The sequence below is a fragment of the Onychostruthus taczanowskii genome, unplaced genomic scaffold (assembly GCF_017590055.1).
Source record: "Onychostruthus taczanowskii isolate IOZ18803 unplaced genomic scaffold, ASM1759005v1 scaffold14, whole genome shotgun sequence".
In the NCBI taxonomy this organism is placed as follows: Eukaryota; Metazoa; Chordata; class Aves; order Passeriformes; family Passeridae; genus Onychostruthus; species Onychostruthus taczanowskii.
In genome coordinates, this window is record NW_024498573.1 from 2,617,296 (window position 1) to 2,688,406 (window position 71,111).

Below are 71,111 nucleotides of genomic sequence, written 5' to 3' on the forward strand. Positions count from 1 at the left end.
AGGCTTGTTTCCATGTCATCTTTGCAGGGAGTGGGATAAGATGCTTTGCCTCCAGCCCAGTTGTTTCTTCTTGCAAGAAAATAAAATTTGGAAGGCCAAGATTTTCCAAAACACCATTTTGGCTTAGTTTTGAAAAAGGCACAGAAATGTCCAGACCATTTCAATTGACATTTCAAACACATCTTTTTTCTTTTTTTTTTTTTTCCTTTTTTTTTTTTTTTTTTTTCTGACATTTCAAACACATCTTTTTTTTTTTCTTTTTTTTTTCTCTTTTTTTTGGTTTGTTTTTTAATCCTTGTTTTGATTCAGGCTGACTCTACATTTAAAACTGTTCTGGAGTTTGGTTATTACGAAGTCCAGCGGGAAACATTTTCTTGCCCAGTGCCAAGCTGCCTCTTTGTAACTTCTAAAATATCAAACAAAATTACTCATTTGTGTTTACAGAATTGTCAGCCATCTGAAAACTCCCATGCTCCCTTTCCTGATGTGTCTGTACCCACTCCTCTCATCCATCCTTGCCACATTTTTGTTGGGAAGTGCTGATGTTCCACAGCTCAGCGGAGCCTCCTTCATTCCCAAGGCACACTGGGCTCTGTTTATTGCAATAATAATAATAATAATCAGGGATTTAATCCACTTCCCTGGGAAGCCAGGAGATGTCCAGCATTGTGTCTCTTCCCATTTCAAGCCACACCATCAAAGGTCTGAGGAATTCTCACTTTGCTGCAGTTTTCACCCCCTGTGCTGCCCCAGAGTTCAGTCCTGGCTGGGCAGAGGCTCAGTGCCAGCCTGTCAGATGGAAATGCTTTCCAATCATTCTCCAGAGGGTTTTTCTGGGAGCAGGTAGAAATATCTGTCTCATTTCAGTCTCTATCTGGTACATTACAATCCCAAATCCTATTACTGGCTCCTCTGCACCAGCAGAAATTGCCTCTTCAGCATTTCAGAACACAACTAGTGAGTTCCAGCTCTGAAAAAGAAAACAAGAAGTTTATTTTATTTATCTGAGATGATCCCTTCCTCTCACAAAATGCATCCAAGTCAGGATGTTCCCCCAAGCTCATCCTGCTGGGATGAGAACTGTGCCTTCAGCTGAGGGAATGTTCCTCGTGGTAGGAAAAATGTTTTCCTCCCTCTCCCCCTCTCTCTCACGTTCTCCCTGTGCACTGACAAACCCAACAGCAGCGAGCTGTGTGTGAGCACAGGGGATGTGTTTGTTCTCCTGCAGGGGAACAAATCAGAGATTAATCAGGCTTCTGCTTCTTTCATTGCCCAAGGAAACCTGCAAACCTTAAATAGCATTTGTGGTCTTGTTCTTTACGTTCTGGAGGGGATTTTTACAAATTGCTCAGTGCTTTGCTTTGGTGGGCAGGTTAGTTCATGTTGCAGCACTGCTGGCTAGTGCTGGCAGGGCAAAGGATCAATAGCATTTTCCACTGGGAATGTGCCTCCCCTCCTTCTCCTCCAGTCCCCTCCAGCCTTTTTGACTTTGTGGATTCTGGCTTCAAGGCAAGCAGTTCCCTTTGCTTTGGGAAGCAGCATCTTCTCTCACATAAAAAATCAGTTTAGCTTAGGATTTTCAGTGCAGCCTAAGATGTGTAGGTGCCCAAACCTCCAAATTAGATTAATCTAAATCCCAAAGCAGCTCTGAAGCATCTCTGTTGAGGTTCCTTTTACCACTAAGGGACTTAAAGGCAGAATAAGTTGATGATGACTTCTGGTGGCTGATTTAATGCCTAGAATGTGTTAGTTGCTTGTTTTTTTATGAATTTCAGTGGAATGGACGGATGCCTCAGCAGACAGTGGGTTCACCACTTGCTCTGCAGGGCTCAGACCTTCTCTGGTGTTTGGGCAACATTGTGAGAGTTTGGGGGCACTGAAGTTGATGTGGCAAAGAAACAAAGCTGGTGGAGAGCAGGCCAAGTGGAGCTGCTTCTCTGTGGCATTGCCACATCCACAGGTGACACAGAGGTGACACAGACGTGTCAGAGGTGGGCACGGACCCAAGTGGGGCAGAGCAGGGTGCTCTGCACAGAGGTGCAAAGCATCAGGAGAGGTTTCAGGCAGGGACTAAAGCATGAAAGCCACGCGGGCAGGGCCAGAGGCAGGAGGGGGAGAGCGCTGCTCTCCCTGCAGGAGTGCTCTGGCAGCTGTGGGAGCTGGGAACTGGCAGAGCAGGGAGAGCTCAGGAGCTCGGGGCAGGAGCAGGGGTGCCTTGGCAGGGCTGAGGCAGCCCCTGGTGCCAGCAGAGCTGTGTTTCACTGCCCAAAGCTTCCTCTCCTCACCCTGCATCTTCCTTCCACCTGCTTTTCCATCAGCACTGCATGCAAAATGCCTGCATGGGAGGGCGTCAGCAGTGGGAGGCTGTGGAGCAACAGGAGGAACGGTGGGGTGGCTTGGAACAGGTAATTCTGGTGGTGTTGGGGCAAAAGGAGGGGCTGGCTGCAGGCAAGCCACCAGGCAGTTTGTGTTTGGGTTACTGCTGGCACTGTGGGAACAGAGGAAAGGCTGAAGTGGAACGTGGGGCAGGAGAAATGACGCGGATTGCACGTAAGGGTGAGTCAAAGACTGAGACAAGGAGGAAGCTGAGGCTCGGGCTGGTAAAGAAGGGACATAAGTACCTTCTGCAAAATAAAAACACACAAGGATTGAGCACATCCTTGGGATCTTGGCCTCTGAGGACAGTTGTCCTGTGCTGTCACCCAGTGAAGTGAGCCCTGGCTATCTCAGAGTAGGAATTACCTGTATTGAGGTGGGTAAAACCCACCCCTGTCCTAATAAAAGACAGAGAGACAAACCCAGAACCTCCCCACTGAGCATCTCCTAAGGCAGTCACTCACAAAACACTTTATGAAGAGCTCAGAAAGTTATTCCCAGAGGCAGTATTCCTCAGGGGACTGTCACAACACACTCACTCATGAATTCTCTACACGTAATAACAGGTGAGGAATGTACAGATTAAAGCTTTTTCTAAAGACAGCCGAGAAAAGCTGAGTTGGTTCAATGTGGAGCTGCAGATTTTTCGCTCAAATCACAACAGGGCCTGAATCAGGACCATCCTGTTTGGAAAGCAGGGCCCTGGGAATGGGAACAGGAACAGGTACATAAGCAAAGTGGAAATCATTACACTACAGGCTTGCATGTGCATGGCTTAAAGAAGGCATTCAGGTCAGTCTCCACCCAGGAGGGATCCAAGCACACTCTGTACTGGGAAGGGAAAAGTCTGAGCCAACTATGTAATCATTCTCCACCTTATCATTGCCCCAACATGACTAATGAGCCAGGGACAGACTGCAGGGAATGAGGAACATGGAAGCAGCAGCAAAAACAAAGTAGGTGTTTGCAACGCCTCTCGTTCTGAACAAGTGCACTGAAATCATTGCCACGCAGCAATCCTTCCTGCAAAGCAGGGGAAAAGACCCTAAATCAGGTGTTTGAGTGATTTTTTTAACTTGTGACCCAAATTAGCAGTTGGTTTTTATCCCACTGGGGGGGGGGTGTGAGGTGAGAATGAAGGAGCTGCTATTCTAAACTTAACTTTTATCTGACCACCTTGTCTCGAGCCTTCATTTCAAACCCTTGCAGCAGACCCCAGCAGTGGAAATGAGATCAGACTGACAAGAGGAGCTGCTGGCTCTGTGCACCAGGTGCCCAGCACATCCTGCTCCTTGCTTTGGAGCCAGGACTGAGGCAGGCAGGGCTGTGAGACCCTGCAGGGCAGGGCAGGGCTGTGCTGCCACTGCTGCTCATCTTTCTTTTCAAGTGCTGGATCCCACAGGTCAGAGGGGGGAGATCCTCATCTCCAGTTATTTATAAAGTGTCTTTTGACAGAGCTGTGAGTGAGGGAGGACTTGGCTGTACTGTCAGTGACCAGAGGTATAAAAAAAGCCCTGGCTTTCAGGAGCACTAAATTAACTGTGAAATAAATAAATAAAATGAAGAGCTCACTCTCGTTATTGTGCTGCAGGCATCATTTATTAGATGCTGCTGTGCTGTGGAGTCCTTATCTCTCCCTCCAGATAGTGTAAATCAGAACTCCTGTTGCTGACACCCCGAGAGCATTCTCATCTGTCAGAGATTTAGCCGCCCTTTCCTCGTGTGTTTTCCTGGAGAGTGATTTTTTATTTTCACTTTAACCCTCGGCGCTCTCATCATTCATGGCTTACACTCTCAGCAAATAAAGGGCTGGGGAGGGATGCTCCAAGGTCTTTTGTTGCTGTTGATGAACGTTTCTCTCTGTCCTCAGTGAGAGCATCTCTGTCACAGGCAGATGCTTCAGCCACACTAAAAATGTGCTGCTTTATGCATGGTAACCCACAGGTTTTTTCCTCTTTTCCCAACCCAGCTGCAGCCACTGAGTTTTCCCCCTCCCTGCACTCTGCCTTTCAATATTATTCCTTTAATGGGCTTAATGATTTTTCCACTCCTGAAACATGAATCAAATATACAAATTGCTCTTGAAGGTACTCGGGAAAAGCTGTGGTTTTATTGAACTCTCAGTGAGAATCAGCAGCACCTCAGCCAGAGGCAGGAGGAGCAGATCCCACGTGAGGGGTGATCCATCTCACCAGGCAGCAGATTTGGTGATTCATCACTGTTTACCACGTTTAAACACATTTTCCATTCATCCTGATGATTTACTGTGGCAATGGGGCTAAAAAATCTACTTTAAATGAGTGGCTCTCAGACTAGCTGGACTCTAGGAAAGATGTCAACTTCTCTTCACAGTGCTAAGGGACTTTGTGCAAAGTGACAGAGCATGGGCTTTAAGTGACAACTCTGCTTTTAAATACTTGTGTGTGTGCATACTTTTATGGCCTTTCTCATTTCTCTCTTGCCAGTGGGTGTCTTGGCTTTATTAAAATTTATGCATTTCTCCAAAGTCAATCCAATCTTCCCTCCTTTTGCCGTCATGCTCATAACATTCATAGCTCAGCTGCAAAAGCTGTCAATAAGGAAACAATTGAGTTTTAAGGGGGAAAAGGGCAGTGCCTTCTCTCCCATAAAACTGTATAGAAACTAATTGGGTAAAAGCCCCAGATTCGGACTGCAGCAAAGAAGTTTGTGCCTTCCTCTCAGCAAAGGTCCCGAGCAAACCAATTTGATGGCTCTATTTCCACCCATTTTTAATCTGTCTGTGAAACAGAGATGTCCTCAGGGTCTACTGTCCAGCCAGAAGGACAGAAAGGGACATTATGAGGAACTCAAATTAAAAATTAAGAGTAACGTGTTGGCAAGTAATGTGAGTTGTGATTGAGACATTCAAAAGTGTAAACTGATATAATTTTGGTGTCCAGGGACTATGAAAGATTAGGCTGTGCTGGCTCTCTTGGGAGTGTTCTGACAGCTAAACCACACACCTGAATGCAAATCAGGTGTGTTTGTATACTCTGCAAATATATTTATATACACCTGTGATGATAGAAGTGTATATGGTGTGTGTGTGCTCCACACATTCTGGACTGAGATACTCAGCCCCAATGTCAGTGCAAACAAATAGTGCCAAACCCCCTGCTTTTCATGCTTGAATCTTTCAGAGACAGATTCAAATTGTTGTTTTGTGCCCAGAAAATATTACTCTCAGGAGATGGAGGGTCACCAAATGCAATTCCCTTTTATGGTGATTCTGATCCAGCTGTATTTAGCTCCCAAAATTGCTTAAAAATCCAAACAAAGCAACCCATCATTGGAAGACAACTTCAGAAAGCAGCTCTGAAGCCTCCCAGCAACAACTGCTCCCTGCTCTGCAGGTTGGAGTTCCTGTTTTCAGCACGGGGAACACAATCCATCACAATCCATCCAGTCCCAACACCCAGTGCTGCAATTCCCAGCCCAGTTGCTGGGGCTCAGCAGGGCTTGACTGTTGCAACACATTTTGCACAAAGAGCAAGAGTTTGGCTCGAAGATCTACAGAGCCTTGGATGAATTTCAGCCCACAGCCTGCAGTAGTAGGAGAAGCCTCAGGAGAGCTGCCAGAATTAAGTCAAGGTTGCACAAGAAGTGGGTTTTTGCTGGCCCAGCAGGTCAAATGTAACACCTCTACTGTCCTGAAGAACCATTTGTTAGGATCCCAACCCTCAGTTTGTTATTTTGGGTGCCAGCAGATGACCTGGGGACACTTGAATTACTTTGCTACAGATTTATTGGGTGAACTGTGTCCAAGTCAATTGGGTCAAGGTAGTAAAAGATGTTTAGAGGCTTGAATACAGTTGATACCAAGACAGATTAAATTCCCAGTTCCTGTGGAGGTGCTCACCTAATCTCCTTCCACTCTAGCTTGTCAGATGTGTCCTGCTTCATTTCCTTGCTCGTTTTTCATGGGGTGCCAGGGATAAAAGAACAAGAGGCACCTGCTGCAGGGGTAAACAGCCATTTAGAAGATGTGTGTACAAAATTAGGTCTGATAGATTAGAACTGATACAGCAGGAGATGATAAAACCACAGGTCAAATTGGGCTGGCCTGTAACAGATTGGGATGTGGCTACTTTTCCTTGTTAGTGTTGTACTGTAGAATATGTTTGGGGTCTTTTTTCTTTTTTTAAGCTGATGCTGTTAGTGCTGTGATTAAAAGACCATTGTCAGAATGAAAATTAATTACATGCAGTGCACTTGGTCCAGGTATTGTGAGAACTTGGAAAACATCTCAGAGACATGCCTTTGCAATAGAGAGTGTTCAAAAAGCACCAGGACACCAACCCCCAAAGATGATGCAAGTGCCCTTCCAGAGAGGATCTGCCTCCAAAATATAAAATTGTGTCGACACTGAAGCTTAGCAAAGGTATTTGCAAACCTGCCAGCATGGTCTGGCTTGGAGGATTAAGTGTCAGGGTTAAATTTGCTGATAATTGTTGGTTTCCCTATGTTTTGGAATAAGCTGTATTCTGAAAAGGTGGACAAAAGTGAGGAATGAATCAGATGCAGGAAGTCAGCAGAGTCAGCTGTGGGTAACATAACCTGGAAACACAATACAGCTCAGAAATGGCCCCAAGGATATAGATAGCAGCTTTTATCTCCCTCGGATATAGGCCAGAGCAGCAAAGTTCAGATCTAGTTTTGGATCACTGAACTAGTTCAATAACATCCAGCAGGAACCTGACCCCAGCAGATTCTCTGTCTGTCTTGGGAGGATTTTGGATCTGCTTCCCTTGCACCTCCATCAGACCTCGTTTCACCCACAGCAAGTGTAAAACTGGGTCCAGATCTGCCATCCACAGAACAGGAAACCCACAAAGAACATCTTCTGCCTTTTTAGGAGGTGGAGTTTAGTCTGCAGCAATGGGAAACTCAGTTCTGCTGCTCAAACATTCAATTATTGCATTTCTGCTTATTGCTAGAGGCTTTTGGGACATCAGTATCCTGTGGGTGATGTGCAAACACAGGGGAAGGAATGGTCTGGAGAAAGCAGAGGGGAGAGAAGGGTTGGAATGAGCTGGAAGGTCCTCCAAGGTAGAGAAGCCACCATGGTATGTAGGATGATTTGTGTAAGGCAGCAATGCATGAAGCTGTGGCAGAGGACACTTGAAATTTCAAACCAGAACTGCAGATATTGGACATTTCATGTTCCTGATGGTTGGGTTTTTTTGGTCCTCTCCCTTTGCACGGCACACCTTCCATTTATTTTTCAGAATTTCAATTGTAAGCTTCTAACTTTCCCCCTCACCCTGCCTTTCTCTTATTTACATCCCAGAGATTCTGTGCTTCTCTGAGGGCTGACATGCCCTGGCTTAAACTGGAGCTGCCCTGAGGATGATTTTATATTTAGTAGCTCCTTATGAGCTGCTCTCATTTGAAGCAGCCCAGACTGCCTGATACAATATTTACTGCAGAAATCTCTCTTGCCTCCCCTGATTGCAGTCTAATGATAAGGCTGAGCTTGAGAAGAGGCCAGGGCCTTACCCAAAGTGTGCCAGGGCAGCAGAGCCTTGCAGGGCACAGTTCCTACCCCCTTTATGCCTTCAGAGTAACCCACAAGATCCACGGTAAGGGATGAAATTCTGTCCCACAAAAACTGCTGCCAGGAGAGCACAATCTCTCCTAGATGTACAATTCAGATTGTACATCTAGGAGAGGCCTAACCAAGTGCAACCTCTGATCTTTTCCTCTCACATGCTGATATTTTTCTGCATTTATTACAGGTTGGCCTTTTTTAGAGTGGTGTATTGATTTAAAGGGTTTAAGAGAAAGATGTCTTCTGCAGCAGGGGCACAAACACAAAGTCACCTGGCTTCTCCCATGCTTGGGGTGCCAGCTTTTAACAAACAGGGAACTTTCAGGAATCTGTGTCTCAGTTTTATACAAAGCTCCTGGTTGGAGCATCCAGGTGCTCTGATCTGACTCTTGCCAAATCCTGATAGTGATGGGGTGAAGCTCTGACCTGCAGCTTTCCTTTTTCCAATGGAAAAGTCAGCACTGCAGGTTCACAGGACAGTGCAAGACCCTCAGCTCTCCCTCCAAAGATCCCCCTGGGCTCTAGGCTGCTGCAGACAGGCCAATCCCTTCTAAAATAGTCCCAATTTTGAGCCTGTGATACTTTCAAGCCTGTGAGCATGCAGTGGGGGAGGTGATACATCACATGGAGCACTGCCTCAGCTCTGACATCCTGAGCCTCTGGAAGAAAGGAACAGCACAGCATTGCCTCTGTGGAGAGCTCCCTTCCTGGAACAGCAAGCGAGGTGCTAACACAGCCTGCTCTCTCCTGATTGTGTTCCTGGAAAAGCTGCTCCATTATCGAAGAAGTTTGCACCGACAGCACCAAAAGCCAACGAGGCTCTTGCTGGCCTTTAATAATTTCTTAACTCAGCAGATGTTTCGCTTCCAGCTCAGCAGAATGGGCACTGCAGGCACATCAGCTGAAATACAATCTCTGTGCTGGAAAGACAGACTGCCAGGCTGTTCCATTTGCAGCCTGGGAAGGAATACAGGGCTGGCACCCTGGGCACTCTGCTCTGCAGAGCTCGAGCTGCCACGGTGCTCTTGGCACTGCCAGCTTCTCTTTTCTGCTGAGAACGTTTGGTCCTTGTTCATTGTTCACAGCTGCTCTTGGGTTCCTCCTCCCCCACTCACCACATCTGCTGGAAAGGAGGATTTCCCAATAAAGGTGAAGAGAAGGGACTGGTACTCACGTTCCAGATCTAAATCAATTTAGCCAGCACCGCTCCAGCTAGGAAATCTGCTGCTGTTTTGTGCATGGTATAGTGCTGACAGACAATGCAGGGAGGAGCATTAACCCCCTCTGTCCCTTGCAGGAGGTTTATTATTCCAAAAGATCTTTTTTCGTTAAAGAGAAAGCTTTAAGCCTAAAAGTCTCTGAGATCTCAGAGTGTCCTGGGTTTGTCCCTGTGAGTGTGCCCTACAGAATCACCACCAAGTGGGAAGCAGACTGAAGTTTTGCAGGAGTTTGGGCCAGAAGTTGAACTGTCACCTGAAATAAATGCATATGGAAGGGTTCCTTTTTTAACCTGTATTGTTCATAGACATTTCTGAGTGTCCTGGTGGCTGCCATTCACCTAGTTCATGGGATCACTGGCTGCCTGTGACATAAGGAGGCTAATGACTGAGGCTCATTAGAAAATGGGAGAGACTCTTGTATCAGCAGATCTGAATGTCAGGCAGCGCTTCCCATCACTTTCAAAACGTGAGAGCTGAAACTTCCCAGAAATTCCAGGTGGTGCTGGAAAATCCAAACAGCACTCCAGGGTCACACCTGGGGGAAGATCCTCCTGGCCATGGGCTTTCACTGCAGCATTTCCATTTTGTCTGAGGTCACTGCAGGAGCTGCAGGCACTCAAACCACCTGTGTGGTGGCTGGTCTCCCACTTGCCCTCAGGTGTGACAGCCAGGAGTCCCTGGGCGTGTAAGGAACCTGTTTGGGGTGCCCAGGTGATGTGCCAGGTTCCAGCTCCTCACTTGCTGCTCTGTTGGAGGTAGATGCAAACACTGGGTTGCCAGCGCTGCTGCGTCACTGATACAAACAATTTTCATCAGGGCAAAAGCCCGGATGAAACCACCATGGCAACCAATTTTAAATAGAAACAATAGCCCAGCTCCTTTGCTGAAATAAAGGCACAGGACCTGGGGATCTGGTTCTATACTCCTGCAGCAGACAATGCCATTTTTTGAGCATTCATATTTTCTGGGTTTTTGTTGCGTCTTTCTGAGCATCTCAACGAGCTGTATGCAAATTATATGCAATAAATACTGATGGAATGAAGCCATCTCTGTGGGGCCAGCAGCAGTCACAGAGCAGCATGGTGGATAAAGCAAGTTCTTGCCAACTCCTTTATCTTTCCAGTTCCAGGATCTCTTAAGTCCCACGCAGAGAAGTCAGTCCAGTTTTTCCCTTGAAGATCTGCAAAAAACAAACAACAAATCATTAAAGCCGAAAAGATGAAATGCTGAATCATGCCTTCCACTCTTTAGAACCCTGTGTTCCACTGAGTCTAATTATTTCACACTTGCTACCTAAATCTTTGAGCAGTCTCTCCCAAGAATATTTACTATGAGGGCTGGAAAAGAGTAAGTTCTGATGAACAGTATAACAGGGGGACAATAGTTCTGGTCAAACTCCCTGGAAATTAATGTTGGCTTATCTCATAAGAATGGGATTTTATTTGGCCCAAACAACCTCAAGCAAACTTGAAATTGCACTGAGGGCAGTACAGTCAATGTGCAGCTGAATGAGCAAAGAGAAACTGCCAGGAAATGTCAAACATAATTTTAAGCATTTAAACCAGTGTCTTTTGAGTATCTGAAATGAGGTGAAAATACATTAAAATCCAACCAGATCCCTCTCTCTCCCTTGTTACAGCCAAAACACTCTGAAGATAGTCAGTGGGTGCAGAAATAAGAAACTACATTTTGCTTCTGCTTAGGTAGTGGGGGCTTACTGTTTAAAAAAATCAAAATAAAAAAAGTCTGACCTACAGCACATTCTGGAAGGGCACATATCAAATATCCTCAGCTCTTAATCTAAGAAGGAACTTCAGTGCTCTGGCATTGTTCTCCCCTGTGCCATTCTTATCTGACACGTAGTATCAGTTGCCAGAAAGGCTGCGGGTTTATTCTGTACTTTGTATTCTAATATAAATGGAGCTGAATAGTTGTCATAGTCCTCTGGGCAGGGCTCCTTGCTGCTGCAGAGTTTAATATTGAGGTTGGCAGCACGAGGGTGGCTGATGTAATCCCTTCCATTACCGATATTTACGACACACCACGTTACAATGCAAAGGTCTGGAGACTGGGAAGATGTGACAAGCCAAAAAAGCCATTCAAAACTGAGCCTGGCTCTGCAGGGGTCAATTCCTCTCACTGGACGTTCACTGAAAAATGTCTTTTAATGCCTGCAGGAGCATTTGTGATGCAAAATTCAGGCATAAAGCGCTGATGGCAAAGTCCCCATTGCACACCCCCCATCTGACTGCAGGTCTGACTTTAGCATGAGCCAGTGACTCAGGATCACCAGCAAGTGCTGTCCAGAGCCACTCCAGGGTTTCACCATTCTTTGGCCAAGCATCACAAGCCTTGGTGTACTGTAACCCAGGGGGAAGGGGCAGCACAGAGGAGGGTTTGTTCCTCTTTCCAGCAAACTCCTACTCCTGCAGCAGCCCAGGAGCTGATACAGGGATCTCTGCGAGTCAGAAAACTACATGCTGCTTATTTGTGCTTCCAAAGTCCAGGATAATTCCTGCAATTTCTTATTTACCTCCAAGTTTCATCAAACCTGCAACTTGTTCCTGAGGGGCAGAGCCAGGGGCAGCTCTGATCTCTGCTGCCAGTGACAGGAGCCAGGGAAGGGCTGGGGCTGTGCCAGGGGAGTTCAGCGTGGATTTTGGGAAAGGTTCTTCCCCAGAGGGTGCTGGGCACTGCCCAGGCTCCCCTGGGAACGGGCACAGCATCAAGGCTGCCAGAGCTCCAGGAGAGTTTGGATAACACTCCAGGGATGCCCAGGTTGGGATTTTGGGGCTGTGCAGGGACAGGAGATCCCTGGGATGATCCTTGTGAATCCCTGCCAGCTCAGGATATTCTGTGCTTTCACAAAACCTCCTCAAGCAGCTCTTTCAGGGTTGAGGGTGGGAGCTGAGTGACTCTCTACATGTTTAAGAGCCCAATTCTGTCCCAGAGCTCTCCTGGAGGATTTGCAGCATCTCTTCTGCAAAATCAGCACTTTTGTTGGTCTTAATGGAACCACTTCTTGTGGAAGACACTTGAAAGGCTTCGGGTGGAACTGAGTAATTTCTATTCCAGAGAATACAGCCCACCCTGCCCGGTGCTTGTGATCTGATGTGAAAATAGCTCTGCTGGTGTGCTGTGAATGCAGGGTGGTGTTTCCCACACAGATGGGCCCAACCCAAGGGTTTTTTTCCCCAAATTTCTTGAAGTTCAAAGGAGGTCGGAACCAAAGTGCTTCCCTGAACAGTCTAATTTTGTGTTTTAGTTGCCATGGAAGTGGCAAAATTGACTTTATCAAACAAATGCTCTTTGCTATACCATTCAATCAGTTTCTTGCCACTTGTAATGGCTTCCTTGTGCTGTTGGTAAAAATAATGTTGCTTTTTCAGTATGTCATGTAAAGTGATTTCAGCTGTGTTTTTTCCACTCCTGACCTCTGCAATGCTTGCATTTCAGGCAGTTTCATACATTTATTGATTACATGAGGTACTGTTCTAATTTCTAGGAAGTAAGAACATAACCCTTAAATCATCCAGACTCTGAAATGTTTTAATTTCCTCAAGTAAATAGAGCATATTTTGCCAGGAATCTTAAATGTATGATACATGGATTTGATTCCACTTTCACACAGGTCTTGTATAACTCTCTTCACTTCAGTGAAATTACTCCTGATTAGCATTGAGAAAGAGGTCCAGAATATGGGGAGGGGAGTGGGTTAATGCCATTTTTTCTGACACTGAGTGCTCTGAAAGCACTCTGAGACTGTAAACCATTACCATTTCTCAGTAAGTGCCCTCTGAGAGGACTGGGGAGGATTGAGCAGTTTTTAACCAGTAAGTCACCTCAGTTCTTTCACAAAGAGTAGAGATGTAGCCTTTTCCACCTCATGGCTGTCTGCTGATTACGTGGAGTCAGAAAACTGCCGGTCTTGTCATCTGCTGAGACCACAACTGCTGCCATTGGGTATATTCCCTTCCTGACAGCCTGGAAGCACAGATCTGGTCTTTCCAGGCTTTGCAAGTTTTTCTGTCAACCAGGAAGGGAAAAGTTTTAGAGAAGAGCTCTAGAGAGGTGTGTGATGTGCCTGCCGGGCTCGTCGTGCCTCAGCGCCTCGACACGAAGGCTGCTATTCTCCAACAACGCCGTCAAACTCCCACACCTCGATGACTGCTCCAAGTTATGAGCACTCCCAAAATAGGGCTGGATTTTCACAGTGATAATTGAGAGCCATAACTTTCCATCAGAGAGGCTCTGTAGGTGGGAGCAGCAGCACAAACAGCAGTATCAACAGAGTCGAGGCTTTTTATCAGGATGGTATCTAATTTTATTGCAGTATTTATCCCATAATCCTATCAAGGTAGAGCCTTTCTTTAAGGGGTGTCTCCTGTGCACAGTTTTGGACCCATCTTTGGCCTGTGTGAGAGAAACCCTATGGGGAGCTAAAAAAAAATGACTTGATGAGGACCCTAAGCCTTGGTTCAGGAAAATGTTCATATTCAGGAAGGGGTTTAAGCTTTTTGAACATTGTTGAATAGTGCTGGCTTCAGTGAGCTGATGACTAGAAAAAAATGTTCATGCAGGGTTTTGTTTTGCTTCAAAAGAACTTCCACTGCTCAGGAAACCCACTCATTAGCTCACTTCTGATGCAAATATCAGAATATTTAAATGCAAGTTAATAGCAGCGCGATATTCTCAGTCACTGGAAAAAATAATTGTTCTTCTTTTGGGGCTGTGTGGCCAAAAAGGCTGAATCAAAGAACATTTATGGGTCGCATTCTTATCTGGTGCTCTGCCACCTCCATCAAATAACACCACAGCAGCACTGCAGCAGTTGCTGTTGAGATCAGAATCTGCATATAGATATTGTGTCTCTCAAGTTCTAAAAGTACTGTTACATTTGAAGTCAAAGAAAAAAGAGAGAACAAATAACACAATTTACTGCTGCAGATTATTTTTATGCCTGTGTGCTCCACTTAAGAGAATACTCTGTAAATGACTTATTATCAAGAAAAGTTATTTGTTTGCACTAATCAAGCCTTAAATTTGGAGGCATAATACGGAACTAATTATTTTTAACTAACTAATCAACATGTTTCATTCATAAGTTGGGATTTATCAATATAGCACATGAAAGGAGAGAACATATTATTATTTCAATTTAGATAATATGCAAAAAGCAGTGTGTTTGTAATGACCTGCTTTCACTGAATATAATCAAGCTCCAAAGCTCTATTACAGGCTGGAAATAGCAGCAGCTTACTTTAATGAGATTTCTGGCTCTGGGCCCCAGCTGTTCTACGCAAGGCTCTCCCTTTGCTCTATGACCTACCAATATGTGCTGTCACCAGTAATGAGACAGGACCTATTTCCTAACATGGGGAAAAATTGGAAAGCACGAGTTCATTCTATTCTGAGGAAACACACCCTGTTCCCCCTGCAAGGCACGAGGAGGGGCACACTGAATATGCAACATGCCCCACTTCCCTCGCCAGCAGAAATGTGACAGGAAACCCATCAGGTAAGGAACTCCAAGGGAAAACTGGAAGTCTCTCCTGAACTGCTTCCCTCAGCACACAGAAACCCAATATTCATTAAACTCTTCCAGAATATATTTGTCCCCTTCAAGGACCCCAGCAAAGGACCTCCCATTACCTGCAAGGCACGGGAAGGGGGAACAGTGGCAGCCATGGGCTCTGAATCTTATGGATTTTGTGGAATTATGCTCATCTCAGGGCCACGTTGGGAATGTGCCAGGAGCCAAAGAGCTGCACTTAATTTGCCTAAAATGGAGCAGATTACCACTGCTCTCCTGTTTAATAATGGAGATGCAGCCTGGAGACTACAGATTCCAGCAAGCAATGCTCCAGAAGGAGCCAGGAGATCCAGGGGCTGGAGGTACCCTGGCTCCCAGGTGGAAAACAAGGCCAACCTCATTCTGGTCTCTTTGAATCGGACTCCTAATATTGTTCTTTTTGCTTTTTTAAAATTATTAGATCCCAGACTAGTCAGAAATCCTGTTCTAGAAAATGTTTGATTAGCTATCATTTCAGGGGGAAGGGAGGGTTATGCTATTTTTATTCTTAAGCTGTCACTTGGGTTCATTAACACTTTGCACGTGAATCTGGGTTTTTTAGGACAAGAAGCCTGTGTTTTCTTCCCCTGAATAACATTGTTAAGTATTTCAGGAATCTAAAATCCACAAACTATTTCTGTGCCCTGAATATAAACCTCTTTGGAAAAAGCCAACGAACATTTTAGTCAGAAAATTGGAAGGCGTGCGCTTAATGCACTTTGAAATTAAATGATTTGATGCTTTTCAATTTGTCTTTTTGCCCTTCCCAAATACCCAAAGGCACTAGCCCACTTTGTAAATGAACAGGCTATGAAATCTTACTTTGAGAAATGGAGGTGTCACCGAGTTGCAGTAAAAATTATACTCGGCACCAGCGTACTTTGCAAGCCCTGACTAATTGGCCCCTGACACAGCCCCACATTCCTCCTTTATTAAGAGGAATTAAATAAGCAGTTATTTATTTGAGAAGTAGAGGGAAAAAAACTTCCAAACCCCAAGAGATTGAGAAGCTTAGTCTCCATGGGATAAACAGCTTCTTTCCCATGGAATTCACTGGATGGCCACTGCTTTCCAGGTGCCCTGGTGGTGTCCCTGGACACGCTGTCCTGGCTCATCCCCTGGCTGCTTCTTTCCTTCTACAATTTTAGAAATAAGATTACAAAGTGAGTTTTCAAATTTGAAACTCTGTGACTGTGTGGAATTTATTTTTTTTTTGCCCAGCTCAAGGAAGAATTCTTAAATGAGAGAAGAAAAGCACATTTGCAAAGGTCACATCAATGGATTTTGAAGTGCAGTGGTAAGAACACCACAGCCTTTGCAACACTACCTATTTCCTCTTCTCAATTATTTATGTATTTATTGTATTTTACATGAGCCATGGAAGCTAGAGGCATTTTTGCAGTGTCAGGTCATTCTGAAGTACATGCCACACAAAGAATAGGGCTAGAAAATAGTTGTATGTAATACTGTTCATTAATATTACATAATTACTGCACGCAAAATAGTTCTCTGGGCAGTGATAAGGATTTTTTTCATAAAAACTAAAGACTTCAAGGCAATGTATTCCATTAAAGGGTTGCTTAACATATGAGGGTATAGCAATATATAGTACCTTCACCCAGCTGCAGCAAAATGACGAAGGCAGCTTAGTCAAATGAAGCCATTAGCATGTATAATGTGCTTTACACAAGAGTTAAAAGGTTTATAAAATCATACTTTGATATTGCAATGACCAAGCTGAGATAGGATCTAGTAAACAGCAGTTGCAGCTGCATCAGCACAAAAATGAACAGTTGGGTTTTCTCTGCAGTCTAGAGAACATTTTCTGCAATCTTTGGAAATTGCTCTGGAATTAAAAAAATTCTGTATGTGTAGGCTAATATTAGCTACTGACAGCTTGCCTGGGGTTTTTAGTTCAGCCTTCCTGGAGCAATTGTTTCGGATAAAATGTTGATGCAGCTTTTCAGGTCTGTTGGCTGCTTCTATTACCATTGAATCTTCTGTGATACACCAGACCTAGAGGAACGTGGAGGAACATCTGAGTGACTAACAACCCCACAAACAATCCCTTTGAATTTTAATTTATCCCACTGCACCCTTCCTAAATTCTTGCGCTGTAAGTATAGGGTTAATTTTGACTTTAAATTTTATTTACTAAACTGTTAATATGCTGTTGGCTGGACAAGACACAGCAATGATGTTTAGTATAAAACTGGAGATCTGAACATCCTAATAGCCTTTTGACAGCCAAGAAAACATCAGTTGTGGTTTTTGAGACATAAGAAGCAGCTGATAATTCTGCCTTTAGAAAAGAGATTCTTATCCTCTTTCTGCTCCTTTTCTTCTAAGGCAGAAGATGACTTAAATGAGACTTGAATTCTGTGTTTCCCCACCAACAGTGTGAAATAGATGCAGCAATCTGATTTTCTGCAGTGTGAGCAGTGTCAGTGTTTGATGTTCGGGTGTTGAGTCACCGAGGGCTCACCTTTCCCTCCGGATGACACCGTGACAGCTGCAACCAGCAGATGCCTGAGAGCTGGCAGTGCTTTGATTTAAAAAAGAGAGGGTTGCTGGCAAGGCATTTTCACAAGGAGTTCCTTCTCTGCTCTGCAAGTCCTTTCACTTCTTCGCTCAATGGGACCTTGATTTGATAACACTGGGAGCGTATCACAAACGGCACATCTGCTCTGCCAGGATGAGCCGTGTGACTGAGCTGGAGAGCTGCTTCCTGGGGATCCCACTTGCTTTCAGCTTCAGTTTATCTGTGAGCTTGTCCTACTAAATTGTCATCAGAAATTCCACTTCTTGCGAGGCACACGGCCTTTTGAGCACACCTGACAAAAGGGATGTTCCCCTGTGCTGTGTTGCACTGGTGTGGGGCACTGAAAGGCTGAGCAAACCACAGACCTCGGGGTGCCCTCATCACTCCCTACAGCTCCTGAAAGGTGCCTGTGCTCAGCTGGGGTTGTCTCTTTCTCCAGGCAGCACTGACACAACCAGAGCACACAGCCTCCAGCTGCACTAAGGAAATATAGGTTGGATATTAAGAAGAATTTTTTTACAGAAAGGTGATAAAGTTGTAGAATGGCTGCCCGGGGAGGTGGTGCAGTCACCATCCCTGGGTGTGTTTAACAAAGCCTGGATGTGGCACTGGGTGCCAGGGTTTAGTTGAGCTGTTGGGGCTGGGCTGGACTCGATGATCTTGAAGGTCTCTTCCAACCTGGTCATTCTGTGAATTCTGTGGTTCTGTGATTGCTTCTGACTGAGCAAAAGCAAGCACACAGATTTCTCTACACCAGTTCAGCCACACTCCGTTTTTCCTGTGACCTGAGTCACAGTCAAGCATTTATTATGTGACATTCACAGCGAGAGTAGCAGAATAAAAACAGGCTAAGAAATCTAATCCTCAGAGGAGAGCAATATGTTCCCACTTGGGGTTTAGTCTCGCAGTGAAGAGGTTGTTAAGGGGTTTGTGATCCTGGAGATTGATGCTGGGGGAGCCTGGGTAGAGCACAGAGCCTCTGGCAGTCGTCAGCTAAAGCTGCCTAATGATGGCAGCTGGAGTGGCCAGAGGAATCCTCTCCTCCAAGGAACCCAGAAGAGTTAAAGTGCTTCCAGAAATGGATCCATTAGATGCTGATGGTGATTAGCAGAAGGTACTGTGATGATTTAAAGTACTTCAAGTGTCATTCAGACTGAAACCTCTTTCAGGTGAAAAGTTTGATACATCAGGACTGAGCTGCAGGGACCGATTTGGGGGATGTGGCAGCAAATCTGGGCATGAGTCTCACCAGTGTGTGCGAGCAAATGCTACTGAGAGAAGTCTCCCCTTCCCTTCCCATTTCAAAAGTCTTGAATATTTACTGTTGTGGTGAAGGTTTTCTAATTATTTGAATCTTATGTTTCAAATTTCATCCAAAAGTTAGGTCATGGCATAAGCTACGGCAAAATCAGTGTGATAAAGGAGTTAATTTGACTCTACAGGGATTTGAGCTTGAGTGATTTAAAAAGCTGGAGCAACCTGGTCTACTGGAAGTTGTCCCTGCCATGGCAGGGGCTGGAACTGGATGATCTTCAAGGTCTCTTCCGACACAAAGCATCTGTGATTCTGTGACAATGTCATCCTCTGTATTCTTTGAGACTCTCTCTACATCAGCCAGCCCCCAAAGTGAGAATTTCCTCACTGGTGGTTAAATTACTTATAGACAACCCTGACTTTCTTCAGTAATTGATTCATCTTGGTATCTAATGCCTGCAATCCCTGGACGTTGGTCAGGCATTTTTTGTCAAAGAGGTTGAATAAACAGCCACAAATCCTGCTGGGCAGCTGAACCATCCCAGCACTGGCCCTTGAGGAACCTCCCATGGTTTCAGCAAACAATGTTTGTCAGGCAAAATGATTAAAGTCAGATTTCAGAAATTCTGCTCGTATCACTCCAGCCCATCTGCATCTACCCTAATGCACTGCAAGGGTGTGCCTGAAATTAAATCAAGGCCATAGGCTCTGTCTTTCCCATACTATTCGTGGAACAGCGATCTGCTGCTGGAGCCAGGTCCGTGGCATCTGGACAGAAGTGCCTGCTAACCCTGAACCTTAAGATGCTGCTGACAACATTATGACAAGAAAAGTGCAGAGGAAAATAATGCCCAGTATCAGATGAGCTCACAGAAGCTGCAAACAGTAAACGAAAGGGGAAATTATAACGCAGTCATTACATTTTCAGAATGATGTTTTGACCGTATGTAAACAAGGCTGTTTTCACACATAGAAACAAGGTGTCTGTGACTGCGAAGAAAAAAGTTTATTTAATAAAATTGTTGGGAAATAATTGGTTTGGTAAAAGTATAATCCAAATTACAGTCGTGTCTGAGAAGAAATCTTGGAGCAAGTAGAGAACAGCCCTCTACTAAGAGAAAACTTTGGAGGAAATTTCTCTGCATGTTTCCTTTTAAACTTGATTTTTCTATGGTGAACCTACATATTGTTATTTAAATGTCACGATATTTTGATACTACATTTAAAACTGTATTTTCATTTGCATGCTGTAATCTGTCGGTGTGCAAAAACAGCACCCATCCCCAAAATGAAGTAGCGTATAAACCAGATCTGTAGTAGCCAGACTTTTTGATGCTTGCCCTTGGACTACTTAGGCTGCACGTACGGAAGAAATTCTTTGCTGTGAGGGCGGTGAGGCCCTGGCACAGGCTGCCCAGAGAAGCTGCGGCTGCCCCACGCCTGGAAGCGTCCAAGGCCGTGTTGGACGGGGCTCGGAGCAGCCTGGGACAGTGGAAGGTGTCCCTGCCATGGCAGGGGGTGCAATGAGAAGCTCTTTAGCGTCGCTGCCGAGCGCGGCCGCTGTCTGTGACACCGGGCTCCGACAGTGACAGGTGACGCCCTGCCCTGCACAAACATGGCGGGCGCCGCGCTCCTCACTCCAAGATGGCGGCGCCGCCGGCATCCGCCTGACCTCCCGCCCACACCTAAGATGGCGGCGGCGCCGCGGGCGGTGCGCGCCCAGCCCCGGGGTGGCCGCCCCGGCCGGGGAGTCCCTGCCCGCACCAAAGATGGCGGCACGGGCTGGGCAGCGGCCGCGCGGGGACCAGCGAGGCACCGGCTGCGGCGGCCGCCGGGGGGGTGGGGGGCGGGGAAGGCGGCAGAAAAAACACACGGAAAAAGACGCAAAACGAGGCGGCGGCAGCGGGGGGCTGCGCGCCGGGGACACGTCGCCGGCTACCGAAAGCTGTCGATCGCCTCGTCCTTCCAGCTCCCCGCAGCATCGAGCCCGCGGAGAACCCCCCGGTGCGGCCGGTACATGAGGGGCACGGCCCGGCCGCAGCCCAGCCGAGCCGCCGCAGGGCAGGGAGCGCCCCGAGCCGCCGCCGCCGGAGCCCCGAGCGCTGCGCCCCGAGACAGAGCCTGCCCCGACCCCGCCGGGCGACCCGGGAGAGCCGCTTAAACACCTTCCATGGGGGAGAGAGGAGCCCGGCCGGCCGCGCCTTCCCCTCCCTGCCGGAGGCTGCTGCGCTGCTGAGGTAAAACCCCTCCTGCCTTGCCCGGCTCGAGCGAGGGCGGGGGACGCGCGGGGCACCCTCAGCCCGGCCCCGCTGGATGCCGAGTGCCTGAGGAGGGAGCGCGTTCCGGGGGCTCGCTGGGCTGCGGGAGCCGCGATTCCCGGGGAAGGAGGCGAGCCCCGCACCACAAAACACCCTCCCGGCAGCAGAGAGCGAGAAAAAACCTCCTTCCCCTTCCTCCTGCACAACTCGCTGTCCCCTCCCTTCCCTTTCCCGAACGGTGAACGCTGATTTCTGAGATGAAAACGTTCCTCCTCGGACAGTCAGGACTCATATGAAGGACACGCAAATATTGGATCATAAATAAGAAGCGAGTCTGGCGAGCTCAGAAACCCAGCCCAGAAGGAGCAGCATCAAGAATCCACCCTTCTCCTGCACAACTCACTCCCCACCCAACACACAGAGAATACTGATTTCCTGAGATAAGATCTTACCCCTTTAAACAACCACACACGCACACACACGGTGTATATTATTGCTAAATATAATAGGTTAAACCCAGCAGCACGGGATAAAGCCTCTTCTGCAACTCACTCCCCCATTTCACTCTTCTGAATGCTGAGATCCTGAGGTAAATTTTTCCCTTGTCCACAGCAAAGACTCTTTTTGAACAGGACACAAATATATATTAGATTATAGAGATGTATTAAATTATTCCAGATTTAAATCTATTTTTTGCTGCCAAGGGGTTGAGGGACCAGACGTCATTGTATTTTTTTTTTCTTCCCTCTTAACTCATTTATGGGCGAGTCAAGGCTGCTGAGGAGGAAAAAAACAGGATAGTTAGAATCTCTTTATCCTTATTTCCCAGAAGCTTATTCTCTCATTGCTGTGCATTTCCTTTAGAAAAAAAGGAAACCTCTTATTTTGTGAACCAAAGATTTATTTTTCCCTTCCTCCTGGCCAAAGGAAGGAAACGGATACAAATTGACACATTGAAATAGTTGAAGAGATCTATCTTTTGCAAAAAGAAAAAAAAAAAAAGCAAACATCTTTATCCAAATCTGAAATAAATAGCGTGGAGGGAGACACTGGAATATCTAGCGAAAACCAGGATACTTGCTAATCTTGCCTCACAAGAGGACAAGCTAAACACTAAACATCAACTTGTTCTTACAGGGAGGATTCAAACCCTAAATATAATAAATGGGGGATTACGGGTTTGGAGTGTTAGTGCAAAACAACACGGGAAATAAGTCAGCTTTTCCAGTCAGATTTCATCCACATCTGCAGCCTCCACACCATCATCAAAATGCAACCCCCAGCCCTGCTGCTTTTATAAATAATAACACAGCTGCCAATGGCAGTAGTGCTGGGTCAGCTTGGCTCTTTCCTGCTCCAGCTGCCCATAATATTCAGGATGAGATTCTGGGGTCAGAAAAATCTAAAACTCAGCAACAGGAAAAGCAAGAGTCCCTAGAAAAACAGCAGCTTTCCCCTGGTCAAAGTCAGGAAGCAGGCATGCTCTCTGAACCCGAGAAAGCTAAAACTGAAGAAAACCAGGGCGATAATTCTTCAGAGAATGGCAATGGAAAGGAGAAAATAAGAATAGAATCGCCGGTTTTAACAGGATTTGATTACCAAGAGGCTTCGGGGCTCGGTACTTCGACACAGCCCTTGACATCCACCGCATCTTCTCTGACTGGTTTTAGTAACTGGTCTGCAGCTATTGCTCCTTCTTCTTCTACAATAATCAATGAAGATGCAAGTTTTTTCCACCAGGGAGGGGTCCCTACTGCCTCAGCTAATAATGGTGCTCTGCTGTTTCAGAATTTCCCACATCACGTCAGCCCTGGCTTTGGTGGTAGCTTTTCCCCCCAGATCGGACCCCTCTCTCAGCACCACCCTCATCACCCCCATTTCCAGCATCATCACAATCAGCATCAGCAACAGAGGAGGTCTCCTGCAAGTCCTCACCCACCTCCATTCACACACAGAAATGCTGCTTTTAATCAGTTGCCTCATTTGGCCAATAATCTTAACAAGCCACCTTCTCCGTGGAGCAGCTACCAAAGCCCATCGCCCACCCCGTCCTCCTGGAGCCCCGGCGGCGGCGGATACGGCGGCTGGGGAGGGTCCCAGGGCCGAGACCACCGCCGGGGACTGAACGGAGGGATCACCCCCTTGAACTCCATCTCGCCCTTAAAGAAGAATTTTGCAAGTAATCATATCCAGCTGCAGAAGTATGCACGACCCAGCTCGGCCTTCGCTCCCAAATCCTGGATGGATGACAGCTTGAACAGAGCTGACAACATTTTTCCTTTTCAGGTGAGCGCACTCTGTTGTATCCATAAGAAAAAAAATACCAAAAAACCAAACCTCCCCAAAGAGCATTAAAATGCCCTGGTTGTGGCATTTCTGTGCAACTGAAAAAAACCATATGGCTAACTCAAAATGTCATAGTGGGAATGATCCTCCAAGTTGTGATTCATGGGGTTTTTTTTAACAGTGATGGTCATAAATATCTATTGCACACCAGCCATCTGTATTGGCCCTTTTACTTCAGCTTAATACTTACACACAGACAGAAATAACCAATGGAGAAATTCACTGACAAGTATTTCAACAAAGAAAAAGGGAAAAAAAAAAGTGCCTGGTGGAGTATGAGAGATCTGAGGCCTCTGAAAGCATTCAGCAATGTACCACATCTGAGAAAAAGTATGGCATGATTTTATTTGGTTTTACAGTATCACGTGGGCTTGCAGTGCAACATAATTTTTGTAGCATTTTTGGGGGAAACTCTGCTCTTTACAAATAATGGTAATCAGTGCAGTTTGCTCTCCTCAGGAATGGCAGCAAATTTTGGTTACAGGCCATTAAATCAGCACTAAAAATAGATGTGGATGAGATCAGTTGGTGGTCTCCTATATTTTGCTGTGGCCTTCTCCTGGCAGGAGGCAGGTTGTCTGGCAGCTCAGCCTCTCCTTCTGGGCTGACTTGTTATGAATTTGAAAAGAACTGTATAATGTTGAACCTAATTTGCAGTAGGAATTAAACCAGAAGTCCCCTTCTTTTCATCTGACCACCAGTTAAACCCAGCTTTTATGTGTGTGTGCGCCTTTTGTAAACTCCTTTAGGGTGAATTAAAAGACCCAAGAGTTCTTTTACGTTTCCAGGGTTGTTTTTCAAGCCCTTCAAATGAGGGCAAAAGTAAAATTCTCAACGTGATTGCAGTATTTCTTGCCATGCTGCAAGAACTGGGGTGACCTACTTTAAATACAGTTTCAAAGATACAAACTGTGCAATGTGTCTCATGATGTAAAAAAACAGAAATACATTTCACAGTGACTTTGTGGATGTGGGGCTAGTTGGGTTCTTTGCAGACTGCAGGTTTTTGGTGGTGTGCAGGCCCTGCTGACAGCACAGCAGCTGCTGGCAATAACTTTCCTTCAGAGCCTTTTTTTTTTCTACTGCAGTGCTACTGACTGGTTCACTGTCAGGTAGAGCCCTTCCAAATTTAGAAAGCAGAGTAATAATCGATTTTAATGTCAGGATTTATAATGAATATAATGAAGCTGTGTCCAGCATACCCAATTTATCCAGTGAAACCATTAGAAAAAGGGACCCAGCTGGAGCTGGTCTTTTTTCAGCCTCACTGCAGCGAGCCTTGGCTCACGGTTTGATTCACTCTGTACCCTGACACGTAGCTGATGTTGAGAGTGACAGAATGAGATCAAGTGTGTCCTTGCTGCTGTGTGTAAGCCCCAAATATATACACAGGCAGAGCAATGTGCTTGGATTGGCATCAAGGAAATTGCAGGAAACTGGCAAAGTCAACCTTGACTTCTGGATGGTGTTCCAGACGCAGAACAGCAGACACACGTAGTTTGATCATGGTAAAGAAATCATTTTGGTGTATTATGTTGGTGTCTGTTTACATAAACACTCTGATGGAGCTGTACATGTCAAGACCAAGTCTGACACTCCTTCATGCCAAGAAAAGGAAAGTGTGGAGGGAAGTGCTCTCCAGCCTGTTACCATCACTTCTGTGAAAGGAAAAGGGCAGGGCAGCAGAGCAGGACTTCAGCACTGCAGCCCTAGAGAGATGCTGATTAATTTTGAAGCCATCTTGGACAACTTTTTTTTTCTTTTGTAGAAAATCTTTAGCTCTTTTGGTCACTTCAGCTGAGAGTTGAAAGCTCAGTGAATTTTTGAATCACTGGAAACAAATGATGTAAAGTTTGACCTTTGATGTCTTTTTATTTTTTTTCTTGACTGTACTGATTCTATTCCTGTCTCAAAGCAGAAATTTGCTTATTACATATTTGTGTTCATGCATCTCTCTCTGTCTTTCTCTCTGCCCCTGAAGTATCCTTGCTGATGCAATCATGTATTGGACAAGGCTATTTTGTTACTGGAATCTTCTTAGATTCCTGTTTAGGAAATAATTGAAAGCTGTCTTTGCTGCAGCAACATAATGGAGTAATTTGATACAACAATCCCTTTCATTTAATATTTATGTTTTGCTGCTTAAATCATTAACAAGTGGTGCTGCAATCTAGTGAAAATGAGTTTCTTTAGAAGGCAAAATGTAAACCAGCAATTGCAAATATTTGGGGATCGCTTTCTTTTTTCTTTTCCTCAGAGGTTGTGTCTGTTCCAGAGCCTGGTGACACACAGGATTCTGGCTGTGCTTTGATGGAAATCTTGGGGTGACCAGGCCTAAGAGCTCTTTTCCTCTTTGGAGAGGATGGTGTCACAGAATTTCTCTTTAAGCCACTGACGTGAACTCCTGCTCCCTTCAAACATCCCTGCCCAAGGGATGAAATGGGTGCTCCAAATGGTGCAGATGAAAGGAAAATACTGTGGTGATCAGTTTGATAACCTTGCAATTTGATGATGCCTTGCCTTGGCACTGAGAGCTGCATGCAAACCCTGTGCTCTCTGCTCTAAGTGTTTTCCATTTGGAATCCTGTCTCCTGCAATTCCCAAGCGACAGTGTCTGTAGGAACCTCTTGCAGGGAAGGTCAGAGAAGATTTAACCAGATCTGTTAATGAAATTAAGTTTTGATGTTGTGCTTTAGCCACTGGGCAGGCTCCCCCCTTCAAAGATCTTTTGAAAAGAGAAAAGCCATTGTTCTTTGTGTGTTCGTTTGAAAAGGAAATGGTCTCCAAATGAAAAAATGGTTCCTGAATTCAAATTAAAAAGCAAAAAAAACGGAGTCTTTCGGCTTTCACAGCCTTCCATGAGAATTAATATATGAAAATGCTTTGACTGTGACTGTGGCACCTTACCAAGTTAGTGATTTTTCAGAATAATTCCTTGTCCTTTTCTCCCAGCAGCACTGACAAACTTGGTGCTCAGTAATTGCGTTTCAGGCAGCGCTGCCTTCAGGATTGTTTTGGCTTTCCTTTGGCTGTGTACTTGCACTTCCTCATGAGTGGAACATCCTGCCTGTTATGCAATGCATAAATCTTGCTTTGATAGGCATTTCCAGCTTTCCAGATCTCATCTTCAGTGCGTGATGATGTTTTTTAAATGGCTCTCTGAAGGCACAAGCAAGTGAAGCAATAGCCCTCAGCTTTCTGTAAAAATGCTTAAAAAGAATTTGTGTTTCTTCCCGGAATCAGGCTCGAAAATAACTGCCCATTTCAAAGAATTTTGTACATGAGAGCGGTTCATTGTATCCACTTGTTCAAAATGTTTTTTCCTTTCTTCCCCAGTGGCTGGTTTCCAGGTATATAACCCCTTCCAAATCCAGCCAGGGCCTGTGCCAGGGAGACTTGCTCTTCCCCCAGGCAGATATGGAATGTTTGAGAAAACACATTGGTGATTACAAAACGTGTTTGAATTCCGACCTCTACGTCAGCATTTGTTTGCCCATAGAAATGGCCTGATTTAATAAGTGCATTAAACAAATTCACAGGGAGCTGGAATTAAAAAAAAAATAGCCTCTTGAATGAGTTTGCCAAAGTTTCCTCTTGAAGGGGTCTTGCAAATAAATTTCTTTACTGTTCCTCCTTGTTTTAATATTTGGGTTTGGGGAACCTTTTCATAACTCACGATGGCTGGCTGCACAAAAAGAGCTTATTTGTTTTGCAAAATTCAATTTTTTTTATTCTAGCAACAGCAATTATTCCCAATAATTTCAAGGTATCATTTGAAAACAGACCAAATCCTTGAAGCTGGGTTTTTAAACCCGTTCCCCCATTTTTCTGTAACTCCATCAGCTGTGCAGTAATTAGTGTTTTGTGTGCTGTTCCCCACAGCTACTGATCTGTGGGATTAGCAGCACTCTAATGTGGTATGACATGCACAAGTTAAGTGCTGTGGAAGTTAACACTGTTCTTGTTTGATAAACTTACTACTGACGTTCATACTTGGGCTTTGGCCCTCCTGTGTGTTTTTGACCTCAGGGTTTCTGTTTAAAGAGAGCTTTTGTTAAGAAGCTATTTGAATTATGTTTGTCTTTTTCCTAAGATTAAAAGGACTACTCTTGTTAAGCATTTTGCTTTGAAAGTTGCAGCCCAGCAAAGAGTGAGAATGCAAGATACTGTGGAAGATGCATGATAAACTTAATGTGCAGCTGAAATAGAATCATACGTGTTAACAAACATTTCCAGTAAAGGTTTGTCATTTCTAACACTTAAAAAGTTCAAGTTGGACTAACTTTGTGTTTTGTGCCACTTCATTTTTCCAGCTCTTTCTTATTGTTCCCTGGTGAAGCTATAAAAGATGATCTGGGCAGAATGCAGCAACATCCTTTCAGGAAAAACCTGTTTATTCAAAGCCTTTAATTCACTGAATACTGGACTGGGAGCTGGGATACAGCATTTGCAGGGTGCTGGAAAGGAGGAGAAGCTTCAGAAGCAAAATCCTCTCCAAATTTGTGTTGCAGTTGAAAGAGAAATGTGGAACTTGTGTTTGTGATGGTAAATGTGGTGACACTGGCCCTCCTGTGCCTGAGACACGTGGCTTTGGAGTTGTGGGAAATGGGAACAGGGTTCAGAAAGTTTCAGGCTTCTCCTGCTGTAATTAAGGTGCAAATGTAGCTGTGAGGTTTTTGATTTGCACAAACGTTCTGGCTGGACAGAGATGTAAATGTCTAAAACAAGCCCCACTTTTACAACTACACCTACTCCATAAATGCTGATCAATAAATTGCTTAATGCAATGACATCTTTTGCATTATTATTGATGCCTTGGACTTCAGATCAACCTTCAACCTTATTTTAAGAGATCAGGTCCAGCCTTAGCTACCAGGAACTGTTCATACCTTGATTTTTTGGTGCAATTTGGGATTTACCACTGGGAGGCCCATCCTGGGAAGTGCTCTCAGGTTCTGGCATCTGAATTATTCAGGTGATGGTAATGCTGTGGGTGCAGACTAAATATAGTGACTCTAAAGTAATTTATATTATATAACATTTAATAGTTAAATTAAATGTGCATTTTTTCTGATGTGCAGGACAATGAATGTATGGGATTTGAAAATTCAAAGCATGATCTTCCTGCGCAGGAAAAATTCCCATGGAATTTCTTTTGCATGGGATCATGACCCAGTGTATATCATACATGTTATGCACCAAGTGACTTTCTTTTTAGGGATGAAATATAAATAGGGATGAAAAATAAAGTTGGAATAGGATTAGAATTGAACTGTTTTGTAGGCAGAGATGGCCAGGGTAGAGTTCACAATGGTTTGTTGGTTATTGTAGACATTTCCAGGCTCAGTAACTCATTTTTCACCAGATCTGCAGGCTGTCACCTCTTGTACATTGTGCAAACAGCTCTGCTTATTCCAAATTATGTTTCATGAATATCTTCTAAAATGTTGGCTGAAATTTTCAACATAGTCATGTATTAAGACTGCAGGTTGCTTTCTCTTTTTGCTTGTTTTGAGGCTTTAGTTTGTTCAATTTGTTTTATGTTTTGTTTATTTGGGTTTTCTTTTTTTAATTTTTTATTGTGGCCTCATGTTTACCTGATGTCTGTATGCTTCAGTTCTGTTTCCCAAGGGTAAAAGTGTGTAGCCTTTGAGCCCTCTGATAAAGCCACATTTTAGACACCCTACACAAACTTGTGTAAAGCCAAGTTCTTTTGGAACTCAGGTAAATAATATCAGGCTGTGGTTGCCACATTTTGTTACTGAATTGTGCATGCTCTGCTTTAGTCCAGGGTAGTCATTACCCCTGTATATTTTCTTTATAAATAAATAAGTGTACAGTAGCAATCCAGCTCCAAAGCACTGCAACTTTGTGAATTGCTTCATTAAAACCATCACCATATTGTTATTAATTCTCTCTACATGAAATATTTTAAAGAAAACTTCTTTTTTCCTAAGTTATGTATGGTTTATGTGCTTTGTAAGTAATATCTATCTGAGAAAAGCTCACATTTAGCTACTGGTTTGTGAGCAATATCTTGATTATTAGAGCTATTTTTGGATTAATTGTTAGAGCTATTAGATGGATTAGCTATTATTTAGATGGATTATTAGAGCTATTTTTGGATTAGAGCTTTTGGGATGAAATGCAGAGTTTCACATTTCCTCAGGGGTTTGGCCACTCCCACTAACCTTCACCAGCCTTTATTTTTAATTTAGGTGGATAATAAATGGATATATTTCAGATGTGGTTCTGGTAAAATGTCTTGCAAGATAAGACTGATGAAATCTGTGTTGATGTTTTCAAAGGAGTTTCACTATAAAAAGGACTTTAATTTGTATAAAAATTATCAAAACTACCAATGAGGACTTTCTCTACTAGTGTTGAACCTGTCAGCGCAAATAATAAACTAAATTAATGGATTTTTTTAAATAATAAACACTGTGCAGATCTGTCACCCAGCTGAGCTTGGCACCTTGGCTGGTCTTTATTTAGGCCTGAATCTTTTCTCTGGGTGGATGTACAGAATCTTCCTTATCCATCCCAAGTTTTAGCCATTCCTCCTATTTCTGGGAGGAAAATATCAGTTAATCTGTTGTATCTCGGGGCAGGGTTATGTTTTAAAGTGTTTGCAGTGTGATTTGCAGCTCATGGACCTCACCCTGGAAAAGGGACAGCTTGTGGTTCACTTGAAAAGGAAAATAAATTCCTCAGCACCAAAAGCTTCCATTGGAGAATGCACTTCCTTGTGAACCAATCAGTTCAATTCCACTTTTTCCCTTCAAATGTTTAAATTCTCTGTTCTCAATATTAAAAACGAGCATTGCAGCAAGCCCTTTGTTACTCCAGCTCAGGCCAACATAACACAGATATTTTAGAGAGAAGAGTTGCTTCAGGCTCAGGTGCTCAGCTCAATAAACTGGGAATTACTTGGCCTGGGTCACTTCCTTTGTGTCTCTCACAACTGAAATGTGAAGTGCCACAATTCCACAAAGATTTGGGATTACTGAGGTTCTGCACTTTGTGAAATTCGAGTTTTGTAGCTGTTCATGGGGCAGGCTTGAGGTTAACACAAGAATTCAGGAAGGAGAAGCTGCTGAGGGACATCAGGTTTGCAGTAAATGCTCCCACCTGTGTTTTAGGCTATTTTTGTCATTTTGTGAGGACTGTTGGAAATGCAGAGCTTGCCTTTTAATATCCATTCCTGAGTTACTCAACTGTTGGATCCTAATGGATCCAAAACCTTGTACTCACTCCTGCTAAGGGATTTTAATGTAACTAGAGTTTGAAATAGGTAAAAAATAGCAGTGTTCAAACCAAACCAATAAATTAAATCTGCTAGGACAGGCAGAAAACTGTAGGAAACCTATGAAAGAAAAGCACAAAATGTAAGGATTTGAATGCTCCTGATATTTTCTCTAAGGTGCTTCAATTATCTTGTAATAGAAATGACCACGGAAATCAATCCTGTGGGGAGACAGGGCAGTGCTGTGCTTTTTATAGCAAATTTGATATTTTACTAGAGTTTGAAATAGGTAAGAAATAGCAGTGTTCAAACCAATAAATTAAATCTGCTAGGACAGGCAGAAAACTGTAGGAAACCTATGAAAGAAAAGCACAAAATGTAAGGATTTGAATGCTCCTGATATTTTCTCTAAGGTGCTTCAATTATCTTGTAATAGAAATGACCACGGAAATCAATCCTGTGGGGAGACAGGGCAGTGCTGTGCTTTTTATAGCAAATTTGATATTTGCTAGACTTAATAAAGGAACCGGTTCCAAACTCTGGCCTTTTTAATGCTATTTGAGACACAGCACATCCGGGTTGGAATACGTGGCCTGTTCTGTCTCAGTAATAAACTGTTCTGAAGAGGGGAAAAATACCAGGAAATTCGATTGAAAAATGGTAGTTTTTAGTGATCAGAATGTAATTTACAACTTGGAAATGGATCAGGAGCTGGTGAGTTCCTGCTCTTACAATAGTTTGAGGTATTTAAAGTCCAGAATGAGGGATCAGTGAAATCAGGAATGGCCCTTGGAACACACAATCACTGCTGCACTGAAATAAAGCACTTTATAACTCACCACTGCCTTTAAAAATATTCCAAGCTGGAGCTGTGTGCTTTGGAGAAATTTCAGCTTCACAGCCAGTGTTAGGGACAAAAAACACACTCAGTGCTGGAATAACAGAGTTGTGGAGAACGAGTCAAGAGCAAAAATGTCCAAGATTTCTCTTTCTTGTTTGAACAGAGACTTCCCAATCCTTGAGCTCAGTTCAGAGGGGATTCCTTACAACAGGAATGAAATAAAATCTTTAAAGATGATGGTAGAGAGCTTCTTGGACAGAAAAAAAAATTAAAATCGGGGTGGATTAGTGTAATTCTGTCCAAGTCCAAATGTATAAATACACAGAAAGCATGGATATGTTAATAATATTGGGAATTAGAGTGATTTTTGCCTCCTTTTGGAACATGTTGCTACACCTTTTACTACACTTTTACCTTACTGTAAAGATTTCAGAAATCCCAAGAAATTTCAGTTATTCTGAATTTGCCAATTAAATTAAAGCAGTGCCAGGGTATTTTATGTTGTGTTTTGCTTCTATCACATCAGATTTCTGCTATGTGGAATTGATTGTTTGGTTGAGCAAGTCTGACCTGGGCATGTGTAAAATGCTGGCTTTGGTTAATAGGAAGGAGAAATAATTGGTGTTAGAATTAATTGGTGATTATTATAGATCAGATTCATATTTAATAATATTGTAATTTTTAATATTCCTCTATCCTTTAGTACATGGTTTTTGCTTAATCTTAATTGGTGATCAGATCAGATTCATATTTAATAATATTGTAATTTTTAATATTCCTCTATCCTTTAGTACATGGTTTTTGCTTAATGCTGCTGTGGTTATGTGGAAGAGAGTGGAAGTTTTTGTGTTTCAGGTGCTCGTGTTTAACACCGGCTCTGTTTGTGTTTGCTTGCAGGATCGCACGAGGACTTTTGACATGCACTCACTGGAGAACTCCCTAATTGACATAATGAGGGCTGAAAATGATTCACTGAAAGGTAAATTTAGACAGAGACTATTTCCTGCAGCAAATAACTGGGGAGAGGGGCTTACTGAAAAGAAGAGACTGCAGTTTTGGGTAGGAAAAGTGAATTTCCCTTGTGCACCTGATGGCTTTTTTTTGGCTGTGTGAATGAAGCTGTTTCAGCACAGGAGCACTGAGGGTGTCTGTGCTTGTCCAGAGCAGTGCAGAACACAAACACAGGCTGAGCTGTTGTGTTATTGGCCAGGGGTTTTGATCAACTTCAGCAATTCGTGCAGCTCAGCAAGAAGTAACTTTTTCCCTAATAGGGTTTTCTTGATGAAGTCATATTTTTTCTGTCTTGGGAAAGAATAAGGTTTATCCATGTCCTTTTGAGAAAAACAGAGTATTTTGTCTTTTTTTTTTACCTTTTTGGAACCATTGGGAAAGGAAAAGAGAGATTGAATTGGTTTGGGATTTATCTCTTTATCTTCCTTCTGCTTTTTTGGCAAAGGTAGTCGTGCTTTGGAAATACCTCAGCTTACAAAGTATTCAAAGTATTGTCTGCACATAATTTTGTCTGAATAAAAACTGCTTATGGTCAACAATTCAGAGCTGTAGTTTCATGTCCTGTAGGATGAGTAATCCATTGCAGTTCAGTGGTTACATGTATGAGTGGAGTAGTCAAATTCTCACACACACTTCTTATCTAACCACTCACTTTTGTTACCAGTCATGAGACCACTAAAAAAAAAAAAAAACAAACCTGCACTTGTGGTTTCTGCAAGTAAATTCCTTTTGATATCAAGGCTTGTGGTGGTAATCAAATCTGACTTGTTTTAATAGTGATTCTTGCTCAGAAGACCAACCTTTGATAAACTGGCAAGAACTTGTGTTTGTTGCCTTCTCTGTGGTCTGGAAATGCAACTCAAGTTTCCCATCCCCAGAGCTCTGCAGAAATTCAGTGTGGGGAGAAACACCACAAAATACTTCTCTGTTAAAATGACAGGGAGAGCCTGATGTGGATAAAAGTGATGCCAAATGAATTAAAACCCCAAAATACCTTCCCTCCTTATGCAGTGAGGACCAGGTTTTTATTAATGCCAAGTATTAACAGCTTTTATTTGGTTTATGTCCTGTCTGGCAACATCCTGTGTCCCCAGAATTGCATACAGAACCAAGAGTGAGGTGCTCTTCCTTGACTGAGCACCTGGGATTTGCCCCAAAACCTTCTATCCAGCTGCCAGGCACTCCCAAACCAGGTTACAGCTCTGAAATCTGGCCCAAGGTGATGTGGCCATGGGACAAATAAAATCTCCCTTTAAATCCGAATTTAACAATTCAGCTTCATATGTATTTATGGTCAGCTGCTAAGCAAGGGTACTTCTGAAAGTAGCTTGATGTTTAGTTTAACTGCTTTGAAAAGGTTCTTTGCAGTTGAAATATTTCTTTTTGAGTGCTTAGCATGTTTTAAGAGTGATGGAATAAGTATGTCAGCAAGGAATACAAATAGTTCTGACACACTTTAATTCCTGCTTTAGCCTGAGTGTTAATCCCCTCTACAAAAGTCATCTGTGGCTTCTCCAAATTCTGTGTGCCTTGTCTCACACTGATTGAGACACAGGGATGGCAGTCAGGTCCTGGGCTGGCAATTATTGCTTAGATTCCTGGTGAATTATTCTGTTTCCCAGTTAACAGTTATATAACTGTACAGAAAAAAGCCTCCAAGCCCAGATGAGACATTTAAGTGACTCTCCATGAAATACTTTGTTGTGAAGCCTCATTTCTCAAGGATCTCCTCAGCAAGAACATGAACTTTGCTTCCAGTGAAGTGTGCAGTGCCTGAATTTGGCTGTGCTGCTCTGGCACAGCACTCAGTGACTTAATTCCTGTCGGGTATTTAAGGAATGGATCTTTATTCAACCCAGCATCCGCCGGGCCGTGCTAACTGCAGAGATCATCCCTGCCTAGGGTGGGGTCTGCAAGGAGAGGAAATACCTTTAGTTAAACCAACTGATACAGCTGGAAAAAAACTGTAAACTGCTGGGACAAAACATTCCACACCAGGCCTGGAGTGGGGCTGGTGATCACGAGCCCTTTGTGTTTATTTTCCATCTGCTAACACAGATCCTGTCTCATGTTTTCTCTTTTCTTGCCCCATCTTTATTTAAACCTCGGATATAGAAATCTTTAAATAGGACAAATTATGGCTGTCAGCTCAAATCTTGTTTGCTGTTTCAAACACCTGCATTTAAATCAGCAGCTCCATAAGAAGTTTTTCAGTTTGCATTTTAAATGGGTTAATCAGTGCAAGCAGTGCTTTGAACTAAAGTTGGATGCTCTCAGAAAGGAAAAGCTTCTGGGTTTGAGACTTTAAAAATAGCCTGGGCAAGACAGTAATAAAACATACTGTGGAGAGCAAGCTCAGAACGGCATGGAAATAATTCAGATGATCTAATAGGTCTCACTGCTATCTTGTGAGAGGTTTAATTCTGCCTCAGCATGAGTTCAGTGTGTAACACTAACAGCACCTCCTTACATATTGTCATGGACTGCCAGAGAAAGAGGAACTGTGTAAAATACCCCTTCAAAACCACGGGGAGAATGGGCATGGTAACAGCCATCAGTCACAGTTTGGAACCTGCTGTCTCTGGGACATCAGTTCCATCTTTAAATTATATGTTCACAGCAGCAGGCTGGGAATTCTGTAATACAATCAGAAGTAGGAATTCTTCTAAATGTAACAAAGTCCATCCATAGTGTGTTCTTTGTGACTGAGGTGATTAAGCTGTGCTAGCCTTGGATTTGTTTAGGTCAGTAATAATTACATTCTTAGGTTGTCTTGCTGTATGAAATAAATAATATTTTCTGCATGAGGTTAAAAAGGTGAATCTTACAGTGATTCAGTACACTCAGTATTACCTTTTAATGCTTTGAATAGGCATTTTACCATTTTCGCTCTTTCTTTTAAGGTATATTTTTATCCCTGCTCAAATCCTCTTCCTTTGCTGAGCAGCTGCCATTTCAATATGTTATTTTTATCCAGCCCAGTGAGTGTGCTGCGTGCTGCACAGCCAATGTCAGCCTGCAGAAGCCTTTCCCTGGAGACTTAATTGCATCTTCTTTACAATGAGCTCAGCCTCCCTGAGCTGAGCCTGGGATCCAGAGCCTGATTTTTGAATCTGGGTCTTCCAGATGGCAATTTGAGCTTTACTGTAATAGTAGTAGATTGACTAAATATTTCCTTGTTAAGTGACACTGAAATGTCTTTAAATGCTTTGTGACTGGTTTCTACTGAAATATCCAATAGTTCAGTTCAGAATATCAGGTTGTTATTGCCTGGAAACGATGCAAGGTGGGATGGATGAAAGCAGCAGGCCAGGACATCTGCTTCCAACATTGCAGAGCACTCCTGTAAAATCTGGGTGTGAACAGCTCAGTGTCTGCAGGAATCCTGTGGCTGTGACAGTCTGAAAAACTGAACACGCTTCTGCACCAAAGGGAAGGAGCTGGGAGTGGAGCAAGGTTGAACTGCAGCCCTAAATTTTAATTTTGAAAAGCCAGAATGCTGCAAAGTTGCACCATTCAGGATTTCTCTGAGCAAGCAGAGAGACCAAGCTGTATTTTAAATCATCAGGGCCTTAATATTAACATGAAAAACCATGGCAAAATTGAAGAAAGTATGTAAACCTTATAAAATGTTCTTTGATGAAAGGGATCCAGATAGTTTTGAGAGCTTTTTTGAATATTGGATAAGAATCTGAACTGGATTTTTTTCCCCAAGTTGTATGGATTATGCAGCATATTAATATTCATGGAGTAGAATGGGACATTTGGGTTTCTGTGTGATCCAGAATATTATTGAGACCCTGCTGAGAATCAGTCCCAGTTCTCTTGAGGGAAGTTTAAGGTCCTCTACATATATGGACAGGACAAAATTTGACCTCTTTTAAAATGTAAAATAATAGATTTTGAGGTTTTCTACAGCTGCTGTGGTGGCTGCACCTCAGACTTTGGGGTTGATCTCCTTGCCCAGAACCTAAGAGTTCCTCATTTGCAATTTTTAAATTTATCCAGCTTCAAATAAAATGAACAAACCCTTTCTTTCAGGCTGTTCAGGTTTGCCTTCATTTTCTTTGGAAACTGTTGGTGAGTTACTGTGTGAATGTTTCATTCTCAGGATCTTCCTGAATTTTATCTCCTATGCCAGGAAAGGCTAATGGCATTTGCAGACCTGAGTGCCTATTAATTAAGAGGAAAAATAATTGGTTTACTATGTCACAATATTGCAGAACTGGGTTTAATAGCACTGAACCCCAGTTCATGCTGAGGGAGCTGGGATGGGGAAATTGTGGGAATTTTATTTGAAATCAACTGTTCCTATTCCTGTTGCAATCCACTGATTTCAGATGGGTTAAAGTAGAAATATTACAACTTCTGCTATTCTAGATTCTGAAATATTATCAAGAAGGTCCCGCTTTCTCTCCAAATGCAGTTAATATCCAACATTTGGGGGCAATACTCAATATTTTAATTTTTTTAATTAAGCAAAGTGTTTGTTGAATTTTCCCTGCCTTTCCAATATTAGGAATTTATCCCAGCTTTTGTTTAGAAACAGCCAACAGTCTTGTAAGAGAATGAAATCACCTGGGCAACAGGAAGGGACTAAAATCTTCTATTAATAAACACTGAGATCAGATTCACAGACTGGATTTGAACCTGCCACAGAAGTAATGGATACAAACCATACATAATGTATGATTTTACACTCATTACCTCCTAAACTTCCAGTCATTTAAATGGACATTTGGGTTTGTGGCTTCAATGAAGTAGTTCAGAAGAGATGCTGGATTTGAAATTATGGAGAGGATTAGAAATGGTGAGAATTAGAAAGGTAAAAGTGGACTGGAAAGAAAAATATCATGTCTGAAACTTGCAAAAAAAAGGGGGGAAAAAGAAAAAAGAGGAATCAGCCTTAGGTAGTACACAGGGAGGAAAGATCTCCAGTGAGGAGAGACTCCAGGAGCTGGGCCTGGTCAGTCTGGAGAAGGGAAGACTGAGAGGGGATCCCATTAATTCCCAGAAATATCTCCAGGGGGTGTCAGGGGATGGGGCCAGACAATAATTCCTGAGCAGCTGAACCTTTCTGACAATACCTGTGTGTTATAGAAATGCTGGTTTTGACAAGGCACATATCAAACAACCATCAAACAACTCTGGTTTTACTTCACCCCTGAAGGATTTTGAGGTGGGGAACCTTGATTTACTCTGTCCAAAACGGAGCCATTTAGTGCTGAGCCACAGGGTACTGATGGAACCACCCTTTGAGACCAGGAAATTCCTTTTTCTGCCACCTCAGAGCAGTACAAAAATCGCAGGGTTTTCTGATCTTAATCCAATTTGGGCATCAGTGTGAGGATTCCTGTGCAATTCACTGGAGCAGACCTGTGTTTTTGTGTGCAATCGTTTCTCCCAGGCCCCTTGCCATGCTGTCCCATCTCCAGAGCCTGCATGGAAAATTAAATGCCTCTCATACTTCTCAGACAAGATATTTCCTTGGAATGTATGTGCTGTAAATGATGTGGCAGGCAGAGCTCTTTAAAACACGGCAAAACACTGAAATAGTGCTGAATATTTTCATGTCTACCTCGGTGATTTGATCTTCAGAAGTGGTACAGCCAACAAAATCGTTCTGAATGCCGTGACAGCAGCCTTGCTAATCTGATTAAAACCTTTCTAAGGTTTTCTTGCTTCCTTTTTTATATCTGTGGCCTCGTGAAATTAATTCCATCCCTTTTTTTTAAGAAGTGTGTTTAATCTTCTGCTTTGTTTAATGTCACTGTCCACCAAGTAGGTTTTGGTTTGGGTTTGGGTGGTTTTTTTTCTTTTCTGAATTCTTGCTTTGATAATCTCTGACCATTCTGGATCATCTTCAAAGCTGCCTTTAATTTGGAGCTTTATTTCATGAGTGGTGTCTGTTCCTTGTTTTAGAAGACACTGAACTCTCCTGCCTCCCTGCCCAAACTGCTCAAACTACCTGTCTTTTTGCTTTTTGCTCACTTTGTTCACTTTTTGCCTTGATGTTGAATCGTTTGAGTCTTTTGTTAGCCACGTTTTGCATGATCTCTGCTGTCATGTTTGTGAGCCTTGAAAGGGCATGAAAGAAGCAGGAAGAAAAGCCTGAAGTGTTTTTTTTCAAAGTGGAGTTAAAGAAGAAATGGGTGTAATGAGAAAGGGAATGAGTTTTGAGCAAAACTAAGGAGGTGAGTGCTGAGGTGTGAGTGTACAAGGGAAAAATTGGGTCCTTAAGAAAGTCATAACTTCTTTAGTCGTGGGCAGTCATTGCTTATACCCAAGAGTGGCTAAAATCTGAATTTTGCATCAATTATTTAAGTTACTTCAAGAAAGAATCACGATGCATATAGAATTGTTCTATCGAGTACCCACTTATTTTAATCCAGCATTAGCTAGAACGATAACAGCTATTGCTGAGGCAAATTTGAAAACACATTTTACAGTAGATTTACCCATCCTTGGCTTAATGCTTTGTGTGTTGGAATGCAGACTGGTCAGCTGTGAGGGCAGGTTTTTTCCACTCCAGTGTTGATGGTTGGGCTGCCAGGTGAGTGGAGCAGTGACGTGCTGCCTCCAGATAGGCACATGTCAAATGAGGTGCAGGGAGTGGGATTTCAGCTTTACTCAGAAATCCCATTAGCAGGAATCCCAGCTCAGCACTCAGATTGGGTGTGAGAAAAGGATAAATGTTGTGCATGGAATGTGGGGATACTTATATAAATATGTACTTATATAAATCCTGCTGGTGCCTGGTTCTGTGCAGCACTTCTGAATCCAGGCAGGGGAAATGGGGATTCTTTTAAAATAATGTTTTCATTTTCTCTTCCCATTTGGATTGAGTGTGGGGAAGTGTGTAGCACAGTTTAGTTAGATGTTACTGGAAAATGAGTGTCCTACCTGTGCTCTTCACTGGAAAAATGAGAAATGGGGAAATGTTCCAGTGCAGGGACTTGAGTGTGCTTCATCACAGAACCATGGAATGGGTTGGGTTGGGAGGGACCTCAAAGCCCATCCAGTGCCACCCCTGCCGTGGCAGGGACACCTCCCACTGTCCCAGGTGCTCCCAGCCCCATCCAGCCTGGCCTTGGGCACTGCCAGGGATCCAGGGGCAGCCACAGCTGCTCTGGGCACCCTGTGCCAGGGCCTGCCCACCCTCACAGAGAACAATTCCTTCCCAAAATCCCATCTGACCCTGCCCTCTGGCAGTGGGAAAACATTCCTCCTTGTCCTGGAGCTCCATCCCTTGGAAATTGTCCCTCTCCTTGTTTCTTGTTGGCTTCTTCAGGCACAGTTAGGTAACCCCAAATCCTTCCCTTCTCCAGGCTGAACAATCCCACTTTTCCCAGCCTTTCCTCATGGGTTGCTGTTGACTTGCTTGTGTTCCTGTTCCCTTCTTGTTTGGGAGTGAATTAAGAGGATGGTTAAAAAAGGAACCAAGGCCTCGTGTTGCATTCCAGGCTGTCTTGTGATCATTCCTTCCACAGACAAAAATAAGTTGCTTTGAACCTATTATTGTACTTAAGGAACTGCAGGTTTAGATCTTGCAGTGTAAATCCAGTTCTTGCAAGTCATAGGCAGGTGATCCAGGAAAAAGCCTGGACAGAATTCCTGGTGCAGGAATTGCTGCTGGGGTGGACAGATACCAGAGCTCCTGGGGGGAAATGCTGCATATAAAGAGGCCAGGAGCACAGTGATACAAACCATGACAGCAGAGATTTGGGAAGGTTTTACACCTTCTCATAAGTTGTTCAATAAATTGTCTACCAGGTTCAATAAATTGTTCTTGTCACTTACAAGATAAATTTTATCTAGCAATTTTTAGCATATGACATCCCATTCCTCCCTTCCCTCCTGTCAGAAATTCTGTCATTAATGAAGTTACCACGTTTGAAGTAGTTTTGTAAGGGCTTAGAAGCTGATTCCTCTAATGCTTTTCCTTCTCCCAGCTGCAAATTCTGCCTTTCATTTCTTATTTTTCAAGTGAATACAGTAATACTTGAAGTGTTCAAAAGATAAATGCTGCCAATTATTCCATATCATAAACTGGAAGATGTATTGAGGCAAAAGATGGGATGTTTTTATAACTTGGTGTCTATTCTCCAGCAGTCATACATGAATATAAAATAAAGCTCAGTGCCATGAGCAGCAGGGTGCCTGCTATCCTGAAATACAGTATAATTCCAACTAAGATCCAGTCTCAAGCTGCTGGTTGTGCTCCATGATTTGCTCCTCTCCTTTTGGTTTCTTATCTCACACCCTGTGGGGGATCCTGGAGAAGAGTTGTAATCAAATACACACAATATTTAAAGCTCCCACTTAAATTGATTTGCAGTATCCCACTGGAATATAATTGGAATTAAGGAACAAATATTGATCCCTGGTAGACAAAGCTGGAGCTGTGTCTAGGATTTGTAGCAGGTTGGTTTAGGAAATTTCTCTGTGTTCTGCTGTTTGATAGCAAAGAAACTTCAAAGTTATCTTTGAAGCTTCTGTAGTTTTGAGATGAAGGAGACTGAATTGGGTTTGTCACATTTCAGGAGTAGTTAAGTGCTTGTGGAAATGGAGGAAAATCCTGTCTGGAGGTTCCTTCAGCCCAGGGACCCTGTTGGTGTGACACAGCAGCAGAGCAGTGACACTGAGTTAACCTTTTTTATCCCCCTTCCCCTTCACCCTTAGGCTTGAACTGTGGAGTGCCCATCCCTGGAGGGCTCCAAGGAAGGCCTGGACATGGCACTCAGTGCTCTGGCCTGGTTGACAAAATTGGGATCAGTCACAGCTTGTACTCAGTGGCCTTGGAGGCCTTTTCCAACCCAAATGATTCTGGGATTCCGTAATTCCTGGAAGCATGGCCAGGGCTTTTTGGCTCAGTTGCCCAGTCCAGGAGTTACCTCGAGCTCCTGGCAGAGGTGGGTTTGGAGCTGGAGTGGCAGAGCTGAAGCAGGATGTTCCCTCCTGTCCCTGCAGCCTGGGAATCAGGGAATGCCAGGGGCTGGAAGGGACCTCTGGAGATCATCCCGGGCTCACCTGGGGCAGGTGACACAGGGACACATCCAGGTGGCTTTGGGAAGTCTCCAGAGAGGGAGAAGAGCGTGGGGACTCCTTCCCAAGGGTAATTCTTTCCTGGCTGTGACTGCCCCATCTCTCAGTGGGGCAGATTTTCTTCAGGCAGATTAAAGCCATAAAAACTTGCAGCTCATGGCACAAGCCTTGGAAACAGTCACTTTCCTTTCAGTGTTCTCAGCCTCTCTCCAGCCCTGCTTATTTGATGTAGAAAGTTGTCAACACTCCCTGTTTGCAGCTATTATGCTGAGAATCTGCTTTCTGCCACTCACTCGGGTTCTACCTTTCTACCATGTGAACCCAATTAATTCAACATAATCACAGGTAAAACAGTGTTACTTACCAAAGGATTTTGCAGGATCATTCTCCACAGGGTTCCTGAAGGAAAGAAACCTGTTTACTTTTTGTCTGTCAGTTGTTTTGTGACAGTGACCTGGAATTGAAAATTAAAAATTCTAGTCAGACCTGTACTTGAGTGCTATGCAATAACAAAAACTTCATTTTGTTCCTGTTCTTGACAGAAGGAATGGTAAATACTTGTCTTCAGGCATCTGGCTTTACTTGAAATAAAGCATAATATTTGCATCTACAATAGTACTCCTGTTTTTCAGCATTTGTTTGGACATTTTGGACATAAGGTAGAGCTGTATTTAACAACATGTTTTTTTTAAAATCTCTTTTTACATTGTGTTTCTTTAAAAGTAAATTAGGAGGAAAAGTACAAGTTTTGGCAACTCTGCTGCTTAATTTTGCAGAATCAGTAATTCCAAAGGTGCTAATCCTTGGTTTTACTGTGCAGCAAAATTTAGGCTTCTTTGCTGGTTTCATGCTGACTTTGACATTGCTGAAAGTGTGTCAAATATACATTCTTCAGATGTACATACAGAGCTGCTTAATTTTTTTATGCCTGTTTTAAGATTATTGGAATAGTTTTCACTCTTTGAAGTTTGGTAGCATTTGAAATCCACAAAGGGAATCTCTCATATTCCCTTTTAGTGGCTTGGTTTGGAAAACCATTTTTAGGACAGGGATCTCATCTGACAATGTCAGAGATGGCTGGGACTGTAAAATGCAAAGTTCTGACATGGAATACATTCAGTGTCAGTGCAGATGTGTTGGCATTTTGTTCAGTTTATTCTGTAGTGAGAGCATTTCTCCTGGATCAGGTGTCCTGGGCTGCTGCCATGGATGGGCTGCTGTTCCACAGTCAGCATGCAGTAATTCCACATCATGTGCTTGGAATAATTTGCCTGGAATGAGATTAAGTGCCTGAGCTGGGCAACATTTCTGCACACATCAAAAGTCTCAGTTAACACTCATGGAACTGGTGACTGATCCTTTTGTGTTTTAGAACTGAAATCAAGGAATGCATAAAAAACAGCACTTTTTTTTTTTTTTTTTTTGCCTGCCTTAGAACCTCAATCACAGAGTGGTTTGGGGTGGAAGGGACTTTAAAGGTAATTTAGTTTCATCCCCCTGCCATGGCAGGGACACCTTCCACTACCCCAGGGTGCTCCAACCCTGTCCAACCTGGCCCTGGGCACTTCCAGAGATGGGGCAGCCTCAGCTTCTCTGTGCCAGGGCCTCCCCACCCTCACAGGGAAGAATTTCTTCCCAAAATCTAATCTAAAGCTTCTCTCTGTCAGTTTGAGGCCATTCCCCCTTGTCCCAGTTGAGGACAAACACAACTTTTCATGACGTTACCTGCTTTCAAGCTGAAAATGTCATCTAAGAATTAAATTGTAAGGCCCTATTAAATGGAAGGAAATATTTGTGTGTAATACATGCAGGTAGATGAAATTTTCTATGTTCTGATTTAACAAAGTGTGTACAGCTCTCTGCAAAATCTCTGCTCGGGTCTCTAAATTTAATAGAGCTAATTTAACCAAATATGCATTAAATAGAGATGTTCTTTAGAATTTTCTTAATTTTCTTCCCTTGGTTTGGTTAAGGAGATATTTAATTTGTTCCCTGGTGAAACAGGGCTTGAGGTGACCTTACAGAACCTCTTGTGAAACATCTCTTACCTGTGGCAAACATGTGATCCATGTGAAACGTTGTGAAATACAAAGTGATGATAAAATCTCACTCTGGAGTAAGAACCAGCCCTGCCTGCCCTCAGAGAGTACTGGGGGAAAAAGGCAGTTAAATATTAGAGTTCATGTTTGTAATGGCCTTGTGCACAGCATTGGCAATCTTGATATAATTGCAAAGCACAGTTGAGTGTAAAAAAATAGGAAAAAAGCTCTGCTGGTATAATGGCTAAAGCAGATTGTGCTGCAGTTATTTTTCTGTCATTTAAAAGTAAAATTCAGGCAAATCAAAATGTTTTCTCTGGTAGACTCAAGGATATCCAGCTCACTTTTAAAATAATCCTGTGGAACTTTGATACTTCTGTTTCTGTAAGTTAAGTCCCAAGGGAAACAAAAGACAAACCTGGCTCCAAATCACCTTCCCAGTTTCAGTAAAAGCCTGAAACTCTCTGATATTGGTCATATTTACTTTCCAACATAAACAACTGCTCACCAATGTCAGGAACATTGGAATAGAGTAATAGAGAAAACCTTATTATACCCCTTAAAAAAAGAAAAAGGAAAATCTGCCCTCTGGCACTTTTCTCCATTTGTGTAATATTTAACAAACAGTTGCTGAGGGTATAAATACAAAATACACCTGGAATCAGCCAGAACCAGGTGCCCAACCCGGGCACACTTTGTGCAGCACAGACTTGGAGCAGGGTTGGGGTTTGAGTGATTTAGGATCCCTGCAGCATTTTTCAGGGTTTTTCAGCAGAGTGTGTTTGTGGGGTTATACCCAATGTGCTGACAGGTTTTGTGGTGCTTCTTCCTCTAGAGGGAAAAGAGCTCAGCACATTTAATTGGAGGTATCAACACAAAATATATGAATTTTTAAGAAAGAAAGGAGAAAGGGAAGCGGCCAGGAGCCTATTAAGTGTCTCAAATGAGGAGAAGACAAAAAAAAAATCTGAGTGGGTTGATTATTCCTGATGTTCTTTAAAATAAAAGTAAAAGCAGCAGATTTTTGCAAAAGATTATTGACTTTCTCTATGGTTTTATTTCCAACACAGAAATAAAGGGAGGGCTGAGCAAAATAATTGAAGCAGCTGCTAATAGCATTTTAAATTTCAGGCTGATTTTATTGGCAAAACGTCTCTGCATTGGTTACTAATGAGCAGTTGAACCAGTTGCATGAACACTTTGTATTTTTTAGGTTTTGTAGCAAAATTTTGCTCAGATATCTCACGAGATAAATAAATCTTGGGCCCTCTATGCAATTATCTGAAGCACTGAAGAAATGGGGAAGGGAAAACCGGCTTTGAGGAATCCAAACCAAGGCTGCAGTTGTCTCATTTCTCAGCAAAGGATGAGCAAGTGTTGTGATCTACAAATTAAACCTTTTCCTGTGCTCGGTGGCAGTTTAAGGATTCATTTGTGCAGCAGCTTAGCTGGGTACTCGTGTAGCAAAGCCTTCTCTTAATCTGAATTTCTGAGAGCCAGAAGGGGGGACTCAGCTGCCTTCCTGGCCTGCCAAGAGAGCATTCCTTGCCTCAATGCTGTTTGTATTTCACAGAGTTTCACATTGTGTGAAATTAATGGCGTGTGATGAACCCTGTATGCAGGGAGCAGAGAAAGTTTGTATCTGTGCTGTGCTGGGCCAGTTTATAAACTGTGGCTCCTGAGAAATGTTTTGAAATGTCAGATGTTGGTATTTTGTGGCTTAGATGTGAAGCAAACGCTGAAAACAAGAGGCGAATTAAGAAGAGGAAGAGGAAAAAATTATAGTATTTGGTTCTCCAAACCTAGTATTTGGCCCTGGAAATAATTCCTAGCTGGTGGCTAAGGTTTTTTGGGGTGTTTTTTGTCCTGGTAAAGGAGAAAAGTCCTGTCTGGAGTGCCTCAGGTGGGGAAGCTGTGAGGAGTCCCCTGGCCTGAGCTGTGGTCTCACATCCACGGAGCAATCGTGTCTGGGTGCTGCTGCCAGCAGTGAGTGTACAGAGAGCAGGAGGCTGTGTGGTTTTGTCAGTAATTCAGAAACCACAAGCAGGATTTTTCTGGCTTTATAGGCAGAGCTGGTTTTGACAGTGCTTGATGTGCTCCGAAACGTGCAAAGGCTGCTGGGCTCAGGCAGGGACACAGCAAGATTGCTGATGCTCTGTCATTTCCTTCCATTTCTTCTTTGAGGACTGTATCAGCCTCCTGCGTTTCAAAATTCAAATTTAACATGGAAAAATTGTACTTATAAAGGCCCTCAGCACTTAAGATTCTCCCATAAAGCCTCAAGAATATTCTCCAGTCTGAAGACCAGGACTTTGTTAATTTGTGTTCTTGGTGTTAATTGTGAGTCTCTACCAGACGAGTGAAATGATCTTATGGATGTTAAATAATCATGAAATAAATTGGATTGATACAATTTTTATTTGGAAAGAGGAAATGACTCCTGTATTGTTGTGGTTTACAAATATTTAAATGCTTAAACTAATTGCCGGCCTCAATTTTGAATGGGGAAGCAAAATCAAACACATGATGTGCTCAGAGTTTCTCACAGCACTTGCCAGGAAGAATCCAAGTTTTGAAAACAGTTGGCCTGCTTTCAGAAAGAGATTTTAATGAGATTAAAAGAGAAAGAATGTGCAAGTTTGATTAGAAAGTTTGGCCGTGCTCTGACAATGGGTTCTTGCAAGCCAGCACAGCAAATGCTGTTGTTTGTAGGGCTAGAATTGATTTGTTCTGAAACATGAAAGGTAGGAATGAGTGGGTAACAAATTATTCCAGCACAGTGTCCTTGGTTAGTGTGAGAGAATCCATCCCGCTGGACACACTGCTGAGTCTAGAAGGCAACTTCAGTGGCCCAATTGTCTCCTTGATTTTCAGTTTTTCAGCTGGTTATTTGCCAGTCAGAATTGAACCAAGGATTTTATGGGTTGTACAAATAAACCTGATTTCAAACCAGAAAGTATCACACCAGTCTTTCCCTTTCCTTGTGTCAGGGCTTCTCCTCCAGCTGGGGTGGAGAGCAGTGTTGGAATATTCTGGAGCTTGGCAAGGCAGGGAGAGCCTGGTGCATGAGGAAAGATCCATTTGCCTATAGGCACACCCCCAGGAATAGCTCAAATAAATAAATAAATGTGCAAATTTGGGGCTGAAATCGCTTCCAAAAGTCTCTTGGATTATCCACATCCACTTGGTCAGGCTCCTGTCACCGTGGTTTATCAGTAAGTAACAGAGCTGGGCTGAGGAGTCCATGGGGGGTGGGAGGGGCAGCTTGTGAACACTTCTTTTAAATGACCTGGATCTGCAAAGGCTTGAGAATCACTGAGTCAGTATAAAGGCAATAAAACGAGGTCTTTTGGTCCTTATAACAATGATTGAAAGGCTGTTTTCTTTCTCATTTAACATGCAGCAAGGACATATGGGAGAAGGCGAGGTAACAATATTCCTCTTTAATTTTCTAATGTTGACAATGTCTCATGGGAGAAATAACATTCAGTTTTTACTAGAGGGCAAAGTCCAAACTTTAAGCTTATAAGGGAGCAGTTTCACATACATTTACATAGTCTGCATGCCATAAATGAGCATTTTAAGTGGATTAGGGAGTACCTGAGGCTGAAATGATCGCAGTGGACATCACCTGGATGGTTTGTGACCCTGGGGGGCTGTGTTTGTGTGTGTGTTTGTGTGTGTGTGTTATGAATGCCAGTGCTGGAGGAGTTTATTTTGGGAATTTTGGGTGCTGATGGAGCATCAATACAGTGAGTGTCCGAGCTGCTGGGTTCAGTGTGTGTGTGGAGTTCTCCAGCAGCAGCTGAGGAGCCTGGAAAGGGGAGTTAGGTTTGGGAATTGCTCCCTCCCAACGATACCTGCAGTACTGGGTCTTAGGAGATGAAACAAATCACAAGTGCAGCAGTTCCTTAGGGGAAAACCAGGTTGAAGTCAATATTACAATATTTTTATCATAGTAGGATTGAGGTTTGCCCAGCTATAGAGAGAGGCCTGATTATACTTGACTGTTATTTTTATTAAAGGTGTGTAAAAGATTCTTGAAATTTCAAATAAGGCAACCTGACCGAGCCTTCAATTTTTTATTCATAGAAATTCTATGGACTGTGGATTTTACTGCTTTTATTTTTTCCTTTCAGCTTCTTAGCTGTTTGATTTTTGTCACAGAGAGTATCTGTATCTTGGTCAGATTTTCTGTTTTCAAGATGTTTTCCTTTTTAAAACCATTTTCTTTCAAGGGGAGGAAGCAAAACCAGGATAAATTAACCTCACCAGTACATTTCTGTGGTAGACTGGGATGAATCCTGAAAAAACAGACACAGTGTATCACATCATAGACAAAAGGAAATGTATCCTAGAACTTGCAGCACGCCTCATTACTTACTCTCCCTATTTATATTTATTCCTAAAATGCTCCTTAAATGAATAGAAGTCTCAGTTTGCTGTGTAGCTGTTGAATATTGGAATTAAAGAGGGAATTCATGGCAGAGAACAGCTCCTGTGCTCTATTTATGATATTATACAGTGGCATTTATAACAAAGAACCTTATTTAAAAGAAATATTATTAAGGAAATCTATGATAAAGGATTGTCACAGAAAGATGCTGGACTGCGAGGGGAACATTTCTCATTTTACATTTTGTCTTAGAGTGAGGCCATTAACAAAACTCTGTTGTAACACTGAAGTAAAGTTGTAGGGGGGACAAAATTTCCAGTCTGCAGTAAATGACAGTGTAATGTTTTCCTCAGGTTATTTTTGTTATTTACTAGTGGGTGGTTTATGATATGTTTTGATATCAGGTAATTTAAATGTGTAATATATTTAACTGGTAGAATTCTTGTTTTCCCATTTTCACCTTGAAATTTTATCTATTCCCTGCAAGAAGCTGTTCACTGGAAAATGGAATAGATGGCTTGATATTGTGAAAGCCCCAGAAACCAAATTGGCTGTTCCCTTCCCTTTTAATACTTTTTAAAAGAAACCTCATTGGAAACACAAAATATTATGGAGAGCAGTCAGCTCGAGCACCCGTTAGAAATCCTGGTTTGTATGAGGAAGAACCTTTCCTCTGAAATGAAGCATTTGAGCTGCTGGATGATGCTGGAAACTGAAAGGGTGCAATGAAATCGAGAACATAACTGCTCATTCAGAGGGCAAATCACTCCCAGTTCTGCTGATGCAGCAACGGGTGCATTTTCCCCAATTATTCCAACAGTGTGCGCTTTGTTCTGTTAGTATGGTTTTTTTCCCCTGTTTTTCTTTTTTTCCAACCCTCTCTTCAGGTCAGTCCTCGCTGTTCCCGATGGAGGATGGGTTCCTGGACGATGGGCGCGGGGATCAGAGCCTGCACAGCGGGTTGGGGTCTCCCCACTGCTTCTCCCACCAGAACGGGGAGCGCGTGGAACGCTACTCCCGCAAGGTCTTTGTGGGAGGGCTGCCTCCGGACATCGATGAAGGTAAAATCCCCAGCCAGGGCAGAGCCTTTTGTCTGCCAGCTCAGGGATGGGTGTTCTCTACAAGCTTTGATATGGAAATGGATCTTTCTTGTGAGTTTAGGCCCTGGTGTTGTTCTGCCACTGAAGAACAAAATCACATTGTCATGATTCAACTGACTTCAGCAGGATAAAAAAGTACATAAGTGCAGAATTAAACAAGCCAATATCACCTGTGGAAACTCATAAATCCATTGCAATCATTGTACAGGCCCCAGAAGTCAGCAGCAGGAAAAGCTGCTCCTAGTTTTGTAAGGTGTGTGTGGAGTAGCAAGTCTTAGCTCTGGGTTTGGTCACTCCTGTGTAGCTGAGGTTGTTTCCAGCAATGATTTTTGTCCTGTGGTAGCTCCTGACCTGTGAATGGTGAGAACCCAGGCAGGAATGAATCTGTGCAGGGCATCCTGAGGCACCAGAGGTTTGTGGTGGTCCATCACACAAATACACGTGGCAGAATACTACAGTCGTTGTTAAAATAAAATTTAACAGTCAGGTACAGGTGTTCTCAGGCTTTGTTTCACCAGAGCTCTGTTCTGTCTGTATGAGCCTGCTGGGATAGTGGTTAGAAGAAATGCAACAATAAAGCTGAAAAGTTTTTTTCTTAATCACAGAATTGTTTTAATCCCCACTCTTTTTTTGTGTCAGAGCTTGTAATGCACTGCAGTGACATAGTAACCTGAATTTCATGTCACCTGAGGGCAGTTGATTATTATAACAGTATAGATGCAGTGGCTCAGCTCCTGAGAATTAGTGGGTTATGAGCTTTTATTTATAAGTAGAAAGGAAAGTTTGAGCTTTGGCCTGTCTTGTTTTATAAGGAGTGTTCTGCCTTGTCACAAAGATCCCCCATCAGCTGCTGAGCGCTGCTGTGAGCTGCTGAAGCTGGAGGGTCACAGAATGTTTGTTTATAGGATGAAGCTGCCTGAAATCAGTGTCTTTCAATGCCTTAAGTTCAGTTTATTTTAATGCCTTTTCCCTTCTCTCCTGTTCCAGATGAGATCACTGCAAGTTTTCGGCGCTTTGGACCTTTGATTGTAGACTGGCCACACAAGGCAGAGAGCAAATCTTATTTTCCTCCTAAAGGTAAATACTGCAAACCAATAAGATGAGCATGTTAGAATAATTTTTTGTGACAAAGCACAAGATTGGTCTGGCAGTGACATAGTGTTTAGGGGGAAAAAAAGAATTTCATCCTTGGGATTGTTCTAAACTGGTGAAGTTTCAAATATGGCTTTGCAGTTATTATTCACTAAAAGAATTCTTCCTTAACTTCCTGTTTTTACTTTATTCCATTTTCCCTCTTTCCCCTGTTGTTGTACATGTAGTAAGAGCTTTTTAAAGGCACTAAATGCCTTCCACAGCAGCTGGGAAGGATTTTTCCCTTAGAAGAACAACCAGAGCACTTGTGGGTTGGAAATGTGTGCTGAGAGCACCTTAAATCTTTTCCCTTCTTGTGTGGCAGCATGATGTCAAACCCAATTCCGAGTTAAATTCTGATCCTATAGACAAACAGACAGCAGCAGTGATGTTTGTGTTTTCCCTTGGCCAGGATATGCATTTTTGCTGTTCCAAGATGAAAGCTCTGTGCAGGCACTGATTGATGCATGCATTGAAGAAGATGGAAAGCTCTATCTCTGTGTTTCCAGCCCCACTATCAAAGACAAACCGGTAGGTGGAATTGTCAGACCCTGCACAATTCCTGAGTGATAATCACAAATTGGGCTCTTCAAATGCAGTTTTTTCTGTCTTCAGAATGTTAATGTTAAAATTTCTTTAAGGTGTCAAATTAAGAAAAGACCAACTTACTACTTTTGAACTAGACATAAGAAAGTTTTTTAGTCTAGTTACCATGCTTATTTTTATCAGAAAAAGATGTATTTCCAGACAGGTATTTTATGCTTGCTAATGATGAACATGTAGAATTCATATTGTTTGAGTCTTATATGTAACAGATAAATCCTAAAAAAAATACCATGGCATTGAACTGTAAATTATTCATATACAAATGGTTGGGGGGCTGACACAAGTCTGTCAATGGTTGGGGAGAATTCTGCTCTAGTCCTGTGCTTCAAATTTTGGCCAGCTGTAACCAAATACAAAGCAGCACAGGAGCTGAACAGGCATCTTTGAGCCTGCTGCACTGAGATAAGGCTGGGACAACAGGAGCAGTGCAGATCTGTGTGACAGGGGGGTTGTACAGCACAGCTCAGTCATGATTAAGTAAATGTGTGAGCAGAGGGTGAGGGCTTTTTTCCCCAGAAATTTGGGTAACAAGGAAGTGATGAAATTTAGCATCCTCAAATGGTCTGTCTTAAGAGAACTCGTTACCATTTCATTTTGAGAAACGATTGCTGAACAAGTAGAGTTTAGAAAGCACAGCTGTTTAAGGAAGTTTTCTTCTCTGTAGGACGCTGTTGTAATTTATATTACTGAGACACTTTGAATTGTGAATGGTTAAAAAAACCAGGCTTTTTGTCCATAGGTTCAGATCCGGCCTTGGAACCTTAGTGATAGTGATTTTGTTATGGATGGTTCCCAGCCTCTTGACCCAAGAAAAACCATTTTTGTTGGTGGTGTTCCTCGGCCTTTACGAGCAGGTACACACTGCAGCGCTGGGCATGTTGGATGTGCAGCCTGGTTTGGGGAGCACTGGGGGAAGCGAGCCTGGCAGCGAGGGAAATCTTGAGCGTGGTGACACAGTGGGGGACACGAGCCATCCTGAGGTGGTGCTTTGAGAGAAACAAGCGAGCCTAGAGCCCTGTTTGGTTTTGCTTTGTGCTGCAGTGGAGCTGGCGATGATCATGGACCGGCTCTACGGAGGGGTTTGCTACGCCGGCATCGACACCGACCCCGAGCTGAAGTACCCCAAGGGAGCTGGGCGGGTGGCATTTTCCAACCAACAGAGCTACATTGCTGCTATCAGCGCCCGCTTCGTCCAGCTGCAGCACGGAGAGATTGATAAACGGGTAAGGCCTGCTCCCCCCTGCTCCTCTGCAGACGGCCTCCCTGCCTCAGAGGTGTGCTTGCAGTGTTACAGCAGGTTAATCCCGTTTTTAGTGCTGCTTAGATGCAGCACGGGGTGAAAGCGGAGTGGTGGGGAGCTGGTGGTGCTGGCACGTGGGAGGTGACTGTGAAAAAGAGTTTCACGAGTTGCTGAGTGTGGTGGGAAGTGTGGCAGCTGCCTTGGCCTTTTCTAAGAATATTGTGCTCCTCAGATGCTCCCACTGCAAGGATTTGTGGTGGTTGGGAGATGCAGGGAGGGAGGTGCCTGCCAAGGATGGGGCAGCTCTTATTCCTGCTCTGCCTCCTTTGGGAGAAGAGGCAGAACCACCCCAATGTGTGCTGGGTGTCCAGGAGCATCCTGGTAATGCCTTGTAAGCTTGTTACTGTGCCCTGCAGCCACCCTCCACAGCCTGTGCAAAGGCTGTGCTTGCTTATTTCATTCCTTTATTATTGTATTCCTTATTATTTTAAATTAGAGAAATATGCCAAATGGATCAGCACTTTGCTTTCTGCCCTCTTCATCTCTCTAAAATGTAACTGCCAGTTACAGTGATATTCAGACCACAGTTTTGGGAAACTCAGATGCTCACATCTCCTCTTGTAATTCATCCTTTGTCTCTGGATTTTTCCTACATGACTGTCACTGCTGATCTTAATTTTAAAGTTAATACAGTGGAAAACCTCCAAACTTGGCTGATTAGCCCATTATCTTTTCACTTCTGCTCTGGCTATAAAGCAGAAGAATTGTAACAACAATTTGACTGTGGGCCTGTGAATTGGAATGTCTTTGTTCTAATCATGGCTCTGAAAATAAGTTCTGTACAGCTTTGAACAAATAATTTGGGCTGCCCTTGTGCAACTTGTGCTTGCATAAGCAGACACTTGGGTGAATAGGTCCATTGAAGCTGGTGGGACTACAAATTTAAGTAAGTACTTTTAAACTCTGAAAAAAAAATTTTGCAATCTATTTCCCCTTCCTTCTCTCCCACCACTCCCTATTTCCTCATTTTTTTGTGCAGTTTTTGTGTGGGGAGATAATGCTCAGAGAGGAATCATTATAACAGAAATCGGGTGCATGAGGGAGGTAAAAATACAACAACACTAGTTTTTATTAAGGTTCTATTTATTTTTAGTTTCCCAATACTGGTTTTCTGTAAAAAGAAAAATAAAACTAGTAAAAAAAAAAACAGTAACAAGAAGGGATTTCCTGTAAAATTAGGCAAGGAGGTGCTGCTAAAGGGTGTGCTCTGAGATAATGCACAGGAAGGGTTCAGTGGCTGAGTGGGCCTGATGGAGCTGCTGTAACTGAGCCTTTCCCTGGAGCTGGGAAATCCTCTGTGCCCAGCTCAGGGAGCAGTTGCAGCCCTGTCACACTCAGAATTAATGTGACAAGGACACCTGAGCTGCAGTGTGGCCTCTGAAGGTGGCTGAGCAGAGGGAATGGAGCAGAATCACCACATGAAGGAGGCCTGTGTGGCATCTTTGTCCTTTTAGCACTTGGAGAAGGCAGCACTCCTCAAAAAATCCCCAACCTCCCACTGCAGAGCAGATTAGGGGATGGGGAATGTGGTGTTAGGAATATTTGCCTGCTTCTGCTCTTCTACAAATTGACTGAGTTGGCAGGGCAGGGTTTTGGGAAATGCAGCTCGAACACTGCAAGAGGAGAAAAACATGTCATTAAAAAGGCTGCTGTGCTCTGTCTGAGCAGTTTATGTGTCCTGTAAGCAAAAATGACATCAAACTACTGCAGTGCCATCTGGGCTGTGATAAAATTGGGTGGGTTTAAAAACCCAGCAACTTGTGAATGTCCTTATTTGCCTGAGGTGTGTCCGAGGCCTGTGAGGTGCAGAGGGGAGCAGCCCCAGGCCAGATGCAGAGATAACAGCAGAGATATCAGTCACAGCCTGGGTGTTTGAAAATCGTGGTGAAAACATCACGTTCAATGAGCTTCAGAGAAGGTTCACAATTCTAGAGCAGGAATTTGCACCTATATTTATTTCTGCTGTTCTGAATTCCTGCTCATCACCTGGCCCTTAATGCCAGCAGCGTAGGAGGGCATCAGTCCTGTGGTAAGCCTCTCATTAGATCCCAGCAAGATCAGGTGGATTTCCTTTTGGTGAGAGGACTAAGCCATGGAAAAAATACAGAAATGAAGTGTTTATTTAGAGAATAAATGGTCTTAATGCTGGAAATTCAGGCACATGTGCATATTTAATCAGCAGTTACAGTGTTGTATAAAGTTTCCATTTCTGCCTGAAAGGGACAGAGCTTAATTGGGCATCAAAAATAACTCCCATAATTATCCAAGGTTTTGGTGTCAGTCAATACATTCTTTGAGCCTTTCTGTAAATCAGTGACAGCAGGTGTGAGACTGATGGTCAGCACTGATTTCTGGGGTTTTTCTGAAGGATCAAAGAGGGGGGTAGAAGTGGAATTTGAGGTGTTCAACAGCCACGTTCAGGTGTCACGAGGGAAATCTTGGTTCTAGCATTCCCTACTGCATAACTGCTGTCTACCCTGCTAAAACACAGGTGTGGAGTTAAGAATTTACACTGAAGAATGACCAACCTGTCTCGTTTTGTGGCTGCAGGTGGAAGTTAAGCCATATGTCCTGGACGATCAGCTGTGTGACGAGTGTCAGGGCGCCCGCTGCGGCGGGAAGTTCGCCCCGTTCTTCTGTGCTAACGTGACGTGTCTGCAGTATTACTGTGAATATTGCTGGGCTGCTATCCATTCCCGTGCCGGCAGGGAATTCCACAAGCCCCTGGTGAAGGAGGGAGGGGACCGCCCGAGACATATTTCATTCCGCTGGAACTAAAGGATCGCTCATTTGCAAGCCTCCAATTAAGTGCACTCTTCTGTTCCTCCCCGCCCCGCCCCTCACTCACAGCATGTCCTTTTGTAGTAGTCTGTAATTTAACAATAGTCTAATGAAAGAATGACCTATAATGGGTATTTTATAGAATCTTGTCATTGAAAACTGTATTGGGAACTCCTTTTCGTATCGATAACATGTTGCAAGTGAGTTGCATTCTCTTGTCTTTACTACCGAGAGAACACTTAATTTCCTGCAACGTTTTCTTAGAGGAGAGAAAAAATATTAAGAGAAGAGAATTGAAACAATAGAGTATTTTGGTTTTTTAATTAAATTATTGTTAATAAAGAACATAATAATACTTTTATTAAATAACCGTGCAACAATAACACTATCAGTCTGTTCTGACACTTTTCCCCCAGGGAAGCCTGTTTTTGCCTCTTTTTTTTTTTTTTTTTTTTTTTTTTTTTTTTTTTTTTTTTTGTTTGTTTTGTTTTGTTTTGTTTGTTTTTAGATTTTTCCAGCAACAGATGAAGTTACATTTACCTACCAACAGGAAAGAGCATGTTTAAAGCAACAGAAATGCATGAGCAAAGTTGAAGCAGCACTATAATAATGATCTTTTTTGTTTGTTTTTTTCTTTTAAACTCTTTTAAGGGTTTTGAGGCTGAAATTTTAGCTCGGTGTGTATCTGACCGTGCCTCTGGCTACCACCCACATCCAAATTATTAATGAGATAGGCAGAGCTTACTATATTTTCATCAAAATGATTACATTTTAAGAATTCCTGAATGTAAAAGTTGAGTAAAGTTACTACTGAGGGGGGAGTGCACTTTTTTTTTCTTTAAGAGAACTCAATTGTCTGGTTACAGCCCTAGATATCCTACCAAAGCTAGAGTAATGACAACTAGTGAACTGGCATTTCCTCTCCTGAAGGATAAATATATAGATTTTATTTTTGATGGCTATATATAACTCTATATCCTAATATACTAACATTCATCAGGGGCCAGCCTTTGCTCTCCATTTTGACATGAAAAAGTAGAAAACCTAAAGATACCTCAAGGATATCACTGATTTTTACTGGAGTTTTGCTATTCCATTGTGGCACACAAACTCAAATTGGCTGCTTATTGGTTTCCCATCGTGGCTGTAAAGTCAGTTTTTGATCCCCTCAAATTTAGCTGTAACAGAAGGCATGAACCCAAGGAGTTTCCAAATCCCGCTCTTGCACCGCCGGCCGAATTTTGTGCACGGAATGGTGCAAGTGTGCAGATGCCTTTCTTACTCTTCCTGTAGAAAGAATCCCAGCTCAGATCCCAGCTCTTCAGAACTAATTGTGGGGAGATAAAGACACGCAGGTGGAAGTGCCAACATCGCTAATTAACGCCGGCTTTATTGGAACTCAGTCCTGCCTTGAGAAGAATCAGCCCGGGACACGCGAACCCAACGCTGACGAGTGGGTGCAGAGGGTTTAGTTTGAAACAGATCAATGAAGGAGTAGTTCTGAAAATTTATTTTTAGTACTTTTGAACTAAATGCCCTGGCCAACTTCTCCACCAAGGATGTAGCAGTGTGCAAACAAAGTGATTCTGTGGCAATCTCTGCCCGGCCCCAGGGGCCTGGGACCACCCGAGAGTCTCCCAAACCAAAGATTTGCCCTGGCACTGCTTGGAAAACATCTGCTCCCTTCAAAGCCCCCCTCATCCCTTTCCCCCAGCCCCCATTATCTTTATGAGAAGCAGTTTTTCTGTTCAATACAGGCTTTAATGAACTGATACCTTACCAAGTTCCAAAGGTCAAAATGGAGACATTTGCTGTCTATTAGTCAAGTATAGCAAGGGAGCTGCTTTTACTGAAATCCCTGAAAATATTGACAACAGTAATGCAAATGCAGAGTGCTCTTGTGTAGATTGTCAGGGACTTTTTTTTCTCTGAAGTACATAATTCTAGTTGGAATGTTCCTTTCATTTTTTTAATGCTTGTAGGTGGCTTGGGGTGTGCTATTGTGCCGATCCTACCCAGCAAACAGGTGAGGTGGGTTTCCATTACAAGAAAATAACACTGTTTGAGAACTAGCTTTGAATAATAATTTTTTCCCTTTGTACATGACCTGCTGAATTTCGGTACAGTGTTTTTGTAGCTAACTTATTTTGTCATGCACATAATGTATATTTGTTATGCACTACTTTTGTATATCTTGTTTTTCCAACAGTGAGCATTTTTAGGCACACTTTTCACTGACGGGATATCTCTTTATGCAATACCTCAATTTTTCATATTGCAAAGAGTAGCTTTTTGTACTTTTATTACTGAGAGATCTTCATATACTTCATTTTTTAATATAAATAATTTTAATAAATTTTATTTTCTTATATTCTGCTTTTTATACATTTCAGTGCTCTGCATACATTTTGAATTATGGATGTTGTGCACTGGCAATGCTATTTTAGAATCTGCAGAGAAAAGAAAGCATGTTGCTTAAACATCTTAGCCCAGCACCAGGTATTTGGTGTACATATAATTTAAGAAATAGTATATGTAAAGTTGAGAATTAAAGAAGAAAAAGCATGAAAGTGACAAATGACACTTGTCTTTAGACCCATGAAATTTAAATGCATAAATATAGTGTAGAAATTTAAAAGTCAAGAACCATCAAAATTGTCTACCGCTTCTTACTGAGTTTTTAAAAATTATACACAAATGCAGACGTTTTTGGTGAATGTTTAGCCATTTTTATTATTAATAAAGAATCGATGTTAGGTGTTTGATGCAGAACCGTGTCTGCTCTTTTAAATTATATTTAAAGAATAAAAGAGAGCCTGCTAGGTGGCAGGCATGTAATGTTAGTATGCATGACTAATGTAAGAAATCGTTATTCTACTAATATTCACTTGTGATTGTGTGACAAGCGTGTTTACAGATCCTTTGGTTACACTTCGATTTACAGGGCATAAACAATTCTCTCCATTACTCTGTGCTTCAACAGTGCTGGCCAAGCCTCTGATGGCACGGGGCTCTCTGGGGTTACCGTGTAGCCCCAGGCTCATTAACGTGTAATTAGCTGCCGGTGGGGGGGTGTCATTAATGAGCAGCGGCGTTCCCGGGGGAGTGACAGAGTAATTCCATGGTTATTTTTGCAATGTAAAATAAAGTGTTTCTGATTATTTTATATGTAAAGGAACCCCACTGCCCCGTGCTTTTTTGGTATAGTCTCTACTTCTCCATACACAGACCTCTGCAGAATGCAAATTTCAACCTTGCAGTGACTGAATTTAGCGTTTTATAAGGATGCTGTTGGAAAGACTTGATAATTCACCCCTTGTGTTTTTGAAGAGTTCAAACCTTCTGTTCAAAGGTGATTTAAAACTTGAATGTGATGGATTGTGGCAAGTTAACTTCAAGTTATGTGCAATACCTATTTCAGACTTCTGGAAGATCTTTGCAGTGTAATTCTTTGTTTTTAATTGCAGACATTTAAAAATGTCATTTTCTACTGTTCTAGTAAATCCTCTTTCTTGCTGGTGTTTCTAAAGAAAAGAATCAGAAATCAATCTTTCTACTAATGTAAATTTGAGATTATTTTTAAAAAAAAAATGGAATAAAACGTTTTGGTCATTTGCTTTATTTTATTATCTTATTTTAAAGCTACTGTGATAGCATTGTAAGAATTGGGACAATATTGTATTCAACTGTTTTATTTTTTATATTTTTAAATTTTAAAGTATAATTAGTTTTTATAATTTTCATCAGATTTTTTTGTTATATTTTTTGGAAGTGAAACTTTTAGCAAGTGGGTGTCTAGTTTTTACTAATCCCTAATATGTTTTTCCCCCAATGTATTGCTCATATTATCAGAAGGAAAAGTTATTTAAGTATGTCAGTTAATTGTACTACTTGGCTGAATTTCCATATAGTTTTTACTGTGTATGGGGAGGTTGTAGTATTTATTATAGCATTTTAAATAAGGGTAATTCATTTTTTATTAAAGTCATTTTCACGTTTAAGTTCATATTTTTGTATGTTCTACTCTAAGTTATATAACACAAGTTACTTTTTTTAAAGAGTTCATTTGTTGAAGTGCTAGTGAAAATTAATGTTATTAAATAGTTTGCAAATGACTATTTATACCAGTATGCATATAATTTTTAAATATTTGTAATGTGAGATGTTGAATGAATAAAACTTTTAACTCAATGTTTCTTCTTAACCTTTTTCTTTTGAGCCTCCTGTAGGAACTCGTTCCTTTGTGGCCGAAGCTCGCGGGGCTGGGGAGGGAATTTTCTTGAGCTGTGTGGGGTGAAAAGAGCTTTAGGGCAAGTTCTGCTGCCCTGTTCTGCTCACAAGTGCAGCAAAGATGCCTTGGGGAGGTGAAGATGCAGCAGCTGAGGAGAGAACCACCGAGGCACAGGTAACCCCACAAGGGTTTGGGCTGGAGGGATCTTAAAGATCACCCAGTGCCACCCCTGCCATGGCAGGGACACCTCCCACTGTCACAGGCTGCTCCAAGCCCCAGTGTCCAACCTGGCCTTGGGCACTGCCAGGGATCCAGGGGCAGCCACAGCTGCTCTGGGCACTGCGCCAGGGCCTGCCCACCCTCCCAGGGAACAATTCCTTCCCAATATCCCATCTGACCCTGCTCTGGCAGTGTGAAGCCATTCCCTGTGTCCTGTCCCTCCATCCCTTGTAAAGGGTCTCTCTCCATCTTTCCTTCAGATACTGGAAGGCCACCGTTGGGTCAACCAAATCCTTCTCTTTTCCAGGCTGAACAATCCCAGCTCCTTCAGCCAGAGAGAGACCAGAGACCACGGTGCAGTGGGACAGACAGAACCAGAGCGAGGCCAGAGCAGAGCCCAGCAAGGCAGGGACAGACAGGGAATCCTCTTTGATTGTCTCATGCTTGTGATCTGACAGTAACAGAGGGAAGGCATCTGACATTTCAGAGAACTTGCTCGTTCCAGCCTTTAATATAAAATATCTGAACTTGAAATACCTGGAAAGTTGTGTGGAGTGTTGCTACCTTACAGATCTGCTCTTCGAGAGCTGTTCAGCAGCTTAAGGAATCCCAGAGTTGTGCTGCTAATCTCCAGTGCCATCACTGAAGGAATTGTGGTGCAAATGTTCAGTGGATGGTGAGTCTCCTTCCTTTGTGTGGGTGCTCCCGAAATGCAGGTCCTGCAGCTCTGATAGGATTAGTTCTGATCCCTTCACTTGCTTTTGCCTTCACCTGGTGCACGTGGAGCAGCTCCAGCCTTGGGAAATTGGTTTTTAACGGCAATGGGAAGCTTTGCTGGTGGTTCCATGCAGATATTCCCAATTTCCTTTGCCATGTTAAAACAGAAAGCTGGGAGGCTGGGGAGTGGCTGGAGGTGCATTGCCTGCCCAGTGAGTCAGGAGTTCCTCTGCTCAGCTCCAGCCTTGGGAAATTGGTTTTTAACGGCAATGGGAAGCTTTGCTGGTGGTTCCATGCAGATATTCCCAATTTCCTTTGCCGTGTTAGAACAGAAAGCTGGGAGGCTGGGATCAGGAGTGGCTGGAGGTGCATTGCCTGCCCAGTGAGTCAGGAGTTCCTCTGCTCAGCGCCAGCCAGGCAGCACCAGACACTCTTGACCAGCTCCAGCTGTGACTTGGCTGGGAAACTTTATCCCTCTGTTCCCTGCACTGGGATTGTTGGGAAGTAGCCACAGTTCTTGACATTATTTTCAAGTGAAAATGGTCTTTTAGACAACATGTGCTTATTTATGTGCGTGTTCGTGTTTTCAAGTGTGACAGACTTGAAATCTGGTCCTTGGATGCCGTGGTGGTGGAACCAGCAATGTCCTTCACAAACAGGGCACTCCCTGCCTGACTCCAAAGTCCTGAAAACTTAGGAGTTTCTCAGGGTCCAACATCTGATTTACAGTTGGGAATTACAGTGTATATTCATTCTAGAATTCTCCTATTCTGAAGATTGCAGAATCCTTGGTGAATGTTTAAGTTTTCTTACTAATCAAAGTGTAAAACATTGAAATCAATAAGGGTAAAGGTCTGTGTCATTCAAAACTCCAAATAATCTATTGGGAGTGATGGGCTGATTCTGAATTGTTGGTAAGTTTCTTGGGCAATGACACAACAAATCCATTTTGGGTTTCACTTTGCACTGAAGCTGCAAGTAAATGCTACAGGCAGACTCCAGAAGATGGAGGTAAGCCCTGCTGGGAGGAATTCCAGAATTTCCAGTGTGTGTGATTCCCAGCTTTTTCCTTCCAGCACAGTCCCCAGGGGCCCTCTCGGGTGCCAATGGCACTGAAGGAGCTGCCACATTCCAGGCCGGTGCAGGAGGTGGATGGACCCAAACTCCCCTGATTTAGAGGCTGAGCTGATCTCCAGGACGTGCTCTGAGCTGTCAGGTTGTTGTGGGACACTTCCTGCTCAGCCCTGACCCTCCAGCTGCTGCTCCCAAAACGCTCAGTGAGGCTCCAGGGAATCTGGGATGAGCCATAGCCTCGGAAAGGGGAGATGAGGAGAAAAGCTGCCATCCCTTCCTCTGTGTGAAATAAGCTGATTCAGTTTGTCAGAGTGAAAAACAGCCTGTGGGATAAGAATATCCTCACAGCTGTCTGTGCACTCAGAGGAACTGAAGGGGGTGAATCAGTGCTCTGAATACACCACTGAAAGTCTTCCTGCACCCCCATGCTCTGATTGATGCCATCAGATATCACCTGTTTTCATGGCACAGGAACTACAATTTCCTGACTTCTTGTAGGGCTTGTCAGAGAGACAATTGGATACTAAATGCTGCTTTACTTGAATGCATCTCTCCCTAAGGGAAGCTGTCTCTGTCACTTTGTTTATGGAGCCGTGTTCTGTTAAGGTTCCTCCATGAAATTTTCTGCTCCAAAGTTCTCAGTCCTCCTGGTATACATAAAAGACAGAGATCAAGTCAGTGCTTGATTACATTTTTCCTCCTGAAATTTAATCTGGTGAGTCATGAAAGCTGAGATTAAATCCTCTGAGCACAGCATAGGTCAAGGATGACTGTGAGGACACATTTTTGGGTTTGTATTATTCTCAATGTTTAAAATGGATGTAGTTTTGTTGCTGTCAGCTGTGGGGTATTTCTTTATCCCAAAACTTTGAGTTGCTTTGCTTTTCATGGGAGAAGAACATTGGTTTTAAATGGCAGTGATGGGGTAGATGCAGTGGACACACACTCTGTGCCTCAGTAACTCAGACCAGATCTGAAATCCATGGAAGGAGAGCAATGCATTAAAAAAATAAGAAATCTCTGCCAGCCTTGTCCAACCCAAGGCTTGAAAAGAATGTTTGCTCGGTGTAAATCACCATCTGACATGGCTGCTGACTCACAGACCAGGATCAGTTTGCTCAGGGATTGTTCAGGCCTTGCTGTGCATTAAGTTGTCACTTTGGCCAAGTGTCACTTCGCAAGGCAATGCTTGTGGCTTTAAGCTGATACCCAGGGCTGGGCTGGGTTGGGAGCACGTTTCATTTTTCTGAGTTTAAATGGGATTCCTTTCTGAGGCATTCTCCTGCAAGCAGCAGCAACAGCAGCCCCCAGCTCTGCTGCAGTGGGCCAGCTGTGCATGGACAGATGTTGCTCTGTACACACTGGCAAAATCAGCCCAGCTCTTCACTCAGTGGAAAGGGAATTTGCTCAAGCGTTGCTTTTGCAGGGGGTGTCTGTGGAGGAATCTGAGGGCAGAACAAAGCAGTGACTGCTTCCATTTTCTCTGCAGAGGGAGCAATCCATGGAGACAGAGCCCTGCTCTGCTCCTCTCCTGGCAGCATCCTGATGTCTCTGTGGGAGGGAGGAGGGAATGCTCAGTGCCGTTATAGGGTGGCCTTGCTGCTGAGAATCCCAGAACCTTTTGGGTTGGAAAAGAGCTCAGAGTCCATGGAGTCCAAGCTGTGCCCCATCCCCACCTTGCCCCCTGCCCAGAGCACTGAGTGCCACCTCCAGGGATGGGCACTCCTGCAGCCAGGTGTGTTGGTGGTCACACTTTGGCCTGGGATCCTGTTAGATCTCAGAGGACAAGTAAGAAAATGTGAGCTTTCTGTGCCTGGCCTTGGGTTATCCACATTAATGCTGAATCTGGGGATGATCTAGTGATTTTTGCATTTTACATCCTGCATGAGCCAGGATTCTTTCAGCATCTGGAGGGTTATGGCAGGTAGGGCTGAACTTCCTCAGCTGTGTGTTCTCTCAGAATCTAACTGCACATTCCCCTGAATGGAGACTTTTAATCTTTAATATCATAGACTCTGCAGCCTAAAACTTGGTAGAGTTTCCCTGCCTCTGATTTGGAAACAAATATTGATAGCTTGCACATTTAGTTCATTTTTCATTTGGAAAGTGAAATCAGAGCAAGTGAAGTCCTCACCTGCCTTCTGCTTCATCTATTTGCAAATCAGGCTGTGTCATTCTGGTGCAATCTCAGGGCTCATTTTGTCTCCTTGTTTTCTCCAGAGTTTTATTTCCAATTGGCAATCTGTTGAAACACTGTAGCACAAAGTTCTGCTAAGCCAGCGGTTTTGATCTCCTTGACGTGGGTTTTGTTGTAAAGCCCATGGATCTTCTCAGTGATGTGGAAATCTCTCCAGGGGAGGCTCAGGCTTTTATGTAACACAGTTTATAGTCTGCTAAATATTTTTATGCACAGCGTGAAGAGATGGGAGAACTGGCTTCTCCTTATGAGTGGTGTGGAGGAAGGGATTCCCATGTGTGTGGTTTGACAGCAGTGGGAGCTGTGCAGGTTCACTGCTGTGAAATGCAGGTGCTGTTCCATTTTTCTCTGCTGCCCCATTACTGCTCACACAATTAACTGAGAGGCAGGCGAAATGATGAAAGAAGTAAGAAGAAACTGAAGGCAAATTCATTGCTTTGACTTAGCAGAAGTCGTGATTTTTGTTTTTATAATGATTCCTGGTTACACTAATAAATGGTCCCCAGTGTCTTTTGTGCAGTAACCACATACTAATGAAATCCCTCACTCCAGTGACTTATTAAATATTCTGTGAAAATGAAGGCGATAGAATAATTGTTTGTGCTACTGCTGAGGGTGTAATTAACAAGGTCTGAGTGTAGCTGTTGTCAGAATGAGCACACTTTTCCCTGTTCAGTGTCAGAGTCCTCCCTCAGTCCTACCTACATATTCACCCTTTGCAGTTGATCAAGGCAATGTTACACTTAATGAGCAATGACCTTGCCAGAGTTACGTTGAATTTTAGGGTAAGTTTAGGTGAGATGCATGGAAGGAATTGTTCCCTGTGAGGGTGGGCAGGCCCTGGAACAGTGCCCAGAGCAGCTGAGGCTGCCCCTGGATCCCTGGCAGTGCCCAAGGCCAGGCTGGACAGGGATGGGAGCAGCCTGGGACAGTGGGAGGTGTCCCATGCCATGGCAGGGCCAGAATGAGATGATTTTTAATGGTCCCACCCAATCCATTCTGTGGTTCCATGAATTCTGTGGAATCATGTGAGTACTTTCCACTGCAAAGAACGCTCAGATAAACCCAAATCTCCCCCAGCAGCAGAAGGGTGGGTTTTTTCAGGGAATCTCTGACCATGCGTGCAGCAATGTTCCAATGGCTCCTTCCTTCCTTCTCCTTGGCATCAGCTGCAGGCACCAAAAACTGCCTCATTTTAAAAGGACTGTCAGGGCTCACAGATGATGACACATCCTTGGCCAAAGCAAAACTGAAACAATGGAATTCAGGAACCAAGGGGTGAGATGGAGGAGCTGCCATTGAAGCACACAACAAACACACAATGAGGTGCAGGCTGAAAGCTGGAATCTGGGCTATTTTTAACCAGACAGTTGCAGCTGTGGTGAAAAGCTGAGATGTTTGCTCAGGGTGATTAATACAGAGATAGTGGCCAGCTGGTAGTCAGTTCACACATGTGGAAAGGTGGGTGAAGAGCAGTGTGCAGCTAAAATAGCTGAACTTGACAGATCTGCAGAGAGATTTTAGGTGGCACTGATTTTGCTGGGTAGCAGCAGATCCTAAAAAGGATCTGAGCTGAATTTGCATTTGAGATCAAAGTGCTGGCAACGTGCTGTTGGGAAAAGTGGACAAAATGTGCCCCACGAGGTCTGTGTGTTTGCATTAGCAGGGTGGAAGCATTTCTGTGAGTACAGGTGCTGAGAAACCACTGCCTTGGCAGCCGTGGTGCCCTGAGGAGGCCGCAGGAAGGAAGCAGCTGCCAGCTGGCACGGGCAGCTCCTGCCCTGGCAGATACAGCAGCGAGTGTTCCTGCACAATGCGGAGACAGTCATGGAATGAACACGGGGCTCTTTGGGTTTGTGTGTGAGCATTCACTGGGGGGTTGTGGTGTGGGCAGCATTGCAGCTAAAGAAGGGATTTCTTTACCAGGGCTTTGGGATGGATGCACCTGGGGAAGTCTGTAGGCCAGGAACAATTTTTAATGAAGCTTTTGGGTTTAATATTCCAAACTGAACTCACTGGCTGCTGCCCCTCTGGTACAGTTGGTTAGTGCAGGTTTAGACAGTGGAGGGAGTCTGGGTTTGTGGAGGAGTGGAATTGAGAATTGTAGAACCACAGAATATCCTGAGTGGAAGGGACCCACATTGATCCAGGTCCTATCCCTGCACAGCCCCAAAATCCCAGCCTGGGCATCCCTGGAGCGCTGTCCAAACTCTCCTGGAGCTCTGGCAGCCTCGGGCTATGCCCATTCCCTGGGGAACCTGGGCAGTGCCCAGCACCCTTTGGGGGAAGAACCTTTCCCAAATATAGGAGGTCACAGTTGATGTTTGAAGTCACAGTTCATTTCAATGCTCCTGACTCGGTGGTTGTGTCAAACCTACAACCTCCTTTTCAGTCCACAGCCTGCATGAGATGCCCTTTTATAAATAGGAAACAACGAATTACTCTGTCAGGCTGTGCCTCTGCGAGTTGTTTTTCCTCTTTTGCAGCCGCATTCACGACATGCCTTTTGCGGGCAGCGTGTACAAGAGCCGGCAATCCAGGGATGCTTGGCAGGCCGCGCTCGCTCCCGGCCGGAGCGGCGGCACCGGGCAGCGCCGGTTCCGCGGGAGCGGCCGCCACCTGCCGGGGCCCGCCCGCACTGCACCGGCCGGGCCCGGCGCGGGAACCGCTGAGGGGAGAAGGAGCTCCGGGATCACCGAGTCCAGCCTGTGCCACATCCCCACCTTGTCCCTAGCCCAGAGCCACCTCCAGGGATGGGCACCCCAAACCTCCCTGGGCAGTTCCAGTGCCTGAGCACCTTTTCCATGGCGAAATTCCTGCTGATGTCCAACCTGAGCCTCCCCTGGCACAGCCTGAGGCTGTTCCCTCTTGTCATGGTAAACCACCTGGCTGTCCCTTCCTGTCAGGGAGTTGTGCAGAGCCTGAAGTTCCCCCCGAGCTTCTTTTCTACAGGCTGAGCCCCTTTCCAGCTCCCTCAGCTCCGTTCCCTTCTCTGAACACACACAGGGACCCTCAGCCTCTTCAAAGCCTCGGGAATGACCACAGTTTGCTTCATGGTCTCTTTGCATCCATTCCCGAGGGCAACACCATTCATGCTGCCAGTGCTGCTGAAACAATTATGAAAAACAGACATTTTCATAGAATTTATTATTTCTAATTTGCAGCTCTGTGCAAACTGAACTCTGGGAAGTAATCTGGAGCAGCATTTTAGTGACAAAGAAAACATCAGTGGAACTTGATGTAAATTCTTCCCTGTGAGGGTGGTGAAGCCCTGGCACAGGGTGCTCAGAGAAGCTGTGGCTGCCCCATCCCTGGAAGTGTTCAAGGCCAGGTTGGATGGGGCTTAGAGCAACCTGGGATAATGGAAGGTATCCCTGCACATGGCAGGGAATGGAACTGGATGGTGTTTAAGGTTTCTTCCAATCCAAACCATTCCACGATTCTGACTTGAGCTCTTCAGTGGTTTGAGAATGCCAGTTGTCACCGTACATAGCCAACAAAACCCATGGCTGCAATGGGACCCTGAGCTTCTGCATGGGCTGGACTGACCTGCCAGGCATCCTGTCAGTGTCACACATCTGTTGCTGCCTGAAGGTCAATAAGGTATTTGATGTTTCATTACTGTTCAGCACGTGGCTGGAGTGGGTGCACTGTTTGGAGAGGAAATCCCTGTGTCAGTGCAGGCACTGCAGCAGCACCCACACCAAAGGGATGCCAGGGTTCCCCCCTGTAGAGACAAACAAGCCATCAAACAACCTTCAGCCCGCAGTCCTTTTAGCACTGGTACAAACAGATCAATAACTTCCATGAAATGTATCAATACGTGCTTCGGGCAGCAGTAATGTATGCTAAACTCTAGCCCTGGCCTAGGGACAGGGGGACATGCAGCCCCTCAGTCCCTGCTCTACTCACCGACCCCCGGCTCCCCTCAGTCCCCGACTCCTCTCACCTCGCTGCCCTCTCAGTCCGGGCTGGTCTCACAACCCTGGGCTCCTTTCACTGAGCTATCCCCGGTTCCCCTCACAGACCCCCAGCCTGGCTCCTCTCAGTCCCTGGTTCCCCTCATTGACGCCTGAATTCCCCTCGCCGCCCCTCAGCCCCGGCTCCCCTCAGCGACCCCTCAGTCCCCCGCTCCCCTCGCCGCCCCTCAGCCCCGGCTCCCCTCAGCGACCCCTCGGTCCCCCGCTCCCCTCGCCGCCCCTCAGCTGCGGCTCCTCTCAGCCCCCGGTTCCCCTCACTCAGCCTTAGTCCCCGGTTCCCCTCAGCCCCCGCTCCCCTCACCAACTCTCGTCTCTCCTCACTAAGCCTCAATCTCCGGCTACCCTCACAGCCCCCAGCCCCGGTTTCCCTCATGCCCGCGGCCCCGCCGCAGATGGAGCGCGGCCGCCGCGCCCGCCCGCCCGTGCCGCTCGTGTACGTGAACAGCTTCGGCTCGCACCGCTGCGGCACCGTGATCCGCCTGGGCCGGGGCTGGCGGCAGAGCCCCGGGCAGAGCCTCCCGGGCCGGGCTGGGGCCCCGAGGGCCGCCCCGGAGCCGCGGACCGGGAGCAGTCCTGGGCCGGGCGGCAGCGGCGGCGAGGCGAGAGCCGGCAGCCGCACCAGCAGCGGTACGTGAGACACCAGGACATCCCCTTGTGCCGGGTTCTCTGAGGGCCGGAGGTGGCTCAAGCGTTGTCTTAATTGTACCAGGAAAACTCGGGAGGGTGATTCTTCCCCTCTTCTGGGCACTGGAGAGGTCACTCTTCGATTGCTGTGTCCAGTTCTGGGAAAGAGAGGGAATTAAAAGCTCCCAGAAGCCTGTTGTCTAATGTGTGAGTGCTGTGTAGTTTTGAAATCTGTTTTGTGGTATTTGAGAGACACTCGCCTGCCCCATGGTTATAATGGAGTAAAGAAGAAGGGAACAAGATGCAGGATGTCAGGATTGATACCCTGTAAAGTGACCAGAAATAAGGATCCCTCTGGAATTATAGTGTGGTTTGGGTTGGGAGGGACCTTAAAGATCATCCAGTTCCACCCCCTTCCTAGGGACACTTTCCACCAGACCAGGCTGTTCAGAGCTCCATCCAACCTGTCCTGGACACTTCCAGGGATGGGGCAGCCACAACTTCTCTGGGCAACCTGTGCCAGTGATCAACATCTTCCTCAGGAACATATTCTAAATACTCAAAAAATGCTTTCTAAACTCTTTCTAGGTGACCCTCGAGAGGCTAAGGCTGACACCTTTGACTTTCCCATCCCTTCAAGAAACGTTGATAAAGTCATTAAACGAAAGAAGAAAAAGGTATAAAGTGTGGCAGGTCAATTAGCTGCCTTGGCATTTGAGAAAGCTGCTTGTTCTCTGTGTGTGAGAGCACGAGGGAGATTAAAAGATGGAATTGGTAGCCTGTTACTGAAAGCCTTACTTACAGAAAAGAAAAAATGGTATTATCTTCCCTCTCTGGAGGCTTTAAAATTCTGGCTCTTATTCAATAAAGCACTTAAGTGTGTGCTTACCTTGAAAAATGAGAGTATGCTGTTGACTTAAAAAGCCTGTACTGAAATGCTTTGCTGGATTGGGGCCAAGGTGCAGCACACCTTGGGGTGAAACCCAGCAGGAAAAAGATCTGCAGCTCCTCTTCCTCTCATGTTTTAAACAAAGAAATCCCACGGGTTACAGATGAGCGAAGGCAGGAACCTGAGCTATTAACGCCATCCTTGGAGCAATGCAGAATTACTTTCTGCTTCACAAATGTTTCTGTTCCTGTTCAGTAGTTCGACAAATGCTTAAAATTTTAAGAGGAACATTTGTTAAGCAGTAACTCATTATGAGATTCTGTAATGTGTGAAGTACAAGTGATCAGCTGGACTAGAACAGAGCCATGCCGTAGATACTTGATTTAAAAACAGCAAAATGCTACCAACTGTAGAGGAACAGCTAATAACATCCTGGAATATGGCTGTCCTGGTGCATTGAATAGTCTTCAAAAACAATGAGGAATATACAGAATGCTTTAGCAATAAACGTCCTCAAGAAAGGAATTACCTTTAGATTTAAGCAAGTTTCTCAGATGAGGTCTGGCAAAAGTCCAAACATCAGCGTGTCAACAGCCATTTCTATTTGTTAGGCCACCTCTGCCTGAATGCTTTTGTCCACAATTCCAATGTAATCTTTCCAATGCACGAGTTTGAAACCTCCTCACTACAGACAGAGCTTTATGCCTCTAAAATAAAGGTTTTCAACATCTATAAAACAAATGAATATGGATTTGATATGAGATAGGCAAGAGCGTTGCTATTCTGGAATCTGAGTTTGGGCCTCGCTTATGCTGCTGCTGAGGGACCACATGGGAAACTTTTTGCTCCTGGAAAACTACACAATCTTTTTTTTTCTCCCATTTTGGATGACTTTGAATAGAGTTTAATGGCTCTACACATGTTTTCATGAGCTTTCTCAAGTCCTGGATGAACACAAGAGTTCTAGGCAAGAAAGGAGGTGGAGATTTCATGTGAAAAATCATGGAGGAATTTATGTTTCTGACTTTTAAATAGAGGTGATTCTTTCATATATCCCACATTTCTTCTTCCCTTCTTTCCCAGTCCTCAACAGAAAAACCCAGCTGGACTTCATAGTCATTGTGGAGAGTTCAGAGTTCTGCCCTATAGATGTTTTAATGCAAACTTTTTATATGCTTCACATTTTATCTTTCAGTCCAAAGTCTGGCACAAAGTCTGGAAAGTGATTTCAAAAATGCTTGAGGAAAATGAAAGGTTCAGAAGTCGACTGTTGACCTGCAGCCAGTTTGATGGAGAAGGTAGGAAATGAACTGCTAATGTTTTATTTTACTAGAGAAAACAAATTATTAATACAAGTGAAGATTCCAAGGTTTAAGGTCCATTCAGCTGGGTTTTTTTGGGTAGTAGGTTTTACAACTCACAAATGGAATTCATTCCATGCTTCAGGCACTTCCAGCTTTTTTTGGAAAAACTCCTTTGTTTCATGGAGGGTCTTGTGTGTGTTAATTTGGAGGAAGGATGGTGGAAGTGTTTGCTGCAGCCTGACATTAAAGACACGCACGTCAAACATCTGCAAGTTTTTCTGAACATGTGAAATATGTAATTAAACTTATTCACAGATGGGTCCAAGGCAGTAGTTGTATGAATAATAATTCATTTTTTCACGTAGGAAAATAGTGGTTGATTTCATACATACAATAAATAAATTAGATGCTCCCCAAAGGTTGCTGTAACACAATTTAACAAAACCATGGAACATGCTCTCACTCTGTGCCCTGAATGCAGCTCTTTCATTACTGGAAAATGACTTGGGAATTAAAACTGGTGCTCTGCATTCAGCCAATTTCAATTAGAGGCATTGTAGCTGCTGCACAATTTAAGATAATACAGTGTATGCTTACAAATGGAATTGGAATTTCTGGCTTCACAGTTGGATGAATTATTAGGAAAAAGACTATATAATCCATGAAGAGCTACCAGGCAAGTTTAAAATGCCACTTTCAGCCACAGCACTTTTTCTTCCTTTGCATTGGTGCTGATGGAAGTTTTCCACATGGGGGCATGTTGGGGTGTATCCCAAAATGTAGGACCATTCCAGGCAGTGTCTTATTTGGTAGAATGTTGGATTAGATTTCCACACACATGGCAAGAAAATACACCCTGAAAAATCTTCATCATGAGAACAAAAGAAGTGCAATTCTGGTTCAGAACAGAAATCTCTACCCCAGTGGATGTCATTGAATAGGAGGAGAAATTCCACTGAAATATGCTTCAACAGTGGATATCATTGGAGAAATTCCACTGAAATATGCTTCAACAACTTCTTCTGCAATTATTGTGCAAATATTCTGCATTGTGTGCAAAAACACTTCTTCTGTTGGCTTTATACCCAGTTCCTGATTAATTCTGGAATTATTACATGATGTTAATTATTCATCATGTGCTATTCATATTCCTATTCAAGGTTCCATTGGCCTCTGTCATATTTTTGTGCTAAGATGTGTTTTGTGCTAGTGAATCTCTCCTCCCATGGAAATTGTTCCA

General features: G+C 43.9%; 2 protein-coding genes across 2 annotated transcripts in view; both read left to right on the forward strand.

The window, feature by feature from the left end:
* Positions 1-20,313: 20,313 nt before the first annotated feature.
* Positions 20,314-58,827, forward strand: CPEB4 (cytoplasmic polyadenylation element binding protein 4). Its single transcript, XM_041397757.1, has 8 exons — positions 20,314-23,080; positions 32,125-32,206; positions 48,606-48,779; positions 49,806-49,895; positions 50,362-50,480; positions 51,295-51,409; positions 51,597-51,778; positions 54,406-58,827. The coding sequence occupies exons 1-8, from the start codon at positions 21,959-21,961 to the stop codon at positions 54,631-54,633; spliced, it is 2,112 nt and encodes a 703-aa protein (XP_041253691.1). The 5' UTR covers positions 20,314-21,958; the 3' UTR covers positions 54,634-58,827.
* Positions 58,828-67,425: 8,598 nt separating this feature from the next.
* Positions 67,426-71,111, forward strand: part of CUNH5orf47 (chromosome unknown C5orf47 homolog) — a 5,777-nt gene continuing 2,091 nt past the window's right edge. Inside the window, exons 1-3 of the mRNA XM_041397759.1 lie at positions 67,426-67,681; positions 68,267-68,355; positions 69,763-69,865. Coding sequence (XP_041253693.1) covers positions 67,426-67,681; positions 68,267-68,355; positions 69,763-69,865 — 448 coding nt within the window. The remainder of the gene's footprint in view (positions 67,682-68,266; positions 68,356-69,762; positions 69,866-71,111) is intronic.

Coding starts and splice junctions, on each gene's coding strand:
- CPEB4 (XM_041397757.1), top strand. CDS start 21,959: ATGGGGGATTACGGGTTTGGAGTGTTAGTGCAAAACAACACGGGAAAT. Junction 23,081..32,124: donor ACAACATTTTTCCTTTTCAG/GTGAGCGCACTC, acceptor GTTTGCTTGCAG/GATCGCACGAGGACTTTTGA. Junction 51,779..54,405: donor ACGGAGAGATTGATAAACGG/GTAAGGCCTGCT, acceptor TTGTGGCTGCAG/GTGGAAGTTAAGCCATATGT.